Source organism: Triticum urartu, chromosome 7, assembly GCF_003073215.2.
Source record: "Triticum urartu cultivar G1812 chromosome 7, Tu2.1, whole genome shotgun sequence".
Lineage (NCBI taxonomy): Eukaryota > Viridiplantae > Streptophyta > Magnoliopsida > Poales > Poaceae > Triticum > Triticum urartu.
The window spans coordinates 638,192,626-638,264,714 of NC_053028.1; the positions used below are offsets into that span (position 1 = coordinate 638,192,626).

Sequence of the window (72,089 nt, forward strand, 5' to 3'; positions counted from 1 at the left end):
AGAACTGGAACCACAATTTGATCCTTCACGACAGTCTAACTATCAGTGGGATCCGGAGATGATTGCCAGCCAATGGCAATCGGAGCCTTCTTCTTCTTCATCACAGTACGACCCCAACAACTATTATTATGGATATCCGCCAGGCCAGCCGTGGCCATAGACCAACTTAGGCCAAAAGCCTAAGCTTGGGGGAGTATGTATTTCTCACCGACATTACATTTATGTTCACACACACTCATTGCTAGATGTCGGTGCTCATACTTTTTCACTGTAATATCCATGCTAGTTTATTTTCTTTTTCCTGTTTTCTTCTTGTGTGTTTAATAAACCTTAAGAAAAACCAAAAAAAGTAGTAGTAGTTTATATTTCTACTGTAGTAGTAATAATTAAAAAAAGAAAACCCAAAAATATTTCCCGTTCTTCTTTTGCTTGTTGGGAGCTTTCCCGTGTAAATAGTTTTATTTCTTTTCTTTTCTTTGGGGGTCAGTAGGAGAAGACCATAATTAAATTGTTGAAGTGGCTCTTATATGCATTATTGTTGATTTAACCAAAGAGCCCATATTGCTTTGTCTTCTCCTGTTTATTGAATGCTCGCAGATTCCAGCTTAGTCTAATGCACGTGCACTCTTATTATTATTCACACCGTGCGGTCGTGCAAGTGAAAGGCAATCATGATGATATATGATGGACTGACTGAGATGAGAAAAGCTGGTATGAAATCGACCTCTTTTGTTTTTGTAAATATGATGAGCCCGTCGTTCTTGATTCAGCTTATTATGAATAAACATGTTTGCAATGACAATTAGAGATCATAATTGCTTGTGCCATGCTTGATTAGCTATGAGTTATAATGATTTACCTTGTATGCCAACATGCTATTGAGATGATTATGATGTGGTATGATGGGGTGGTATCCTCTTTTGAATGATTTAAGTGACTTGACTTGGCACATGTTCACGCATGTAGTTGAAACAAAATCAACATAGCCTTCACGATATTTATGTTCATGGTGGATTATATCCTACTCATGCTTGCATCCAATGTTTATTAATTTTAATGCATGTACATGGCTGTTGTAGCTCTCTAGTTGGTCGCTTCCCAGTCTTTTGCTAGCCTTCACTTGTACTAAGCGGGAATACTGCTTGTGCATCCACTCCCTTAAACCCCAAAGTTATTCCAGATGAGTCCACCATACCTTCCTATATGCGGTATCTACCTGTCGTTCCAAGTAAATTTGTATGTGCCAAACTCTAAACCTTCAAATAAACATTCTGTTTTGTATGCTCGAATAGCTCATGTATCAACAAAGGCTGTCCTTATCTTCCATGTTAGGCGGGTTATTCTCAAGAGGAGTGGACTCCGCTCCTCACTCACGAGAAAATGGCTGGTCACCGGGATGCCCAGTCCCATACTTTATGCAAACTAAATCAAAATTAATTGCAAACAAAACTCCCCCTGGGACCTAATGTATATTGGAGGCACTCATTGTTTCGAGCAAGCCATGGATTGATGCTTGTTGGTGGGGGGGGGTATAAACTTTACCATTCTGTTTGGGAACCGCCTATAATGTGTTTAGCATGGAAGATATCACCATCTCTTAGTTGTTACGTTGACAATGAAAGTATACCGCTCAAAATACAATTTATCTCTATTTCAAAACCGAGCTCTGGCACCTCTACAAATCCCTGCTTCCCTCTGCGAAGGGCCTATCCATTTACTTTTATGTTGAGTCATCACCTTCTTATTAAAAAGCACTAACTGGAGAGCACAACCATCATTTGCATTCATCACTGTTAATTTATATTGGGTATGACTATGATTGGATCTCTTTTATCATGAATTACAATGTCTAGTCAGTCCTTGATCTTTAAAGGTGCTCTGCATTTATGTTTTGCGGTCTCAGAAAGGGCTAGCGAGATACCATCTTGTTATATCATATTATGATTGTTTTGAGAAAGTGTTGTCATTCGAGATTTATTATTATGACTTGCTAGTTGATTATGCTATTGATATGAGTAATTGTGAGACCTGAGAATTATTGCAAATATGGTTAGTTATGATTTATGCTGAAAACTTGAATGCTGGCTTGACATAGTTACAACAACAAGAGCAAACAGAGTTTGCAAAAGTTTTTCTTTCTTTCTTTCAGTTTGTCAACTGAATTGCTTGAGGACAAGCAAGGGTTTAAGCTTGGGGGAGTTGATACGTCTCCGTCGTATCTACTTTTACAAACACTTTTGCCCTTGTTTTGGACTCTATATTGTATGATTTGAATGGAACTAACCCGGACTGACGCTGTTTTCGGCAGAATTACCATGATGTTGTTTTATGTGCAGAAAACAAATATTCTTGGAATGACCTGAAACTCCACGGGAGTTCTTAGAAAAAAAATCCTCACCAAATATGAAGACCAGGGGGCCCACACCCTTTCCACGAGGGTGGGGGCGCGCCCCCTCCTAGGGCGCGCCCCCTACCTCGTGGGCCCCCTGTTGACCCTCCGACGCCAACTCCAACTCTATATATTTGCTTTCGAAGAGAAAAAAATCAGAGAGAATAAATCATCGCGTTTTACGATACAGAGCCACCGCCAAGCCCTAAAAACTCTCGGGAGGGCTGATCTGGAGTCCGTTCGGGGCTCCGAAGAGGGGGATTCATCGCCGTCGTCATCATCAACCATCCTCCATCACCAATTTCATGATGCTCACCGCCGTGCGTGAGCAATTGCATCGTAGGCTTGCTGGACGGTGATGGGTTGGATGAGATTTATCATGTAATCGAGTTAGTTTTGTTAGGGTTTGATCCCTAGTATCCATTATGTTCTGAGATTAATGTTGCTATGACTTTGCTATGCTTAATGCTTGTCACTAGGGCCCGAGTGCCATGATTTCAGATCTGAACCTATTATGTTTTCATGAATATATGTGAGTTCTTGATCCTATCTTGCAAGTCTATAGTCACCTACTATGTGTTATGATCCGGCAACCCCGAAGTGACAATAATCGGGACCACTCCCGGTGATGACCATAGTTTGAGGAGTTCATGTATTCACTATGTGCTAATGCTTTGTTCCGGTTCTCTATTAAAAGGAGGCCTTAATATCCCTTAGTTTCCAATAGGACCCCGCTGCCACGGGAGGGTAGGACAAAACATGTCATGCAAGTTCTTTTTCATAAGCACGTATGACTATATACAAAATACATGCCTACATTACATTGACGAACTGGAGCTAGTTCTGTGTCACCCTATGTTATGACTGTTACATGATGAACCGCATCCGGCATAATTATCCATCACTGATCTGGTGCCTACGAATTTTCCATATACTGGTTTACGCTTATTTACTTTCCCGCTGCTACTGTTACAATCACTACAAAATACCAAAAACATTACTTTTGCTGTCTTTACTTTTGTTGCTGCTACCACCACTATCATATTACTTTGCTACTAAACACTTTGCTGCAGATACTAAGTTTCCAGGTGTGGTTGAATTGACAACTCAGCTGCTAATACTTGAGAATATTCTTTGGCTCCCCTTGTGTCGAATCAATAAATTTGGGTTGAATACTCTACCCTCGAAAGCTGTTGCGATCCCCTATACTTGTGGGTTATCACCCATCACAATCCCTATCTCTCGCATTACATTATTTGCCATTTGCCTCTCGTTTTCCTCTCCCCCACTTCACCCTTGCCGTTTTATTCGCCCTCTCTCTCTATCCTCCCTCTCTATTTGCCTCTTTTGCCCGTTTGCTCGTGTGCTAGTTTGCTAGTTTGTCGTGATGGCTCAAGATACTACCAAATTGTGTGACTTCACCAATACCAATAATAATGATTTCCTTAGCACTCCGATTGCTCCTCTTGCTAATACTGAATCTTGTGAAATCAATACTGCTTTGTTGAATCTTGTTATGAAAGATCAATTCGCCGGCCTTCCTAGTGAAGATGCCGCTACTCATCTGAGTAGCTTCGTTGATTTATGTGATATGCAAAAGAAAAAAGATGTCGATAATGATGTCATTAAATTGAAGCTATTTCCTTTTTCGCTTAAAGATCGTGCTAAAGCTTGGTTTTCGTCTTTGCCTAAAAATAGTATTGATTCTTGGAACAAGTGCAAAGATGCTTTTATCTCTAAGTATTTCCCTCCCGCTAAGATCATCTCTCTTAGAAACGATATTATGAACTTTAAGAACTTGATCATGAACATGTTGCACAAGCTTGGGAGAGAATGAAATTAATGATACGTAATTGCCCTACTCATGGTTTGAATTTGTGGATGATTATACAAAAATTTTATGCCGGATTGAATTTTGCTTCTAGAAATCTTTTAGATTCGGCCGCGGTAGGCACTTTCATGGAAATCACTTTAGGAGATGCTACTAAACTCCTAGATAATATTATGGTTAATTATTCTCAATGGCATACTGAAAGATCTTCTAATAAAAAAGTGCATGCGATAGAAGAAATCAATGTTTTGAGTGGAAAGATGGATGAACTTATGAAATTATTTGCTACTAAGAGTGTTTCTTCTGATCCTAATGATATGCCTTTGTCTACTTTGATTGAGAATACCAATGAATCTATGGATATGAATTTTGTTGGTAGGAATAATTTTGGTAACAACGCTTATAGAGGGAATTTTAATCCTAGGCCATATCCTAGTAATCCTTCCAATAATCATGGGAATTCCTACAATAACTCTTATGGAAATTATAATAAGATGCCCTCTGAATTTGAGAATAGTGTTAAAGAGTTTATGAATTCACAAAAGAATTTTAATGCTTTGCTTGAAGAGAAATTGCTTAAAGTTGATGATTTGGCTAGGAACGTTGATAGAATTTCTCTTGAGGTTGATTCTTTAAAGCTTAGGTCTATTCCTCCTAAGCATGATATCAATGAGTCTCTCAAAGCCATGAGAATTTCCATTGATGAGTGCAAGGAAAGAACCGCTAGGATGCGTGCTTCCAAAGATGCCTTTATTAAAGCGTGTTCTTCCAATTCCTATGAAAATCAAGATGAAGATCTAAAAGTTATTGATGTGTCCCCTATTAACTCTTTGTTTTGCAATATGAATCTTGATGAAACTAAATATGATCTTCCTTTACCTAGAAGGCGTTCTAAAAATCCGGAGTATTTAGATCTTTATGATGAAATTGATGAAAGTGGGATTGAAAGAAATAAAAATCTAGATGTTGCTAAACCCACTATATTGGACTTCAAGGAGTTTAATTATGAAAGTTGCTCTTTAATTGATTGTATTTCCTTGTTGCAATCCGTGCTAAATTCTCCACATGCTTGTAGCCAACATAAAGCCTTCACCGAACATATTGTTGATGCCTTGATGCAATCTTATGAAGAAAAACTTGAGTTGAAAGTTTCTATCCCTAGAAAACTCTATGATGAGTGGGAACCAACTATTAAAATTAAAATTAAAGATCATGAGTTTTATGCTTTGTGTGATTTGGGTGCTAGTGTCTCTACTATTCCCAAGACTTTGTGTGATTTGCTAGACTTCCGTAATTTTGATGATTGCTCTCTAAACTTGCATCTTGCGGATTCTACTATTAAGAAACCTATGGGAAGGATTAATGATGTTCTTATTGCTGCAAATAGGAATTATGTGCCCGTAGATTTCATTGTTCTTGATATAGATTGCAATCCTTCTTGCCCTATTATTATTGGTAGACCTTTCCTTAGAACGGTTGTTGCGATTATTGATATGAAGGAAGGGAATATTAGATTTCAATTTCCATTAAAAAAGGGCATGTAACACTTTCCTAGAAAGAAAATAAAATTGCCATATGAAACTATCATGAGAGCCACTTATGGATTGCCTACCAAAGATGGCAATACCTAGATCTATCCTCGCTTTTATGCCTAGCTAGGGGCGTTAAACGATAGCGCTTGTTGGGAGGCAACCCAATTTTATTTTTATTCCTTGATTTTTGCCCATGTTTAGTAATAAATAAATTATCTAGCCTCTGTTTTGGTTGTGTTTTTTGTGTTTAATTAGTGTTTGTTCCAAGTAGAACCGTTGGGAAGACTTGGGGAAAGTCATGTTGAACTTGCTGTAAAAAACAGAAACTTTAGCACTCACGAGATCTGCTGTCATTTTTATTTTAAGAGTGATATTTAGTTAATTATTTTTTCATATGATTAATAGATAAATTCCTCACGTCCAGCAATTTATTTTATAATTTTTGGGGTTCCAGATTTTGCGCTAGCTACAGATTACTACAAACTGTTCTGTTTTTGACAGATTCTGTTTTTCGTGTGTTGTTTGCTTATTTTGATGAATCTATGGTTAGTAAAATAGTTTATAATCCATAGATAAGTTGGAATACAGTAGGTTTAACACCAATATAAATAAATAATGATTTCATTACAGTACCTTGAAGTGGTCTTTTGTTTTCTTTCGCTAACGGAGCTCACGAGTTTTCTACTTTAAGTTTTGTGTTGCGAAGTTTTCAAGTTTTAGGTGAATTCTTTTGATGGATTATGGAACAAGGAGTGGCAAGAGCCTAAGCTTGGGGATGCCCATGGCACCCCCAAGATAATCCAAGGACACCAAAAAGTCAAAGCTTGGGGATGCCCCAGAAGGCATCCCCTCTTTTGTCCACTTCCATCGGTAATTTATTTGGAGCTATATTTTTATTCACCAACATGATATGTGTTTTGCTTGGAGCGTCTTGTATTATTTTTGTCTTTTTGTTTTAGTATGCCACAATCATCCTTTTTGTACACACCTTTTGAGAGAGCCATACATGAACTAAATTTGATAGAATACTCTATGTGCTTCACTTATATCTTTTGAGCTATATAGTTTTGCTCTATGTGCTTCACTTATATTTTCTTGAGATAAGTAATTTTGCTCTATGTGCTTCACTTAGATCTTTTAGAGCACGGTGGTGGATTTGTTTTAAAGAAACTATTGATCTCTCATGTTTCACTTAAATTATTTTGAGAGTCTTAATAGCATGGTAATTTGCTTAATAATAACACGCTTGGTATTCAAGATTTGTGAAACTTTATTTTGAGTGTGTTGAATACTAAGAAAAGTTGTATGCTTGATAATTGTTTTGAGATATGGAGGTAGTAATATCAAAGTCATGCTAGTAGAGTAATTGTGAATTTGAGAAGTGCTTGAGTTAAAGTTTGCAAGTCCCGTAGCATGCACGTATGGTAAATGTTATGCAACAAATTTGAAACATGAGGTGTTATTTGATTGTCCTCCTTATGAGTGGCGGTCAGGGACGAGCGATGGTCTTTTCCTACCAATCTATCCCCCTAGGAGCATGCGCGTAATACTTTGGTTTTTGATGGCTTGTAGATTTTTGCAATAAGTATATGAGTTCTTTATGACTAATGTTGAGTCCATGGATTATACGCACTCTCACCCTTCCATCATTGCTAGCCTCTACGGTACCGTGCATTGCCCTTTCTCACATCGAGAGTTGGTGCAAACTTCGCCGGTGCATCCAAACCCCGTGATATGATACGCTCTTTCACACATAAACCTCCTTATATCTTCCTCAAAACAGCCACCATACCTACCTATTATGGCATTTCCATAGCCATTCCGAGATATATTGCCATGCAACTTTTCACCATCTAGTTTATCATGACACATCCATCATTGTCATATTGCTTAGCATGATCATGTAGTTGACATAGTATTTGTGGCAAAGCCACCGTTCATAATTTTTCATACTTGTCACTCTTGATTCATTGCATATCCCGGTACACCGCCGGAGGCACCCATATAGAGTCATACTTTGTTTTAGAATCGAGTTGTAATCATTGAGTTATAAATAAATAAAAGTGTGATGATCATCATTCAATAGAGCATTGTCCCAAAAAAGGCCAAAGAAAAAAGAAGGCCCAATAAATAAATAAATAAATAAATAAAAAGGTACAATGCTACTATTCCTTTTTCCACACTTGTGCTTCAAAGTAGCACCATGTTCTTCATATAGAGAGTCTCTTGAGTTATCACTTTCATATACTAGTGTGAATTTTCATTATAGAACTTGGATTGTATATTCCAACAATGGGCCTCCTCAAGTGCCCTAGGTCTTCGTGAGCAAGCAAGTTGGATGCACACCCACTTAGTTTCTTTTGTTGAGCTTTCATACATTTATAGCTCTAGTGCATCCGTTGCATGGCAATCCCTACTCCTTGCATTAACATCAATTGATGGGCATCTCCATAGCCCATTGATTAGCCTCGTTGATGTGAGACTTTCTCCTTTTTTGTCTTCTCCACATAACCCCCACCATTATATTCTATTCCACCCATAGTGCTATATCCATGGCTCACACTCATGTATTGCGTGAAAGTTTATGAGTTTGAAATTATTAAGGTATGAAACAATTGCTTGGCTTGTCATCGGGGTTGTGCATGATGAGAGCATTCTTGTGTGACGAAAATGGAGTATGACTAAACTATATGATTTTGTAGGGATGAACTTTCTTTGGCCATGTTACTTTAAGAAAACATAATTGCTTTGTTGGTTTGCTTGAAGTATTATTATTCTTTATGTCAATATGAACTTTTGTCTTGAATCTTCCTAATCTGAATATTCATACCACAATTAGGAAGATTTGCATTGAAATTATGCCAAGTAGCACTCCGCATCAAAAATTCTCTTTTTATCATTTACCTACTCGAGGACGAGCAGGAATTAAGCTTGGGGATGCCTGATACGTCTCCAACGTATCTATAATTTTTGATTGCTCCATGCTATATTATCTACTGTTTTGGACTATATTGGGCTTTATTTTCCATTTTTATATTATTTTTGGGACTAACCTATTAACCGGAGGCCCATCCCAGAATTGCTGTTTTTTTGCCTATTTCAGTGTTTCGGAGAAACAGAATATAAAACGGAGTCCAAACGGAATAAAACCTTCGGGAACGTGATTTTCTCACCGAACGTGATCCAGGAGACTTGGACCCTACTTCAAGGAGTCAAAGAGGTGGTCACGAGGGTGGGGGGCGCGCCCGGGGCGCGCCCCCTGCCTCGTGGGCCCCTCGGTGCTCCACCGACGTACTCCTTCCTCCTATATATACCTACGTACCCCCAAACGATCAGAACAGGAGCCAAAAACCTAATTCCACTGCCGCAACTTTCTGTATCCACGAGATCCCATCTTGGGGCCTGTTCCGGAGCTCCGCCGGAGAGGGCCGTCATCACGGAGGGCTTCTACATCATCATAGCCTCTGCGATAAAGTGTGAGTAGTTTACCTCAGACCTTCGGGTCCATAGTTAGTAGCTAGATGGCTTCTTCTCTCTTTTTGGATCTCAATACAAAGTTCCCTCCCTCTCTTGTGGAGATCTATTCGATGTAATCTTGTTTTTGCGGTGTGTTTGTTGAGACCGATGAATTGTGGGTTTATGATCAAGTCTATCTATGAATAATATTTGAATCTTCTCTGAATTCTTTTATGTATGATTGGTTATCTTTGCAAGTCTCTTTGAATTATCCGTTTGGTTTGGCCAACTAGATTGGTAGTTCTTGCCATGAGAGAAGTGCTTAGCTTTGAGTTCGATCTTGCGGTGTCCTTTCCCAGTGACAGAAGGGGCAGCAAGGCACGTATTGTATCGTTGCCATCGAGGATAACAAGATGGGGTTTATTTCATATTGCATGAATTTATCTCTCTACATCATGTCATCTTGCTTAAGGCGTTACTCTGTTTTTAACTTAATACTCTAGATGCATGCTGGATAGCGGTCGATGAGTGGAGTAATAGTAGTAGATGCACAATCGTTTCGGTCTACTTGTCACGGACGTGATGCCTATATACATGATCATGCCTAGATATTCTCATAACTATGCTCAATTATGTCAATTGCTCAACAGTAATTTGTTCACCCACCATAGAATACTTATGCTCTTGAGAGAAGCCACTAGTGAAACCTATGGCCCCCGGGTCTATTCTCATCATATCAATCTCCATCACTTTAATCTTGCTTTGCTTTTTTACTTTGCCTTTACTTTTTACTTTGCATCTTTATACCAAAAATACCAAAAATATTATATCTATCAGATCTCACTCTCGTAAGTGTCCGTGAAGGGATTGACAACCCCTAATCGCGTTGGTTGCGAGTAGCTATCGTTTTGTGCGGGTACGAGGGACTTGAGCGTGGCCTCCTACTGGATTGATACCTTGGTTCTCAAAAATTAAGGGAAATACTTACGCTACTTTGCTGCATCATCCCTTCCTCTTCGGAGAAAACCAACGCAAGCTCAAGAGGTAGCGGGGAGGCAAGGCCGGCGGCGGCGTCGAGGTCGAGGTCGTCGTCTATGGCGGGTGTGGGGCAGGAGCACGCGCGCGGGCGGGAGGGTTTTGGAGAAAATGGGGGAAATGGTGGTGGCTGCCACCGACCGACAGGCCCAGGGGAAGGAGTAGGCGCACGCGTCCGTCTCGTGTCCACGGCGACGTAAATCCGGCTAAAAAATGAACCGAAAATGGGTCGGCATGTGGATGCCAAACGGACGCGCGTCCGTTTGGGTGTTCGGCGCATTGGGCCGCCTTTTGTGTTCGCGGCGACCCAAACGAACGGTGATGGACGAAATGGGTCACCCCATTAAAGTTGCTCTAACAATCGTTTGAAAAGGGCGGTCTAGCAGAGTCGTCATCCTACGCCCGATCACCGTAGCTTTTATGGATGTTGTTTACGTCGCCTGGACAAACTCTCGTATGTGTATTATGAAAGTTGCGAATATGATGACTTTGTTAGAATTGCCCTAATAGATGGATATGGATCATCTAACAAAGTTCCTATCGAGCCGGAATTGCCTAGCCCCCGCCGCCAGCAAACTAGACAAACCTTGTCTATCGTTGGTTCTTTCTCAATTCAGGACGGCGGTGCAGGCGCTAGGATGATCCTGTGTCGGGAGGATGGCTCGGTGATAGTTGTTGCATACCGAGTCGTTTTTAACTATAATGAGGCACTCCAGGCGGAGATACATGCACTGATGCAGGGCATGGCCCTGGCTATTCAACACACTGGTAAACAAATGATGGTTCAATCAGATTTCTTAGAGGCACCCTCGATCCTCTCAAGCGATAATATGTCTTGACCTGCATATGTGCACTTGGTAGCTGAGATCAAGTCATTGATAAAGGATAGGGAGTTTGTTCCATAAAAGATAAATAGAGCACAAAATAAGGTAGCAGATTGTATGGCAAACTATAGGTGTATCCAGCATGTTCTTGGTATGGATGAGCAGATGTCGTTCATGTGGTGATGATATATGACCTCCGCCTTGCATCATGGCAACATCTTCTATTCCGTTTGGATCCGATTAGCTTGACACAAGGGCAGGATGTGTTTCGTTGGATCCTCACTACATCAGGATCCCTCACAATTGACTCTACGTGCCATGCATTCTCACATTTAGAGATTCCCGTGAATAATAATAAACTAATATGGAATTCAAAGATGCCACTAAAAATTAAGATTTTCATGTGGTATCTTCGAAAGGAGTTGTGTTAACAAAAGACAACCTTACTCGACGCAACTAGCAAGGAAGTAAGAAGTGTAGCTTTTGTACTCAAGACGAGACAATTAAACACCTCTTCTTTCAATGCAAATTTGCGCTTCTATATGGCCAATCATCCAAATAGCGTCCAATTTGTATCCGCCCACAAGTGTTGCCAATATATATGATCACTGGCTTGACGGAATACCAAATACTTTTTTATATGCTAATACGGGCGGGAGCATCAGCCTTATTATGGGCACTTTGGTTATGTAGAAATCATTGTATTTTTAATGGCAAAACATCTTCTCCTATGCAGGTCATTTACCGTTGTATGCATTGGCTTCGTATGTGGTCTACGCTACAGCAAACGGAGTATCAATCGTTGTTCAAGGCGGTGTGTATGCGGTTGAAGTAGGTGGTCACGGAGGTTTTTACCCAACATGGGTTGCAACATAATCTCCGGATCGGTCCACCTCCTTGGTCGATATTGGCATAGTTCCGGACTCATATGCTTTATTGTTGCCAACTTGTAGTTTTCATATATAAATACTTCGTTAGACTGTTCGTTTAAGCCTATGTGCATCTTAGCTATACTAGTAAGCTTGCACGTGCAATGCACGTTTTGATAGAAATTCATTAGAAAATAATATTTAAATATATGAAACTTACATTTTTAGTTTACATATAGCAATATCTTACATGAGCAATGGTTTACCATACATCTCACATACTCTATGAATTTAAATCTTGATGTAATATGTACTTAACAGATTTTCCTAAAGCATATTGAAATTAAATCCGCCATCGCAGTTCACCAATCAAGAATAATCTTAATGAACACCCGAAACATTCTTCCTTCTTAACCCAGAAAAATACCTATTACAATCCAGACACCTATATGGGGCCTATCAGATCATCGCAATGAAAAAAAATCGGATAGGTAAGTAAAAATTAATCATAATATATTTCTCAGAATATTACGACAGCTACAGTTCACCATCATATAGCTGCTGAGACCATCGCCGGTGTTGCCCGAAAAAACACCCTCATAGCTCAATGTTCTCCTTGATAACAATCTGCGGGCCTAATCCTCTTTTTCTGCATCTTTTAGCTCATATCGTTCCTTCTCTCCAGGCTACATGTTATTTCTAATCATAATCAGCAATTGTAAAACAAATAATGTAAGCTCACATACATGCTATAGCATACATATTTCAATTGCAGCTTCATACACAAGGAATATAGTAAGCGTGCACAAGCAATGCACGCCTCGACTGATGTTACAACCAGATATGCAAATTCTAAAGATATTATGATTACACTAAAAAATATGACAACCAACCTATAATTTAAATGATTTTCAAGCAACTCTACAATTTAGCATCATATGCATGGAGTGAAGACACCTGATTACCTTAGTATGTCTTAATACACTAACAAATTCTTGTACAACATAAGGGGTGCATGTTGTATGCGGCTTCATTCTCAGTGTAGTTGATTAGATGCACCAAAATTCTTATCTCACAACTATACTTTAGGAGAACCACAGGTCATTATCTTTAGAGTTTTCATGAGGTAGAATAAAAAAATGAAATATTAAATATTCACCCTGCAAATTGGTTGGTTCAATTCTTTCTCGTTCCATGAGTGCACAAACCAAAAAGCAAAATAACCAGATAGACATGCTACGTACATTGGAAACCAATTGAAATCATGCAGTGTTGATTGCATGCTTGTTTGTCTATGGAACATCCGCCTTGAAAGCAATTCAGTGACAATTGTTCTCTGCAAAATCAACAGTTTGCTCGCTCCTTATCTCAAGAGACAAAAATGAAATCAAATATATCTTGAGATAAGTAAATATAGAAATTTCATCTAAAAATATAATATAAAACCGATATCAGCCACATGAGAGTTCCATTTTGATTCCTACGACCTCATTTGAAATCTCAACAAATTAAAGTACATTATGCATATTCATCAATGACAAAATAATTCAAGTCCGTGTATGCTATAAAGGAACGAATCCGATCTATCTAAATAGCATGAATAGAGAATCACAAACTGCACACCCGCAAATATAGTATTTACAACAATAATTCCAAGGGAAAACAAGCTTTAATAAAAAAAAGGCTCCATCATATTTATCCTTCAAGTTCAAACAGAATCACTATATCAACACATGAACAAATAATCACTTCCTTTCAGATTTGCCATTCTGATTCATCACCACAGAACAAGCATATATTTCCAACATACGTGACCAAAACTACACTCATGAAATGAGGCAAAGTAGCATACGAATATTTTGCCAGGGTGTTTTTTGTGAAGGAGTATAAAGTCCTAATGTATAAGATTGTGCAAAACAAGCACCGGCGTGGTGGATATATGAATTCCTCTAAGGTTAGCTGATGGATGCAACTCCAAAAACCAAGCATGCTTTATTTTGAACAAAAGATACATGCCAACTTTATTATAGACAGACATCAAGACAAGTGAATGATATGCAGACATTCATTGGAAAATAACTGCCAGTATGACAAGGCTTTTTGTCACTGGAATTTAGTCTTTCAACTTTATAAAGATTGGCATATAATTGGCTGCTGCTAACAAATGGCCCAGTACAGCTGTATAAATAATAATGTCGTCATCAAGTGTAGGTCCTAGATTGTTTAAAATGGCAGTACTGTTCATGAAACAGGCAACCCGCGGTTCAGTAAATCACCTAATTTACATTAAATCGAAGATCGGATGTGATTGATCTCTCTATATCTTACGGCTGAGCTGATCATAATTACTGAAAACAACATGAAATAATTTTTTAGTCTGGATCGAACACCACCAAATGATCTTCAGCAACGATAGCTAGAATGGATTTTATCTCCAGTAATATTGGAACAATGACTGCAAACGGAGGAGATGGAGCGGGACTTGCATTACCAGAATAATGCCGGTGTTGAGCTGCTGCCCCAGTGAGACGATGCCAATGTCATTCAACACGTCGTGCTGGTGACGGTTGGGATGTTGACGGCAGCTGCCACATCTAGGCCGTTCGTGACGAGATGAGAGGACGTGTGCGGCATCACTGAACACGCAGATTGCTACCACAAAATAGTTCATCAATCTAAATTATCCTGTCTAGAGCTAGCTCTGAATGTCCAGTCAATTGCATCTAAGGCGAGCAGTCTTACACCAACCTGAATATCATGGAAGAGGCGTCCACTACTACATCTCAAACTGCCTTCCGTTGCAGTCTGTTCTCTTCTCCTGCGTGCATCCTTTCCACCATCTCATATCTGGCCTTCTTGTACCCACAGCCAGTCCCTGCCCACAACGCCTTACTTCTCCTCCTCTCCCTGCCAGCACAAGCACTGCAAGGATTTTAATAAAAAAATTGATTGGTTCAGCATAAAAACATTTTTTGTTAATTCATCATAGTCAGAATATCCTCACTACTTCAATCAACCACTGAAACGGTACCATAAACATCACAAATTTGCAAATAAAAATTGGAAGGAAGGATAAGTGGAATACCAGTTGTGTGGCAGTGGAATAATTGAAAGTTATGGACCAAGAATAATCCAAATCGACCTTCTATTGTTCGTCATGTTCATCTCTGAATCCATACACCATCTAGTTTTCCAGACCGGGATCCTGAATAGAAAGACCAAACACACTGAAGCAAATCAACTGAAGGCGCAAAAATAAGTATGAGTCGGCTACTCAGAGTCAGAATTCAGAAAGTAACTTGTCTAGGGAATTTCAACGAATCTATAGACATGCTGTTTGAATTAGCACCTAAATAATTCTCTCAATTAGAAAAAGACTCGCCACCAGGATTTGGGCGTCACACTGACCGGCGGCATCCAAAATTTGCAGAGAACAAGAAGTTCGCAAAATACTGTTTAATGGAAATCAACGTCCATGGAAGCCTGATTAACAAACAACTTCAAAGTATGAATTAGTTCTACTATTTGAAATCAACATACATGGTTTAGAAGGAGGGCTTGCCTCGCTGCCGGCCACAACAGATGTAGCCGCCGTCAATTGTCGAGCTAGATTGGGGCACCGGTTGTAGGTGCGGCTGACAGATAGGAAACAGGAGAAGAATGGAATGATGATGGAGGGAGGCACCTTGTTGCAGTACACCGCCTAATATAAAGCCTCTCATTGCCTTATTATTTGAATATGTGTTTGATTCGCGCAATTGTCTCTTTGCATGCTTGCGCTGCAATTTGTTTTTCTGGTTTTGTACAATCAGTGACTTTCTGCAGTATCAGTTTGTTTGCATGACACAGCTGCATGCTTGCTGCTACTTGGCCTCTCCTCTCCATGTCGTAAGATCAGTAAGCGGCAACATAAGAAAATCAGAAAATACCCTGATAAGTAGTTACAGATTGAACATGACAATTGTTAAGGATGATTACATGGGAAAGCATGTATATGAGTAAGAAGACATAGATATAGATGTAAGGGGGACATAAAATGCACCACGGGAGTAATTCAGAGCATAGAGTAATTTAGGATTGAATAAATGATGTGTACAACTATCTCTAGGCTTAGAAGGGAATTATTATAGATCATTGTTGTGCAAGCAAATGTTCAAGAGCTCATAATACAGAACAATATTAGAACTCAAAAGCTTGGAGAAATGAAATATTAGGACTCAAGCATTAAAATGAAAGAGGCCCAGCTGGCATAAAATTCACAAATCTATGGTTTGAAGGCTGCATATTATAGGGAGAGGAGTTTATACTTCACTAGATCATATAGTTACCTTGATTCACCTCACATGCAGCCTGCTTGGATACATGATACATAAAAGGTCTTCAGAATTAACATGAGAGATGGAAATGGTTAAGTTAGCAAATGGTAATAATAAGGGTAAAACAAGAATCAATGTCCAAAATCATTGTAGATGAACCGCAGCAGCAGTAATCGCTTAGCCAAGTCTGTACCTATCCTGTGAAGAGGACCAGCACTTTTTATCCTCTTTCTCTCCCTACAAGAAAAAATATCACCATGATGTAATCAGAATTTTCAATTTTGTGTCATTTAAAAAAAACTTATTTGGAGTTAAATTATAGCCATAAGCATCAGAAAAATGAAAATAACTAAATATTAGGAAGGCCATCACCCAGGGTGATCTTTGTGGATAACGAGGATAGTTTTGTGTCAGTCGCATCACGGGGAATTAACTCGAGTGAAGTCATGGAGGGGTGGAGCATAATCCATATCAGCCATCTACAAGATGTGGTCTACACATCTGTCTGCGCAAGAACAAACCGACCCATGGCAAGACGACTCAAGGGAAAGGAAACTTGCTGAGCATGCATGAAGCATCAACCCGATGAAGCAGATGTAGCTTGCTGAATTGTTTATGTAGCCATCGTATCAACGATACAAAATTGGCTACCCCAATCCCATAGGTTCAAACGTCCAGGAAGATTTCATAGGTTGTAACTACCCTGATCTGACAGGTTATAAATTCAGCAATATATCAGAGGTTGAAATAGTAGGCCATTCATCAGCAGGATTAAAAAAATCAAGTCTTATCAATCAGAGTTGGATTCAAATTTTATACTCGACATCTGTCTATTAGATAGAAGACCAAATAATTAAGCTACCAACAACCAAAGTCACAAGTTTGTTCACCCAGGGATATTGAATGACACAACCAAACAGAATCTGAAATCTTTGGAATTTCTTAACAAACCCCAGCAAATAAATCGTTAAAGAATGCATCCTACCGAGATATAAGAGGGAGAGGACTTTACCAGCAAATATGTCGCTGAGGTTCAGATTTGTTTTGTTGTGTGTCCTGAACCAGCGATGTAATGGGCTTGGCGAACATTAAGATGCAGGCACGAATCCTCCTCGAAGGCAGCGACGGTGGTAGAGGTGTCAACCGTACAGGCACGACGACTCCGCACATCTTCGAAGAGCGTGGTGGCAGCATCCTCCCTGGCACACGCGTGTCCGATCCTCCCTTAACACACACCTGGTGACGGCTGAACCAGAAGGAAGGGACGATCAGTGGCGATTTTTTCTCCTTCTTACGGAATGAATGGAGCAATCTGGAGTGGGTTCGTGGAGAAAGGGTTGGATGCCTGGATCTTGTATGGGCGGCGGGCGGCGAACGGCGCGACGGCGACCTGCGGCGGCTCCCGCGGGGCGCGACGGGCGGTGAATGGCGGCGGCGAACGGCGCGCCGGCGGGGCGGCGACCTGCGGCGGGCGGCTCCCGCGGCGGGGGCGGGCTCCCGCGGCTGGGGAGGCTCCCGGCGACCCGCGGCGGCTTCCCGTGGCTCCGGCGGCGCGAGGCGGCGGTGACGGGCGCGGCTTCCTGTGGCTCGGCGCGAGGCTGCTGCGAAGGGCGCGGCTGCGGGAGGCGAACGGCGCGGGAGGAGGAGGAGGTCGTGCGGGAGGAGAAGGAGGAGGTCGTGCGGACGGTTTTCTCTTTTTTTCACCGCGAGGCAGATTAGCCATCGATCGATCGTGGCTTAATTGGTAGTGTTACACAGAAGAATTAAGAGCTATTAGATTTTGACGATGGATGGATGTGATTGTTTGGATTTGCCTTTCTTCTTTTTATAATGGTAGTAGATATAGGGTCGGATGTCATTTATCATGTTTTGTATCTACTTGATGCTACATTCTAAGTTAATAAAAGCGTCATTTATCAGAAAAATATTGTGATGATATATTGCATCTCGATCATAACCTGTTATCATGAAATAAAATCCTCATTTGATGCGCCAAAAAAGAGAGAGTGACTTTTTAGTTTGGTCGCAGCCAAACTGTAATGGAGATGCACCGCCACGGTGTTTGGAGACGAGGCAGTGCGTCCGCCTGATCCTCAAACACTTTGGCCGTAGAGAAGTCAGCACAGGATCTGGCCGGCACTCCGATCGGGCACCTGTGATCAATTCGATCGTGCTGCTCCAATAGATTTTCAGCCTGCACATAAAAGCATCTCTAACAGATTCCGTAAAACACATTTGTAGTTTGCGAAAAAAAGGTTTTACAGGCCTGCGCGGACGGTCGCACAGGCAGACCCCGCAGAACGGATCCGTAAAAAAGATATTCACGGAATATGCTTTTTTATAAGTCGGCTTTGTAGGGTCTAATCTGGCGCCGCTCCCCCCGGCACGAAAAACCTAAATTTGCATCTCAATTTGATCCAACATAATGCATTTCTTTGCTTTTTCAACAACATTGGACACATAATCTCTCACCAAATCTTTACTAGAATAGTAAGATCAAATAAAACAAGAATCACAAATATGCATTTTAGAAGATTTTCAACTTTCATACTAGTTGGACCAATATTTTCTCCATGCGTTCATTGTTGATATGTGGATTCTTAATTTTGCATTCTTCTTTCTTCATTTTTGGTTCAAAAGAAGTAGACGTTACTTCACCTCTAATTGCACATGCAACCGCATCATTACCTTCGATTCTACTAAGGAGTGCATGAACGTCTATTAAGTTTCTTTCTATCAATAAATCAATGTATTCGCCTTCATAAAACCAAAATGAACATTCATCTTCCTACACACATGATGATGTTTGAAATGAGCTACCGCAATTGAATCAAAGAATGAGCTATCAAAATGAGTCGAATGAAAACAGCATGTACCCCGTCGTTTTCGCATTTGAAGAACACCCATCTGAGGTGCTTCGGCGTGCCCGAAGTTAGCCGCAACACTATCCGCGTGCAGTCGTCCCACTGTATGAGCGGCATCGGCGAGCCACAGAGCCGTTGCGCGAGCGCCGAGCCCGATGGACGGCCGGCCGAATCCATGCCTGCAAACCGTCGGCAGCAGCGGGGGGACGAACCTGCACATGCATGCGGCGATGCGGCCTTGTCGGGGATGCGCGAGATGCTCCTCGACCATTCCATCGCTTGCGCAACCACCGGCGGCCGGAAAAGCCAAATCTGTCCGCCCGCGATGAAGGGCCGCAAATCCGCAATTTTTTGGCCCGCCGACGCAGGAGGAGGGGAGGGCAATCTCGTGCATGTGGCGGCCTTTCGGCATGCTCTCGCCGGAATCTTGGGCGGTGGCCTGGCGGCGGGACGAGGGGGAGAGGGGAGGTGGTTGGTGGGGAAAAGCGCGGGCTGAAATGTCCTCCCCATCAACCGCTCCCGCTATATGCAGTGCACCGACGGGCCAGGGGGGGGGGGGGGGGCAAACCCGTGTATTCGTGGGTTGGGGTCAAGTTTTTGCTGCACCATTGAAAAAAATTTGCGGGCCGGCCACGTTTGTAGAGTCTGTTCGGGCTGGATTTTCCGCACCGACCCGCATTTTAACGGTTATTTTACGGGTTGAGACTTTTTGCGGGGTCTGCTAGAGATGCTCTAACAGTTTTTGGAAGGGGCTATGACACCAACATATACGCACATCGACATAGAAGTAGGACATCATACTCTGTGGACTGTCCTACTGTTTCTGCGTTGAAACTACGACTCCATCGCCGAGTCGGCTTTGCATCCACAGCCCGTCATATATTTAAATTTTCAAAAAAAAACTTTGCAAGGGAGTCACTGATATTATATCAGAAAAGCTTTTTGCCGGCCGATCGCGCGCACCCGCCCGCTGGCTCTGTGGCCGTCTGATATATGTTTGATCAAACCGTCGAGAGCACTCCCGTACCCGCTGGAGGTGCATTTGTTTCCTGCAAGTCACCTTTCAGGACAACCATTCCTGCAACTGGATAAAAAAAGGGAGGGGGAGGGGAGGGTCATCCCGCAGTGGCGTGGGCTCGTGTGCCTGAGAGTGGGAGCGGCTGGATTTGGGAGGGCGACGGCGCAAGGCGTTGGGCGACCGGGGCCTATCCAACGTGGTGGCATGGACGACTGGCTCAGGATCGGCGGAGGCCGGCGACGACTCAAGCAGGTACGGATAAGAGATTCCTTCCCTCACTTTCTGGCCGATGTGGCGATGGTGGTGCCTACTATTTCTCCTCTGCGTCTTCCGGCCGCTACGCCGGCGCCTACGCGGCATTTTTAGCGATGGCGCTCTCCCTTGCGGTGATGATTCGACGACGGCGTACGAGAGAGGAAATTTTGCTTCAGAGAAGTAGTACGAGAGGAGAAGTTGTGTTTTAGAGAGAAGGGTGAGCGGCAGAGTGTGTCGCAGGGTTTCTGAATTTTTTGCACATGGGTAGCAGAGGTCGCGCTGTTTTGATGTGCTGCACTCGATTGTTGTGCTGCAGGAATTTTGGAGTGGGATGTTCCCATAACATTTTTTTGCTAGAATAATTGGACTTATGTGCTGCAGGAATTACTGAAATTAGTCAGTATTTTCAGAATAATTGGAGCTGAATTTTTGCACTGGATCCCTGCAAATCATGCAGTCATTCATGTGTTGCAAAATTATCTTATTTCTGAATTTCTGTAGCTCATAGTTTTTGTAACTGATACTACCTTTGTAGGTCATAGCTTTTGTAGCCCATACTGCCTTTTTTAGTCTATATGCTACAGAATTTTTAAGAGCTACATGAATTTTGTACTGCATTTCTTGTAGCTTATAGCACAGGGAAAGCTTATGCTTCTGAAATTAGCTGGACTTTTGCTTGAAGTAGCTTCATGTTTTTTCTTCTGAATTTTTGGTTTTGTATTTTTTTCCTGTAGCTCATATGGACAGGGTAATGTTTCTGAAACTAGTCAGGCCTGCTTATGTTTTGTCTGAAATTAGTCAGGCTTGCTTGAATTAATTAATGTTTCTGAATCTTGCATATCTCTGCAATAGTTTCAATATTTTTCATTTTACTACATCACTAGATATGCATGCTCATCGCATCCTTTTTTTTTCATTTTTATTTGTTTTTGCAGCATATGCGCCTACCAAACTCGATGGTCGGCAAAGCGGCTACGCAAGATAGCCAATGCCATCAAAGGGAAGAAGAGGGGTGCAATAAGCAAGTCCACTTTCGGTGATTTGCTTCACATATCTCCTCTGGTTCCTCCTCCGGAAGCGCTTCTAGATTTCATAGTTATGAGGATTGACACTAAGAAGCGTCTGCTCAAGTATGTTTTTTTCTTCTGTTTTTTACCTCTTTCTTTGTGTGTGCGTAACATGCTTTTCTTATTTTTATCTTCGCAACATCTACTGATTTTATACGTTTTTGTGCCCCACAGGTTAAATGATCGCAAGAAGATCCCCTTCACAAGACATATGGTTAAGAAGATATTCAATGTCCCATCTGGTAGCAAATCGCTAGAATTCGGCAAGAGGGGGAAAGCAAATTTCCGCGACGTTCATTTGGATGGTGAAAGGGCTACAATAGCCACCACAGTAGCTGTTATATTAAAAGCGGATGATGACGATGAGGAGACCATTAGTAGGTCATGGGACAGGAAACATGGTGCCTCTAGACTATCTCCACACCTTACGAGACATGAGTGTCGTCCATGAGTTCGACTGGGACGAGCATATTTTGTCTGATGTGATGAGAGAAGTTAAAAAAATATCAGAATAAAAATAATGACGGTAAAGTGAAATTCCTGATTGGCGGTTGTCTACCAATGCTTCCGGTACAGCCCTTCATTCCCGTAACAACCCCATATTTTTTTCCGGGATAGCAAACCTTTACAGCGGCTTATGTGTCTTTTTTTGTAGGTTATTTACATGGACCACCTCGACATCCCAAGATGATGCATTGTTGATCATCCCATCGACTACTCGTTGCCATGAGCTTGTTTTCTTCAAGACATGGACTTCACTGTTGTTGTTGCAGTCGACATCCTAGACGATGGCTTCGGAAAGCGCCCTGTAAGTATTCTTTTTTCAAATCGGACACACTACCTTTTGTTCTCTTTTGCAACTTTGAATTCTTGTACCCTGTTTTTAATGTGTTTTGTTTTCTGAATGCAGTTCAGCTTCGGTACACCTTACGCAACATCAAAGTTTATGTCATATATGTAGATCAACTTGCCCAAAGATCAATCCAAGGCAATGTCCAGAGGAGCCGCCGAAAATAAATGACCAAGGTGGAGCTGTTGCGGCCGCAACACCCACTCTGGATGTGCCTGAGAGCTCCCACACACAAGCCAATCCACAAGGGGGAGCCAATGTGGGCTCTCGAGAACCATCTAAGGGTGGCATGGAGGGTACCGATGGCATAGCAGAGAATGTGCACGAGGCACCTCCGGATAAGATGGCGGATGGTGATGATGTGTACAGCTCTCTGGAGGAGTGGCTCCATGCATTGCCTACATTTGAGGAGTTAGAGGTGAGAGCCATATAACCGGCTCTTTTTTTTTTTCATATCGTATCATTTGTTTGACTGCCTTGTCAAAACTACTTACCTAACAACTAATGTTTCCTTTTCCCGTTCTCTCTTTTTGTTTCTATGCATTGCAGCTGCCCCCACATCTTCGTGTCATATACAACAAGCACAAAGAGCTGCATGCTGCATAACTCTAAATTGTTTCCGCAGCTGTCTAAGCAACCAGATGGCATTCATGGGACTACAACAACCGCTACAACCAGTGCCAGTGAAGTGTCTCCGCAGTAGCCCAAGCAACCCAATGGCGCAAAGAGTGGGGATGCAGCTGTGGAAGTTGGTCACAATATGATCTACGCTGGATGATCTTGGTTCATGTTCATATGGAGAAAAGCTTCAACACATATTGGTTCTTTCGCAATATGCGAACAGCCTGGGATCTGGCAAGGCCGACCAAGATCAAAACCCTCGAGGAAAGCTTGTTCCACATGCAGTTTAACTACTTGGGTGATTGAGCGAAGGTTACCCAAGGTGGCTCATGGCACTTTAGGGGGAACCCGATGATCATCGCTCTGTATGATGGATACACCAAACCATCGTCCATTGAGCTCTACACTTTTTGAAATTTGAGCAAGAATAATCGATCTCCCAATTGCGTATCATGGAAAGACCAAGGCAGGACCGGGGGCCGCGGCTCCCAGCGGCAGCGCTCCCTCTCCCCGTCGCCCTTCCCCTTTCCCCGCCCCCACGGTTCGCGCCCCGCGGCGATAGGGGCACCGCGCGGGTGCCCGCGACCTCCTCACCACCGACGACGCCGATGAGGGCTCCTTGCATTCGCGGTGACGACGGGCCTTTAACTCTAGAGGCGGTGGCGCCCCTCCGTCTGGTCAAAGATTCCGCCGCCGCGCCGCCGCCCTCCCTATCCCTCCCTCCGGTGATGGCGTCAATGGCCCTAGGAGGCGGTGATGGTCCTTGCGGCGGCAACGCAACCTTCCCCATGCGACCTCACCTCGCACGGATGGTGCCCCCAGCGGTGGTGTGGCTCGCCCTGGGCGCTCCTAGCCACACCTTCCACGACAGCTCCTTCCCTGACGACGGCGGCGAGCCCTTCTTCCTCCGAACAGCGGCGACGACGTCCACTCCCGGCCTGGCGGCAGCAAGTCCTTCCCCATCAGCTGTCCTTTGTCTAGAGATAGGGGTAAAAACACAAATATCAAAATAAAACAAGGGTAAAAACGTATGGGCAAAGTTGTCATTTCGTCCAAAAGTTAACACCGCTAGAGGGACTTCACAGAGCAGGGGTAAAGTCTGCTTTCGTTTTGAAATTGTAGGGGTAAAATCGCAAAGTTGAAAAAAAACGAGGGTAAAATCACCATTTCGCTTCAAAACAGGTGTAGAAACGCTTAAGACCCTTAATCTTAAGCATCCTCCTAACTTTTCAAATTAAAAATCACTTAAATACATTAATTATATTGGTGAGCTATTACCTCCGATGGATGGTCCATATTCATTTGCGAGTACCTTAAAATCTGAGAGAAAACATTACTTAGAAGACTGAAAAGGTCTCAGGTGACCAGACTGAGCCGCTGTAAACAGGAACTAAAGTCCTCCTCAGTCTGTCTCTGTCCTACATGGCTACATCCATCGGATGTCAGCTTGCACAGGAACTGAAATCCTATTCGGATTATCATCTTTTGAACAGGAACTGATGTCATCCTCGATCTCAACCTCGGAATCCATGTCCATGGAGTTCTCTTCTATGCCGGTGGCACTTTGAAGAGGAATTGAACCCCTCGGATTATCATCTGCTTTTGAACAGGTGTTAAGGTCACCCTTGAACTGTCCACCATCCTTGGGATTCTCTTCTACCTCCTCGGTCTCCAACTTCATCGGCTTCCCTCCCCATCTCTCTACAGTTTTCCAGCCGTAGATGTGGGCGTGGTACAACAATGCCCAGAGATGGGTGATGAGCTCGCCACCGTGCGAGAGATGCTGCATATGCACCTCCACGTCGCCATACGGCGCGGCGTAGAGCAACGCCTGGACCCAGAAAACTTCCAGCAGCTTCCAGGGATCCCCAATGTCCCCACAAAAAAGTTGCTTTGCAAGACGCACACCGTCCCAGAAGATGCTGCTAGGGTTGTCGAGATCGATATGGGGTTCGCTTTGCATTGCCTCAAGCTTGTCTTTGGCCCCTTGAAGAACTTTCCTTGCTTCCGACTCAACACCATCATACGTTTCTTTCCTTTTCTGAAGCGTGCCAGGTAGCAACTCTGGCGCTGACACCAGCAAGTGGGCGCAATACTTGGACAGAGCCAGGGCCACGCGCCGACTCTTTTCTTCTGCCCCTGTGTGCTCCTTCTGCTTCGCCTGCTCTGCTAGTTCGCAGTAGCATGTCGCAACATGCCACATCATAACAGAACGTGTGTACAAACAGCAATATGAGAGCTGTTCTGCACCTGCAGGATTGTCGAAATGCCAATGGGGAAGGTGCCATTCATCTACTCCATTAGCAACAAACAAGGACGACCAACTCTCCCCTATTGTATCATTATGAACCCGACCAAGGAACTCGGCAATGGAGCCCTTCACATCGGGGTGCAACCTAACAGCAGGCCCTGTGCTACTGTCGCTGCCCACCAGTTCCCAGACCACCTCTCCAACGTACTGCAATCCAACCATCCGAAGAAAGCGAGCACACTTCACATAAAGACGGCCACTCCGGCTGAATAACAGCTTGCCTTCTTTCCTGCTGCTCGCTTCAATTACTGAATGCTGGCCGAGCTTATCTTGCCACAGGTATTTGTCAAACCAATTAATCCTGGTGACTAGAAACCCTTTCAATCTCATCCACCATAGCGGCTGTCTGGTTCCTTTCTGCATGTTCCTGGCGTGCCCACAGGCAAATGCAACTCTCGCCCAATTTGATGTCCAGCACCGGATTAGTTGCAACAATTGCAGCAGAGCCAGGGACACCAATATGACAAGAGTAACGGTGAGATCTGCTGTCGTGATGGTGCCAGCACCAGGACCAAGAGAAGCACTATGGCGGCTAGTCATCGTCCCAGGGATGGCAGCCGCCACCCCAACAAAACATATTCCGATGAATGAAGCGAATGCCCAGAAACTAGCAGTCTTTGCTTGATAGTAGTGAAGGAATGCATTACCTGTGAAGAAGATATCGTATAGAAAAGCCAGCTCAACCTCAATCACCTTAAAGGCTCGATTGAAGTCTGAAGCAATCTGATATGAAATATCGTTCTTCCTTTCCGAAGTGTCACTCAATCCAATGAAATGCCGTTGCAACAAATGAGACAGAGCGAAGGCAGTGCACACATCATGACAGTCACCGACATTTATCCGTAGCTTAACCATGTCTTCGCAGGTCGAACTGATATTATTCCTCAAAACTCCATCACGCACTAATATTGAATAAAAGCTCTGCTTTGGGTCATCCATGTCTAGGGGGAAATCAACTACCAAGTCTGATACTATTGCATAGTCATAATCATCAAGATCTGATATAGCATTTGTTTCGGCATCAGATTTAAGGTGCCTTATCATTTTTCGCATTCTTCTTGGCAGCACAAGCGCCAACGACCTATGAAAGCCCTTGAAAAAGTTGACAGCAGACAGCACACCGATGGCTATGTTACCAACATCACTGGAGATGGTTGAGATACTCATCAGCAGGACATATCCACAATATAGGCAGAGCTGAAATATCATCTTTGAGAGTGGGCCCTTGTAGTCAAGGCCGTTGTAGGAAGTAACTGGGTCGACGCAGCCGAAGAGGGTGAGCAAGGACACGGCCCATACGGGATACATCTCGCTCTTCACCGAAGAGGATTGCATTAGACCAATACTGTATGTCCCAAGGGATATAGATAACACGTTTGCAGCCAAGAAGCCTTTTTGGATGATCCAGCGCTTAGACCAACGGCGGCAGGCTCCCAATGCAACAAGCAAGAAAGAGAAGGCAATAGCCGCCAGTGCCAAAGCCTCTACACGAAGTACCGTCCCCCTTGGGCTCTTCCACAGACCTCTCAGCTGATGCAGGAAGGATGCTGTTGATGTTGCATTCCGCGAGTAGTGCTGCTCCATAATTCCCATGCGGCGGTAATCCACCTTTAAACATGATGACCAGTTGTGAGCATGGATGCAAACTCAAACACAATTATACTTCACTAATAGTAGATGTAGGGATCGCCACTCTGCTGTTTGTTATGTTACTTTACATTGCAATGTTTGTCATATTATAATTATATTTCCCAGTGTGAAAGACATGTCCATTAATAGCAAATTTTGGATCTGCTAAATCAGGCTCTTGTTGAATAGGAATCAGGCGCCATAATCAGATTCCAAACTCATTTCTATTGCCAAATGCTGTCTAGAGCTGCAGATTGAAAATGAATCTCAAATCTTGATGTGAATGTTCAGTCAATCGAATCACTCCAAAATTTTAAAAAGGATGCATTGCTTATTTGAATGGATCGCTAAAACACAGACAAAAGTTCATGAGGTCCTGGAAGGTGGTCTACAAGCACTGTCTTAAAAGCAAAATTAACATGAAAGCTGAGCGTCATCCGTGATTTCTCTGGATACAAATCAGGTAATCCACTTAAATAGTCCATCGCAGATCAGCAGACCGAGAGATTCTGCGCCTACAACAGAAAATAAGTTTTAGTGATAGCAGCGTACCATGTTTCTGCTCCACAGTTGCTGGTCGAGCTGAGGCTGAGCCGAGCTTCCCTGTTGCAGCAGCTGCAAATTCAGAAGACTCGATTACAAAATGTGGGCGATTTGGCTTGGAAAGAAATACTCCTGGATACTGAGGAGGAGTTGGATGGACGCGCACTCAGGCGAGGATCACCTGCTTCGCCGGTCGCTGCACTGCAGCGGGATCGACGTGCAAGACTTGTCTTGGGGATCTCTCCAGCTGGAGCACCAGATGCGGGTGACGGCGGAGCTTCGGAAGCTACATCAACCAACGCCGAGCGCCGGTGATGGCGGCAAGGAGGAGAAGCAGTGAGGCCGCAGCAGGAGCAGGAGCACTCCCTCCCAGAGGCCAGCAGCTGTCTCCAATCAGAGGTGGGGAGCTAGCATTGGGAAGGACCGCGGGCAGCAGCTCCTTCCTCTAATGCGATGCGGCCGGGGATGGCCTGGACGGCCGCAGCATCGCCGTGGTTACCCGGGCGTCGCCTCGGGGGAGTTGAAGGTGAACAGCAAGGCAGGAAGGCGTCGTCCGGCGACTGAGGCCGACGAATGGTCACACACACACACACTCTCGAGTCTCAGATGCGACGGCGGAGAAGGAACTCAGCCGACACGGCGACACCACGGCGACTTTGCTCTTTTTTTTTTGAGGATCCCACGGCGACTTTGCTCGGGCAGGGACGAACGTGAACCGTCCGATTGGATCGACCGGCCGGGCCGACCTCGCGCCGCTCAATGCGCTGGCGCCGTTGCGGGCCTCGCGCAATTTTCCGGCCCAGTTTGTGTGTGCTGCGCTAAAGCCTGTTATGGCCGCATGCGGCCTGTTCGTAGGAGTTTCTGATTAGTGATTTCGTCAAGAAAGGGAACTCTCGTCTCTGCTCACCCACGGTCCTTGTCTCCTGACACAGAAGCACTGAATAAGTAAGCTTGTTACAGTAATACTATAATTTATTTACTAGTGCGTTATTTTGAGTAATAAAAAATACTCCCTCCGTCCCATAATATAAGACGTTTTTTGACACTACACTAGAGTCAAAAAGTGTCTTATATTATGAGACGGAGGGAGTAGAAAGCAATCAACTTAGATTCAGTCACATGTCACTCTGACAGCACGAGTGTACTGCTAAGCTTGACAACAGATACACTATTGTGTTGCTGGCAAATGGACCCCTATGCACATGAGACTGGTTGTGGACCCGGCTTGTATTGGATGACAGCCCCACGGGAGGGAAGTTGGCAAAAACGACAAAAATTGGCATGAGGACGAAAAGAAATTATAAATATACTAAACCTGGCCAGGTTTAGTTTACTAGGTTTTTCTGAATTTTTCTTATCATAGAAAATCAGACCAATGGGTGGGCAACACGTGCTTTAGTGGGGGATGCAAACAGGTAGCCTTCTGGGTGCGCCTACCGATTGCTGGTGCAAACTTAAAAAAATGGGGATCCAGCCATCCATTGGTTGCATGCTCTCGCTTCCTCTCAGCCGACCCCGAGTTGGCTACGCCTTCCGTTCTTTATCTTTGTCTGATTCTGCATGGCTGTTGGCTTCTTCCTTCGAGCTGCTTCTTCCTGTTCGTCACGTCGGTTGTGTTTGAGTCGGCTGCCGCCCGCTTTTTCTGGAATCTCTACTTTGTCGGCTGCCGCTCTCGCACAAGCTTCTGGTCGTCTCTGCACCGTGTGCAGTGGCCGTTTTCGATTTGTGCTCTCTCGCTTGGCTGCCTGCTATAAATACGGGTTGTCCGCTGTGGTCGTTCTCCATTCTAGCTGCGCCCGTTCTCGCTCTTCCTCTTCCAACTGCTGCTGCCATTTCTTCACTCGGCGATGGTTCCCCCTGCTCCTGATCGGTCTGGACGGCGTCGTCGGGGTCGCCCTCCTGGGATTCGGGCGGCCGTTATTGCCCGTGTGCGCCGTGCCGGTATGCGTCTTCCTCCTGCGGATCCGGGCTGAATGGCGGCAGCGGCGGCCGGCAGCGCGGGCGTGATCGCAAGACAACGCAGGTCCACCATGGAGCCACGCTATACTGCTCCTCTGTCCAACCTAGCGTCGCTGCTCCCATGCAATGGAGGTGTCGAGCAGTGTCGCCTGCGGCGTCCATGTGATCGTGGCCGCGAGCAGCTGAGTATCACTGCTCACGGAGAGGACGCTGAGAATCACGTGTGGGAGGAAGATCGTACAGCAGAGGCCGTGCCTGAGCCCTGAGGCGACCCAGGAGAAGAGCGACACGCAGCTCCAAACTGGGCAACAGGGCTCGACCCGTCCTCAGTTTGGGGCCGTCGCACTCCTACTCCACGCGCGCCTCCTTCCCGCGATGCGTCCAAGCGGATTAACATCGGCCGCCGAGACCCGAGAGCTCGGAAGCGGCCCCTCGAGGTTCGACGCGTCGGCGTGTCGACCTCTTGCACGCTAGGACGCCGGCGCCCCGTCGAAGATGACGCGAGGAGGCGATCCTGAACCGCAGGACGGCGCTCGCGCGGCGGCTGTCGCGTGCTTGCGCCCGCTCCCGCTGCGTGGCGTGCGTTGCGGCTCGCGTGCTGCCCCTGCATCGTCTATGATGCGTAGGTGCTAGGTTTGGATGTGCGCAGTGTGCAGTGCGTTGGGTGTGTGTGCGTGCGCGTCGCGTGGTAGGCGCGTGTGCTGTCGGTGCTGGCTGGTGTGCCTTCTTTCGCCAGCCGCTCCAGAGTCATTGCCGCACCCCTCCCTGGTAGCTGCGGCGTCGCCATCAAGTTTGCTTGCCGTTGTAACCCCAACTACCTGATGCTGAAACCTGAAGTTCTCTGCAAGACTGCAAGAAGTTCAGTTTAGAAGCGTACATGGAAATGTCTGCAAGAAGTTCAGTTCGGAAACGTACATGGAAATGTTAAAAATTCAGAATGTTCAGAACAAAGCAAAACAGAGAAGCAAGAGAAGGAGTACAAGATTTGTGCTAGCGCTCAGTCATATGGTCCACAATCTTGCTTACTAAATAATGTTCAGATCATTGTAACTCTTGCATCAAAAAGGCCTTTACTATATTAACCATGTATAATTTTCATATATCAACAGTTAAGTTCTTAAAACTCTATGAAACAAACCCCTATACAACACAGAATTACAACTGTTAAGACTTTCAAGGTGATCTTACTACGCTACACCGAGCTTTCAAGGTGATCTTACTACGCTACACCTAGCTGATTTAGCGCTACTTTTTGCATGCCATTCTTTGATGATTATTCATTTGTTGGCCAATGGTATTCTGTGAAAATTTGTTGCTGCCGAGTTTCTGTTCTGGGGATTTTTCGAAAAAATTACCTTCCACTAGACTAAACTATGATTGACATTTCTTTCAAAAAAAAAAAAACTATGATTGACATGTGTATTACTGCGGGATTTGGCTGGGGACACCTTTTGGGTAAAATCGCTACCTCTCGGAGTTTCTCGACCCTGCTTCATCCGATTCTTCTCGAACAACTGTGTTTTCGTAAATACTGGGTCCCGTGTGGTTTGTTCTCGGCACCGGCCGGGATGGTGGGTGGGCCGAGCGTGAGTGGTGTCCGGCAGCGGAATTGACGCGCTGCCGCGGCCGTGTCACACTTGTGTCCAGATTTGAAGCGCAGTCCCGGATGTGCGACGTCGTGGAGGCTCTTGAGCAGCTGCTGGCGCTCGACGACGACGTGCCCACTTTCAGATTACTTAATTTATTTAGTCATATTTAGCTCTCTTTGTTTGCTGCACATTCCCAATTGCTTTGCTCATTCACTTCTATAGTAGGATAGGTGAAGGCATGCCTTAAGAAGCAAAAGAGAGACTTAACGAAGTTGGCGCAGACGTGGCTTCCGCTTGAAAACCAGCTAGATGTTACTCATTGAATCGCAAATCCCATAAAATTTGCCTCTATCGTATGTGAATATTTTTTGTTTTGTATGATTTAAATTCAAATTGGCTTCCTCACTTACAAATGCAAATACAGTCTGGTGTTTTTTTAGGGATACAGCCTGGTGTTAGAAGCATGTGAGTTGTCTGTTTGAACCAAGTTGGACGTAGAAACAATGTGCGAGAAAAAAAATTAGAGCATCTCCAATAGCTATCTTATTTTTGTCCCTCGAAAAAAAGACCTCATATTTGTCGTGCGGTGTGGGGAGCATTTGCTTTTCGTTTTGTCACCCGTGCAAGCATGCGATGGTCATCTGTGATTTTCGTTGATGATTGGTTTCACCAACGTCAGGTCTATTTTCTCCTCTTCTTGTGATATTATTTGGATTCCTTGAAAATTTTGTGGAACTGCCATTTGTAATTCTGGATATGCATGTGCATGCAGCTAGCATTGTGCGGCATGATTTTTTTTTTTGTCAAATTGCATTCGGGCGGAAGGAAATTGGTTGCTTCCTTTTCCGTCGCTGCTGAGTTGCATGCGGTGGTCGACTGTAGATTTCGGGCTGATGTGACTACGTGCATTAGGTTAATTGTGATGTGACTTTGCGCGTGGGAACCGGAGATTTTTTTCTCTTTCCTGCAAAGAAAAACGATTTTTTTCAAGATTTTTTTTTGACCAATGTAGGCGGTTTGCTTTTTTGGTTGCATCTAAGCAGCTGCTGGGCCTGGTAGAGAAGTGAGCTTTGTGACTTTTAGTAGGGTTGTCTGTTGTTGCAGGTGCTGGCGCACACTCTGCGGTAGGTTTTTTTTCTCAGCCGTTTTTCTTCCTTCCCTCTGTTTACATTTATGAGCATTAGTGGTATTGACACATATGCATTGTTCTTGACTTGAATCTCTCAACAAATTATCCAAGTGATCTAAAACTTTATCATGTTAGTAAAATATGTATTATTCGATTTTTTTTAAAATCAAATGTTTCTATAAACTTTGAAGTTCCTGTCAATTAAAAGTTTGAAAACATAAATCTCTCAAACCAATGGTCCAACCAAACTGAAACTTTCCCACATCAGTCATATATGTATTCTACAATTTATGAATTTCTTTTCAAATATTTCTAAAAAAATTGGAATTTCTATACAAGTTTCACCACAACACATTCAAAAGGACGCATGGGCATGGCTACTGAAAATTTGGACACTGTGATTACAATGATGAAGGTGAGAGATACAATTACTATGATGTAAGCCAGAAATAAATGTACCGTGTTTAGTCTTGTTAGAAAAGTGTCAACGTGTACTTCCTGTCATCTCTAAAATGCATCATACATGGTGACAATAAACGTGCCTTTTTCAGTTTGCTTCTATGCATTACCTCCCTTTCTTTGAACACAACATTATCCACATATTCTGTTATTTTGAAATTCATTGCATACAACGAAAACATCACCTATAAACATCACGTATCAATGGACGCAGAATTGCACAACTACTACGCCCTTGAAGTCACAAAGGAAAGATTATTTATGGCAAAAGAGAAAGCACAAATCAAACAATGGCAGTTCAGCATGGCCCGTCAGCAGGTTAGCTACAATTGAAAACGAGTTCACAAGGCAAACAATAATTCTAGCAAAAGTATGCAACAACTTCTTTGATGTATTACCACTCCACATGTATCCTCAGCGCCCACACAGTGAGGATCCTATTATCACATACACATGCGCGCACCCTCCTGTCGGACATGTCCAAGCATTTGCAAAATCACTGTACCACTTTCTCACAGGCACCAATCCTGCAGGAGGATATACTACTATACCAGGATGATCTAATGCATCAGCAACTGCTTCTCGCTTATTTATGTAGTGTGTTTGTGTTTCTATAAACAGTTTTTCTAGCTCATTTATGTAGTGTGTTTGTGTTTCTATAAACAGTTCTCTGCCTACAGTGAACTGTATGTATTTTGAATAACTATAGTGTGCCACTTTTAATTTGTATCTTTGTATACCTACATTTACAAAATACCAATAGCTTCATATGTTCGGTTTCTTCAATACCTCTCTATATTATTCTGAGATTAAATATGCATGCACCAATCCAAAATTTGAATCAATAGATTGCACATTTGCGAGTGATCACCGAGCGCAGCGTGCCGCCGCGCGGGTTAGGCTAGTCACAAACTAAACTGTTTGAATTTTTTTTACTCAACTGGCCCTTTTGTGCAACGCCCGACAGTCAGGCGCTGCACTTCACTGTGCAGCGCCTATCTACCAGGCGCTGCACACTTGGTCAGCGTGGCACAGCTGGGCCCCGTACCGAGCAGTGCTGCGCCTTGGTTCTAGGCGCTGCACTGTGACTTTGAAACCGCCGCGCGCTGGACGTCCCCCCACCCCACCTCATTCATTCTAGTTTACAGAACAGAGCGCGGAGGCGGCTTCCTCCTCTCCCTCTCTCAATCCTCTATCCCGCCACCACCTTCCTTGAGTTGTCTGAGGCATCGCTTATGTGTCCTCTGGTGATGGTGATGTGTTGGAAAAAGGAAGGAGCTCTTTAGCGGCTGTTGTAATTTTGCTAGTAGGCCTTTGGCCCAAAGCCCAACTAAAATTCTGAAATTCTCTTGGTCCATTCATGCACACATGTGAGTAGGCTAAAGTTTAGTCCCACCCTGGAAGTTGAGAGAGAGTTGCACCTCTTTATAAGGTGAGCTCTTCTACCACTTGTATGAGCATGAGAAGAGAAGACCTACACGCGCGCTCCTCCTCCTCGCTCGCCTCGCCATGCCACACCACGCCACGCCACGCCTCTATGTGACCGGAGATCCCGTGAAGTAGAAGTGGGAGACAAGCTGTTGGTCAGCTGGGAGGAGAGTATCCCTATATTACCTATCCTACTCCATGAAGATGCAATACTCTCTTGATCTGCATGGCAGGTTGATACTTATCTTAATGTGTTCCAAGTGGCTTATTCGGGTAAGCAGAGATGTTGTCCTGCAGAACATCTTCTGAGGAACACACCTATATGAATTTGACTGTTAACGTCGCAGTCTGTGAGAATTGGGTGTTCTCTAATAAATTCATGAAAAGGCCCTGGAGTACGACGTATACGCTCCACCCGCGGGGAAGCTTTGCGGAAGCCCAGTATCGGTCAAGAATTTGTGTGAAACTAGTCTCGCAGAAAACTTGTAGTTCAAGGCATAGTCCACTATTCAAGTTGTGATCTAGTGTAGCATAAATCTCTAAGTGGAAGTTCAACTTCACAGTCTCCACTAAGCACCGGTATATAAACAATGTTTTGGAACTAAATGATGAGATGTGCCAATGAGACTTTGTGGGGGATTATTGGAATTTTGCTAGTAGGCCTTTGGCCCAAAGCCCAACTAAAATTCTGAAATTCTCTTGGCCATTCATGCACACATGTGAGTGGAGTGAGTGAGGCTAAAGTTTAGTCCCACCCCGGAAGTTGAGAGAGAGTTGCACCTCTTTATAAGGTGAGCTCTTCTACCACTTGTATGAGCATGAGAAGAGGAGACCTACACGCGCGCTCCTCCTCCTCGCTCACCTCGCCACGCCACGCCACGCCACGCCACGACATGCCGCGGGTTGCGGGATTGAGCCGAGCCAAGGACAGAGCTATGCACGTTGTCTATATTTTTGCTGCTCGGAAAAAATTGACGCGTTAATTACTGAACCGTTCCTGATTCTTTTGGATCGTGATGACTTAGACGTGGGGTTTACTCCCACGACCTACCCGACCCGCACTATATAGTCAGGCAGACGTCTAACCTAGCCGCCGCCGCTTCGTATGGTTTCTCACCACCATTCCAGATCATTGCGCCGCCAAGCAAGTCTTCTCCATCCCTCCTTTCGGCGTGCACCGGGAGAAGGGACAGCAAGCCTCCGGAACCCCGCCTCTCGTGATCCTGCACGGGAGAGGGGCGATCAGGTTTTTGGGGAGCGCACTCGCGCGACTGCTGGCAGCGACGACTTTGCGAACGACGACTTCTTCCCCGACCTCGGCAACCTCATCCTCGACGACATGGGCGACAATGTCAACGCCGGCGGTGCTGCACTCGCTGCACCGTATGTTATTCTATCCTTCTTATTCGAGATCATGGTAGAATTCATGTTTCTAGTATGTGCCCTAGATGTGATCTGTTCATCTACTATGCTAGTTCGCATGATTAGTTTAATCTCTGCTATTGCTGTCATGATCTACTTCCTATTTATTCGGATTAAATCTCGTAGTAACTTGCTCATATTTCCAAAAATCCAAAAACCTGATTATAGGCAATTAACTCCGAGTGGTTTTGCTGCGCATCTGAAGCTGCCTGCCTTTAAGGGGGCGCAATATAAGAGGTGGCGCACGAGAGTAGTCTATTGGTTTCAGACCATGGGCTGCTATGACGCCACCAAGGGCAAGCCTGAGGGCGATCTTAATCTAGCACAACTGGAAGCTTTCGAGAAGATCGATACCCTCTTTAAAGGCGCTCTTCTGAGTGTTCTTGATGACTCCATTGTGGATTCGTATATGTCGTTTGACAACAGCAAGGACATGTGGGCTGCGCTCGAGGCCAAGTTTGGTGCCTCGGACGCCGGCAGCGAGTTGTACGTCATGGAGCAATTCTATGACTACAAGATGACTGATGAGCGCCCTGTTGTACAACAGGCTCATGAGATACAGTCGCTCGCAAAAGAACTTGAGTACTTCAAGTGTGTGTTGCCGGACAAATTTGTTGTCGGAGGCATCATTGCCAAGCTTCCACCTTCGTGGAACAATTTTGCTACTTCCCTGAAACACAAGAGATAGGAGTTTTCCGTTGCGGATCTCATTGGTACTCTTGATGTTGAAGAGAAGGCGAGAGCAAAGGACACATGTGCTCGAGTTGCCGAGGGAGGTTCTAGTGCCCACATGGTACAGAAGAAGAACTCCCAGCCCAACAAGTTCAAAAACAATAAGAACAAAACTCAGGGCAAAGGCAAGTTTGATACAAAGAACAAGCCATCACATTCTACCAACTTCAAGAAGAATTCTCATAAGAAGGGGAAGGGACTTTGTCATGTCTGCGGTGATCCTAATCACTAGGCTCCAAAGTGTCCTAACCTCTTTGAGGAGCGCGAACATGAGAAGAGCGGCAAGTCCGCTAATGTTGTCATCGGTGATATTGATATGAAGGAATCAGGGTACGGTATTTTTCCTACCATCCTTTCAGTATTTCAATCCCCTGATTGGTTAATTGAAACCGGTGCCAATGTACATGTTTGTGCTGACACCTCCATGTTTTCTTCTTACCAGGCAACAGGGACTTCACCCGTGCTGATGGGGAACGGGTCACATGCCATCGTTCCAGGTGTTGGTACGGTCGATCTGAAGTTTACTTCGGGGAAGACTGTGCGTCTGAAGAACGTTCATCATGTGCTGTCCATAAATAAAAATATCGTTAGCGGTTCCCGTTTATGTTGAGATGGTTTTAAGTTGGTTTTCGAATCCAATAAAGTTGTAATTTCTAAGTATGGACAATTTGTTGGAAAAGGCTATAAGAGCGGAGGCTTGTTCCGCTTGTCTTTGTTAGATATTTGCACTAAAGTTATTAATAATGTTTGCCACAACAATGAGTCTGATATTTGGCATTCACGACTTTGTCACATTAACTTTGGTTGCATGACGCGGCTAGCCAATATGAATTTAATTCCAAAAATCTCTACTGTCAAAGGCTCTAAGTGCCAAGTATGTGTGCAAGCTAAGCACCTCGCAAGTCCCATAAGACTGCAGAGGCAAGAGACTTGGCGCCACTAGAGCTTATACATTCTGATCTTTGTGAGATGAATGGCGTGTTGACAAAAGGTGGAAAGAGATACTTCATGACGTTGATTGATGACTCCACTAGATATTGTTATGTGTATCTTTTGAAATCAAAAGATGAGGCTTTGACTTTCTTCAAAAACTATAAAGCTGAGGCAGAGAACCAACTTGATCGGAAAATTAAACGGCTTAGGTCCGATCGTGGTGGAGAGTATTTTTCCAATGAATTTGATCTGTTTTGTGCGAAACATGGTATAATCCATGAGAGGACGCCTCCCTACTCACCCCAGTCAAATGGGGTAGCCGAAAGAAAGAACCGAACTCTAACTGATATGGTTAACACCATGTTAGACACTTCGGGTCTATCCAAGGAATGGTGGGGGGAGGCGCTAATGACTGCGTGTCATGTCCTAAACCGAGTTCCCACAAAGCATAAGACCATGACTCCATTTGAGGAATGGGAAAGGAAAAGGTTGAAACTCTCTTACCTATGTACTTGGGGTTGTTTGGTGAAAGTCAATATACCAATTCCCAAGAAGCGCAAGCTTGGACCAAAAACCGTGGATTGTGTTCTTCTGGGCTATGCTTTTCATAGCATCGGCTATAGATTTTTGATAATAAAATCTGAGGTATCCGACATGCATGTTGGTACGATTATGGAGTCGAATGATGCAACTTTGTTTGAGGACATATTTCCTATCAAGGATATGTCGAGTTCATCAAATCAGGAGATACCTACTCCATCTAGTGAGGAATTCACTGTAATTCCTGAACCCACCATTGCGATGGAACACGTTGAGAATCCTGTTGAGGGTGACAATGGAACTCCCGTGAGGAGTAAGAGACAGAGGACTGCAAAGTCCTTTTGTGATGATTTCATTGTGTACCTCGTGGATGACACACCTAGGACGATTTCAGAAGCCTATGCATCTCCTGATGCTGACTACTGGAAGGAAGTTGTACGTAGCAAGATGGATTCCATCTTAGCTAACGGTACCTGGGAGATCACTGACCGTCCTTATGGGTGCAAACCTGTAGGATGTAAGTGGGTGTTCAAGAAGAAGCTTAGACCTGATGGTACGATTGAAAAGTACAAGGCACGGCTTGTGGCCAAGGGTTATACCCAGAAAGAAGGTGAAGACTTCTTTGATACTTACTCACCCGTGGCTACACTGACCACAATTCGGGTGCTACTATCACTGGCTGCCTCACATGGTCTTCTCGTTCATCAAATGGATGTTAAGACAACTTTCCTCAATGGAGAGTTGAAGGAGGAAATTTACATGGATCAGCCAGATGGTTTTGTAGTACCTGGTCAAGAAGGAAAGGTGTGCAAGTTATTAAAGTCTTTATATGGCCTTAAATAAGATCCTAAATAGTGGCATGAGAAGTTCGAAAGAACATTAATTACTGCCGGCTTTGTAGTAAACGATGGCGACAAGTGCGTGTACTATCGCTATGGTGGGGGCGAAGGAGTTATTCTTTGTCTGTATATCGACGACATACTGATCTTTGGAACCAATCTTGATTTAATCAAGGAGGTTAAGGATTTCTTATCTCGCTGTTTTGAGATGAAGGATCTAGGAGTAGCTGATGTTATCTTAAACATCAAGCTGTTGAGAGATGAGAATGGTGGGACCACACCGCTTCAGTCTCACTATGTGGAAAAGGTCTTGAGTCGTTTTGGGTATAGCGACTGCACGCCTTCTCCAACTCCATATGATGCTAGTGTGTTGCTTCGAAAGAATCGACGGATTACTAGAGATCAACTGAGGTATTCTCAGATTATTGGCTCGTTTATGTATTTGGCGAGTGCCACGAGGCCTGACATCCCTTTTGCTGTGAGCAAGATGAGTCAGTTTGTGTCAAAACCAGGAGATGATCATTGGCATGCGCTTGAGAGAGTTATGCGCTATTTGAAAGGCACCGCGAGCTATGGGATTCACAAACCGGGTATCCAAGGGTATTGGAGGGTTATAGTGACTCAAACTGGATATCTGATGCTGATGAGATTAAGGCCACAAGTGGTTATGTTTTTACACTTGGTGGTGGCGCTGTTTCCTGGAAGTCTTGCAAGCAGACCATCTTAACAAGGTCAACTATGGAAGCAGAACTCAGAGCATTAGACATAGCCACTGTTGAAGCAGAGTGGCTTCATGAACTCTTGATGGACTTACCTATGGTTGAAAAACCAATACCCCCTATCCTGATGAACTGTGATAATCAAACTGTGATCGTCAAGATAAACAGTTCTAAGGACAATATGAAGTCCTCAAGGCATGTGAAGAGGAGACTGAAATCTGTCAAAAAATTGACGAACTCCGGAGTTATTACGTTGGATTATATCCAAACGTTGAAAAATTTGGCCGATCCCTTCACAAAGGGTGTATCACGTAATGTGATAGATAATGCATCGATGGAGATGGGTCTGAGACCCACCGCATGAGTTGTCCATAGTGGTAACCCACTCTATGTGATCGGAGATCCCGTGAAGTAGAAGTGGGAGACAAGCTGTTGGTCAGCTGGGAGGAGAGTATCCCTATATTACCTATCCCACTCCATGAAGATGCAATACTCTCCTGATCTGCATGGCAGGTTGATACTTATCTTAATGTGTTCCAAGTGGCTTATTTGGGTAAGCAGAGATGTTGTCCTGCAGAACATCTTCTTAGGAACACACCTATATGAATTTGACTATTAATGTCGCAGTCTATGAGAATTGGGTGTTCTCTAATAAATTCATGAAAAGGCCCTGGAGTATGACGTATACGCTCCACCTGCGGGGAAGCTTTGCGGCAGCCCAGTATCGGTCAAGAATTTGTGTGAAACTAGTCTCGCAGAAAACTTGTAGTTTAAGGCATAGTCCACTATTCAAGTTGTGATCTAGTGTAGCATAAATCTCTAAGTGGAAGTTCAACTTCACAGTCTCCAGTAAGCACCGGTATATAAACAATGTTTTGGAACTAAATGATGAGATGTGCCAATGAGACTTTGTGGGGGATTGTTGGAATTTTTCTAGTAGGCCATTGGCCCAAAGGCCAACTAAAATTCTGAAATTCTCTTGGCCCATTCATGCACACATGTGAGTGGAGTGAGTGAAGCTAAAGTTTAGTCCCACCCCAAAAGTTGAGAGAGAGTTGCACCTCTTTATAAGGTGAGCTCTTCTACCACTTGTATGAGCATGAGAAGAGGAGACCTACACGCGCGCTCCTCCTCCTCGCTCGCCTTGCCACGCCACGCCACGCCTCGTCATGACGCGCCGCGGGTTGCGGGATTGAGCCGAGGACAGAGCTATGCACGTTGTCTATATTTTTGCTCCTTGGGAAAAATTAATGAGTCATTAATTAATAATTAATGGACATGTTAATTACTGAACCGTTCCCAATTCTTTTGGATCGTGATGACTCGGACGTGGGGTTTACTCCCACGACCTACCCGACCCGCACTATATAGTCAGGCAGACGTCTACCCTAGCCGCCGCCGCTTCGTATGGTTTCTCACCACCGTTCCAGATCATTGCGCCGCCAAGCAAGTCTTCTCCATCGCTCCTTTCGGCGTGCACCGGGAGAAGGGACAGCAGGCCTCCGGAACCCCGCCTCTCGTGATCCTGTATGGGAGAGGGGCGATCAGGTTTTTGGGGAGCGCACTCGCGCGACTGCTGGCAGCGACGACTTCGCGAACGACGACTTCTTCCCCGACCTTGGTAACCTCATCCTCAATGACATGGGCGACAACGTCAATGCCGGCGGTGCTGCACCCGCTGCACCGTATGTTATTCTATCATTCTTGTTCGAGATCGTGGTAGAATTCATGTTTCTAGTATGTGCCCTAGATGTGATCTGTTCATCTACTATGCTAGTTCGCATGATTAGTTTAATCTCTGCTATTGCTGTCATGATCTACTTCCTATTTATTCGGATTAAATCTCGTAGTAACTTGCTCATATTTCCAACAATCCAAAAACCTGATTATAGGCAATTTACTCCGAGTGGTTTTGCTGCGCATCTGAAGCCGCCTGCCTTTAAGGGGGCGCAATATAAGAGGTGGCGCATGAGAGCAGTCTACTGGTTTCAGACCATGGGCTGCTATGACGCCACCAAGGGCAAGCCTGAGGGTGATCTTAATCCTGCACAGCTGGAAGCTTTTGAGAAAATCGATACCCTCTTTAAAGGCGCTCTTCTGAGTGTTCTTGATGACTCCATTGTGGATTCGTATATTTCATTTGACAACGGCAAGGACATGTGGGCTGCGCTCGAGGCCAAGTTTGGTGCCTCGGACGCCGGCAGCGAGTTGTACGTCATGGAGCGATTCTATGACTACAAGATGACTGATGAGCGCCCTGTTGTACAACAGGCTCATGAGATACAGTCGCTCGCAAAAGAACTTGAGTACTTCAAGTGTGTGTTGCCGGAAAAATTTGTTGCCGGAGGCATCATTGCCAAGCTTCCACCTTCGTGGAACAATTTTGCTACTTCCCTGAAACACAAGAGACAGGAGTTTTCCGTTGTGGATCTCATTGGTACTCTTGATGTTGAAGAGAAGGCGAGAGCAAAGGACACACGTGCTCGAGTTGCCGAGGGAGGTTCTAGTGCCCACAAGGTACATAAGAAGAACTCCCAGCCCAACAAGTTCAAAAACAATAAGAACAAAACTCAGGGCAAAGGCAAGTTTGATACAAAGAACAAGCCATCACATTCTACCAACTTCAAGAAGAATTCTCATAAGAAGGGGAAGGGACTTTGCCATGTCTGCAGTGATCCTAATCACTGGGCTCCAAAGTGTCCTAACCGCTCTAAGGAGCGCGAACATGATAAGAGCGGCAAGTCCGCTGATGTTGTCATCGGTGATATTGATATGAAGGAATCAGGGTACGGTATTTTTCCTACCATCCTTTTAGTATTTCAATCCCCTGATTGGTTAATTGACACCGGTGCCAATGTACATGTTTGTGCTGACGCCTCCATGTTTTCTTCTTACCAGGCAACAGGAACTTCACCCGTGCTAATGGGGAACGGGTCACATGCCATCGTTCCAGGTGTTGGTACGGTCGATCTGAAGTTTACTTCGGGGAAGACTGTGCGTCTGAAGAACGTTTATCATGTGCCGTCCATAAATAAAAATCTCGTTAGCGGTTCCCGTTTATGTCGAGATGGTTTTAAGTTGGTTTTCGAATCCAATAAAGTTGTAATTTCTAATTATGGACAATTTGTTGGAAAAGGCTATGAGAGAGGAGGCTTGTTCCGCCTGTCTTTGTCAGATATTTGCACTAAAGTTATTAATAATGTTTGCCACAACAATGAGTCTGATATTTGGCATTCACGACTTTGTCACATTAACTTTGGTTGCATGACGCGGCTAGCCAATATGAATTTAATTCCGAAAATCTCTACTGTCAAAGGCTCTAAGTGCCAAGTATGTGTGCAAGCTAAGCAACCTCGCAAGTCCCATAAGACTGCAGAGGCAAGAGACTTGGCACCACTAGAGCTTATACATTCTGATCTTTGTGAGATGAATGGCGTGTTGACAAAAGGTGGAAAGAGATACTTCATGACGTTGATTGATGACTCCACTAGATATTGTTATGTGTATCTTCTGAAATCAAAAGATGAGGCTTTGACTTTCTTCAAAAACTATAAAGCTGAGGCAGAGAACCAACTTGATCGGAAAATTAAACGGCTTAGGTCCGGTCGTGGTGGAGAGTATTTTTCCAATGAATTTGATCTGTTTTGTGCAAAACATGGTATAATCCATGAGAGGACGCCTCCCTACTCACCCCAGTCAAATGGGGTAGCCGAAAGAAAGAACCGAACTCTAAATGATATGGTTAACACCATGTTAGACACTTCGGGTCTATCCAAGTAATGGTGGGGGGAGGCGCTAATGACTGCGTGTCATGTCCTAAACCGAGTTCCCACAAAGCATAAGACCATGACTCCATTTGAGGAATGGGAAAGGAAAATCTTGAAACTCTCTTACCTACGTACTTGGGGTTGTTTGGCGAAAGTCAATATACCAATTCCCAAGAAGCGCAAGCTTGGACCAAAAACCGTGGATTGTGTTCTTCTGGGCTATGCTTTTCATAGCATCAGCTATAGATTTTTGATAATAAAATCTGAGGTATCCGACATGCATGTTGGTACGATTATGGATTCGAATGATGCAACTTTGTTTGAGGACATATTTCCTATGAAGGATATGTCGAGTTCATCAAATCAGGAGATACCTACTCCATCTAGTGAGGAATTCACTGTAATTCCTGAACCCACCATTGCGATGGAACACGTTGAGAATCCTGTTGAGGGTGACAATGGAACTCCCGTGAGGAGTAAGAGACAGAGGACTGCAAAGTCCTTTTGTGATGATTTCATTGTGTACCTCGTGGATGACACACCTAGGACGATTTCAGAAGCCTATGCATCTCCTGATGCTGACTACTGGAAGGAAGTTGTACGTAGCGAGATGGATTCCATCTTAGCTAACGGTACCTGGGAGATCACTAACCGTCCTTATGGGTGCAAACCTGTAGGATGTAAGTGGGTGTTCAAGAAGAAGCTTAGACCTGATGGTACGATTGAAAAGTACAAGGCACGGCTTCTGGCCATGGGTTATACCCAGAAAGAAGGTGAAGACTTCTTTGATACTTACTCACCCGTGGCTACACTGACCACAATTCGGGTGCTACTATCACTGGATGCCTCACATGGTCTTCTCGTTCATCAAATGGATGTTAAGACAACTTTCCTCAATGGAGAGTTGAAGGAGGAAATTTACATGGATCAGCCAGATGGTTTTGTAGTACCTGGTCAGGAAGGAAAGGTGTGCAAGTTATTAAAGTCTTTATATGGCCTTAAACAAGCTCCTAAATAGTGGCACAAGAAGTTCGAAAGAACATTAATTGCTGCCGGCTTTGTAGTAAACGAGGGTGACAAGTGTGTGTACTATCACTATGGTGGGGGCGAAGGAGTTATTCTTTGTCTGTATGTCAACGACATACTGATCTTTGGAACCAAACTTGATTTAATCAAGGAGGTTAAGGATTTCTTATCTTGCTGTTTTGAGATGAAGGATCTAGGAGTAGCTGATGTTATCTTAAACATCAAGCTGTTGAGAGATGAGAATGGTGGGATCACACTGCTTCAGTCTCACTATGTGGAAAAGGTCTTGAGTTGTTTTGGGTATAGCGATTGCACGCCTTCTCCAACTCCATATGATGCTAGTGTGTTGCTTCGGAAGAACCGACGGATTGCTAGAGATCAACTGAGGTATTCTCAGATTATTGGCTCGCTTATGTATTTGGCGAGTGCCACGAGGCCTGACATCTCTTTTGCTGTGAGCAAGCTGAGTCGGTTTGTGTCAAAACCGGGAGATGATCATTGGCATGCGCTTGAGAGAGTTATGTGCTATTTGAAAGGCACCGCGAGCTATGTGATTCACTACACCGGGTATCCAAGGGTACTGGAGGGTTATAGTGACTCAAACTGGATATCTGATGCTGATGAGATTAAGGCCACAAGTGGTTATGTTTTTACACTTGGTGGTGGCACTGTTTCCTGGAAGTCTTGCAAGCAGACCATCTTAACAAGGTCAACTATGGAAGCAGAACTCACAGCATTAGACACAGCCACTGTTGAAGCAGAGTGGCTTCGTGAACTCTTGATGGACTTACCTATGGTTGAAAAACCAATAACCCCTATCCCGATGAACTGTGATAATCAAACTGTGATCGTCAAGATAAACAGTTCTAAGGACAATATGAAGTCCTCAAGGCATGTGAAGAGGAGACTGAAATCTGTCAGAAAATTGAGGAACTCCGGAGTTATTACGTTGGATTATATCCAAACGTCGAAAAATTTGGCAGATCCCTTCACAAAGGGTCTATCACGTAATGTGATAGATAATGCATCGATGGAGATGGGTCTGAGACCCACCACATGAGTTGTCCATAGTGGTAACCCACTCTATGTGATCGGAGATCCCGTGAAGTAGAAGTGGGGGACAAGCTGTTGGTCAGCTGGAGGAGAGTATCCCTATATTACCTATCCCACTCCATGAAGATGCAATACTCTCCTGATCTGCATGGCAGGTTGATACTTATCTTAATGTGTTCCAAGTGGCTTATTCGGGTAAGCAGAGATGTTGTCCTGCAAAACATCTTCTGAGGAACACACCTATATGAATTTGACTATTAACGTCGTAGTCTGTGAGAATTGGGTGTTCTCTAATAAATTCATGAAAAGGCCCTGGAGTATGACATATACGCTCCACCCGCAGGGAAGCTTTGCGGCAGCCCAGTATCGGTCAAGAATTTGTGTGAAACTAGTCTCGCAGAAAACTTGTAGTTCAAGGCATAGTCCACTATTCAAGTTGTGATCTAGTGTAGCATAAATCTCTAAGTGGAAGTTCAACTTCATAGTCTCCAGTAAGCACCGGTATATAAACAATGTTTTGGAACTAAATGATGAGATGTGCCAATGAGACTTTGTGGGGGATTGTTGGAATTTTGCTAGTAGGCCTTTGGCCCAAATCCCAACTAAAATTCTGAAATTCTCTTGGCCCATTCATGCACACATGTGAGTGGAGTGAGTGAGGCTAAAGTTTAGTCCCACCCCGGAAGTTGAGAGAGAGTTGCACCTCTTTATAAGGTGAGCTCTTCTACCACTTGTATGAGCATGAGAAGAGGAGACCTACATGCACTCGCCTCGCTTCGCCACGCCACGCCACGCCTCGTCACGACGCGCCGCGGGTTGCGGGATTGAGCCGAGCCGAGGACAGAGCTATGCACGTTGTCTATATTTTTGCTGCTCAGGAAAAATTAATGAGTCATTAATTAATAATTAATGGACACGTTAATTACTGAACCATTCCCGATTCTTTTGGATCGTGATGACTCGGACGTGGGGTTTACTCCCACGACCTACCCGACCCGCACTATATAGTCAGGTAGACGTCTACCCTAGCCGCCGCCGCTTCGTATGGTTTCTCACCACCGTTTCAGGTCATTGCACCGCCAACCAAGTCTTCTCCATCCCTCCTTTCGGCGTGCACCGGGAGAAGGGACAGCAGGCCTCCGGAACCCCGCCTATTGTGATCCTGTACGGGAGAGGGGCGATCAGGTTTTTGGGGAGCGCACTCGCGCGACTGCTGGCAGCGACGACTTCTTCCCCGACCTCGGCAACCTCATCCTCGACGACATGGGCGACAACGTCAACGCCGGCGGTGCTGCACCCGCTGCACCATATGTTATTCTATCCTTTTTGTTCGAGATCGTGGTAGAATTCATGTTTCTAGTATGTCCCCTATATGTGATCTGTTCATCTATAAGCTAGCTCGCATGATTAGTTTAATCTCTGCTATTGCTGTCATGATCTACTTCCTATTTATTCGGATTAAATCTCGTAGTAACTTGCTCATATTTCCAACAACGACGGCTGTGGTGAGGGTTTCCCCGTGTCATAGGAGGCGGCACGGGGACATGAGTGTTCAGTTCGCATGAGGTGTCATGATTATAATTTTCTCGACAGTGAAGTTCAGTCTACATGTGCACCCCATTCATTTTCCCCGTGTCGCGGGAGACGACACGGGGACACGGGTGTTCGGTTCATAGGAGGTGTCGCAATTATACTTTTCTAGACAGTGAAGCTCAGCGACTACAGGTGCACCTGAAAGTGCAACTATCCCTGGGTGGTTTTGGTAATTCCTAACAACATATAGCTCATTGAGCTAACATTATTCCAAGATTAATATTTCAGGAAAAGCTCAATGAATGGCATGGCATGGATGAGGAAAGTGGATCCCTCAAAATTCTAAGGATAAAAAGTTTGGCTCAAGCTTGAAGCTCAAGACTCTACATTTTATATTTTAGTGATCCAAGATCACATTGAGTCTATAGGAAAAGCCAATACTATCAAGGAGGGATGAGGTGTTGCTTAATGGCTTGCTTGCTCAAAATGCTTAGTGATATGCTCCAAAACCCTCAACTACCTTCCCACACCCACATATGACCTAAACCAAAGTCAAACTCGGCCCCACCAATTCTTTCTATCCGGCGCCACCGAGTTTCAAATGTCATAGCCACTGCCACAAACCCTAGGCAAATCGGTCTCATCGATAGGGATCTCGATCTCATCGAGATGGGATTGTAATCTCTCTGTTTCCCTTCGTAACATTTCGGTCTTACCGAGATGAGCGATCGGTCCCATCGAGATTGCAATGTAAACGCTCTGTTTCCCTTTTGTAACATTTCGGTCTCACCGAGATGAGCGAATCGGTCCCACCGAGTTTACCTGACCAACTCTTTGGTTAGCTTATTACCAAAATCGGTCCCACCGAGTTTGTGTAATCGGTCACACCGAGATTACATTATGCCCTAACCCTAACCATATCGGTCCTACCGAGTTGCATCTCAGTCCCACCGAAAATCCTAACGGTCACTAGGTTTGCTGAATCGGTCCGACCGAGTTTAATCATTCGGTCCCACCGAGTTTGGCAAATTGTGTGTAACGGTTAGATTTTGTGTGGAGGCTATATATACCCCTCCACCCACTCTTCATTCGTGGAGAGAGCCATCAGAACATACCTACACTTCCAATACACATTTTCTGAGAGAGAACCACCTACACTTGTGTTGAGGTCAAGATATTCCATTCCAACCATATGAATCTTGATCTCTAGCCTTCCCCAAGTTGCTTTCCACTCAAATCTTCTTTCCACCAAATCCAAATCCTGTGAGAGAGAGTTGAGTGTTGGGGAGACTATCATTTGAAGCACAAGAGCAAGGAGTTCATCATCAACACACCATTTGTTACTTCTTGGAGAGTGGTGTCTCCTAGATTGGCTAGGTGTCACTTGGGAGCCTCCGACAAGATTGTGGAGTTGAACCAAGGAGTTTGTAAGGGCAAGGAGATCACCTACTTCATGAAGATCTACCGCTAGTGAGACAAGTCCTTCGTGGGCGACGGCCGTGATGGAATAGACAAGGTTGCTTCTTTGTGGACCCTTCGTGGGTGGAGCCCTCCGTGGACTCGCGCAACCGTTACCCTCCGTGGGTTGAAGTCTCCATCAACGTGGATGTACGATAGCACCACCTATCGGAACCATGACAAAAACATCCGTGTCTCCAATTGCGTTTGAATCCTCCAAACCCTTCCCTTTACATTCTTGCAAGTTGCATGCTTTACTTTCCGCTGCTCATATACTCTTTTGCATGCTTTCTTGAATTGTGTGGAGATTGCTTGACTTGTCCTAAGATAGCTAAAATCTGCCAAGAACTAAAATTGGGAAAAGGCTAGATTTTTATTTGGTCAAGTAGTCTAATCACCCCCCCTCTAGACATACTTTCAATCCTACAAGTGGTATCAGAGCTTTGGTCTCCATTTGCTTTGATTTCCATAGCTTTTGGTGGTCATAGCCTTGGTTTCACAACCTAGGAGAGTATGGCATCTAGCGAGGGAAATTATCACCATAGAGGTCCTTACTTTGATGGCACTAATTTTGCTAGTTGGAAGCATAAGATGAAAATGCATATTCTTGGACATAACCCCGCCGTTTGGGCTATTGTGTGTATTGGCTTGCAAGGTGAATTCTTTGACGGGAAAGAACCGAACCGTGAAGCCACCGCGGAAGAGTTGAAAATGCTGCAATACAACGCTCAAGCTTGTGATATCCTCTTCAACGGATTGTGCCCCGAAGAATTCAACAAAATCAGCCGTCTTGAGAATGCAAATGAAATTTGGGATACTTTGATTGATATGCACGAAGGTACCGACTTCGTCAAACAATCCAAATTGGATGAGCTTCGAAGTCAACTTGACAAGTTCAAAAATGAAGGATGGTGAAGGTGTCGCTGAAATGTACTCTAGGCTTGCTCTTATCACAAATGAGATTGCCGGCTTAGGGAGTGAAGAGATGACCGATAGATTCATCATGAAGAAGATCCTAAGAGCCTTGGATGGAAAATATGATACCGTGTGCACATTGATCCAAATGATGCCAAATTACAAAGATCTCAAGCCAACGGAAGTCATCGGAAGAATTGTTGCTCATGAGATGTCACTCAAGGATAAAGAGGAACTTCACAACAAATCAAGTGGTGCTTACAAAGCCTCATGTGAAGCCCCCACATCATCGAGTGAGAAACAAACCTTCAATGAAGAATTGAGATTAATGGTGAAGAATTTCAACAAATTCTATAAGAGTAGAAGCAAAGAGAGAAGCTCCAAGTCAAGGTCCTACAATGACAAAAGATCTTCTAGTCGAGAGCGAAACTGCTACAATTGTGGAAGGCTCGGACACCATTCAAATGAGTGTACGCCCCCCTACAAGAGAAGAGAAGATTCTCCCAAGAGAAGAAGTAGAAGAGAAGAATCACCATCTAGAGAAAGAAGGAGTAGAGATGATCGTTATGAATGAAGACCCTCATGGAGAAGCAAGGATTCAGAAAGAAAGGACAGGTCATCAAGGAGCTACATAGAACAAAGACATCAAGCTCATGTTGGTGAATGGGTATCCGGCTCCGACTCCGACAACCACTCCGAGAGAAGCTATCACTCCGACTCCGAATATACTCAAGATGAAGGTGTTGCCGGTCTAGCACTTGTGACAACCAACTCCTACGACATATTTGACTCACCAAATGAAGGAGTTGGAACATGCTTCATGGCTAAAGGCCCAAAGGTATCACACCCCGAGTATGTTGATTTCAATAGTGATGAAGATGACTTGTTAGGTGATGATGATTTACTTGTTCACAACTCTAGTGATGAATACTATGATGAAACGTCAATTAATCATGCTAATCAAGATAAAACGAATGACAATGATAAGGAGAAGATTGAGTCTCTAACTAAAGAACTAAACACTCTTAAGTTAGCTCATGAAACTATCTTAGGAGATCATCGAGAACTTTTAATGACTCATGAGAAATTACGCTTTGAAAAGCTCAACCTTGAGCAAGAGCATGAGTTCTTAAAAGCAATCAATGATAATCTTCGCAAGAAAAGTTCTTCTTACATTGCCAAGCGTTTACTCTTATCCACTTACATGCCTCAAGTCAAGTCTAGTAACAAGAACAAGAAAGATTCTTCCTCTAGTAGTAACAATAATCATGCTAAATCCAATATTGTTGCTTCTAGTAGTTCTCTTGATTCCACTAATGATTCTCTTAGCCAAGTTACACTTGAGCAAGAAAATAGCTTATTGAAGGGAATTATAGAGAAAGGTGTTTACAAGAGCCTTGCCGGAAGTAAGCAATTCGAGGAAATTGTACGCAAGCAAGGAAGGCACCGGAAGAATCAAGGTGTTGGTTTTGAACGAAAGTTCAATGCCAATGGAGTTGAGTGGGAAGAAGATCAATACCCCAAGACGAAGTTTGTTCCTCAACAAGAGAAGTATGATCCTACTTCTCTCAAAGGGACACAAGCTCAAGATGATCTTCCACCACAAGACCATAAGCAAAAAGGCAAGGACAAGCTTCAAGAGGAAATTGATGCATTTGAAGAAGCTCCTAAGGCCTTGGTCGAGTGGGTTCCCAAGACTACTTCAAGTTCCACTTCATCAAGTACAACTACAACACCGAGGATTCCCATCAAGATGGTGTGGATCCCGAAGAAGAAGAACTAGAGAGTTCTTTGAGGGTGACTCCGCCAACATACTTCACTCTTATCATCTTGGCAAGAACAAGTGCGATCAACTTCCACATCTTGCACTAGTTCAAGGAGTCACAAACCCTCTTGTTGGTAAGACAAGGGACAAGGTAACCTAAAAGCTTTCATAGACATCATCTTGTGTGTGCATCACTTTATGTCTATGGATATCCTTGTTTGTTCCTTGTGGGACTAACCCATGTAGGTATTGAAAGTGCAACTCACTCCAATGGATAGCTCCAAATGATCTACATCAACATTGAGCATCCACATCTTCAACATCTACATGAAGTCATCATCGACAAAACCCAAGGTTAGTTCATCCCTCTTAGGGGGGATCTCACATCTAGGGGGAGCTTTACTCTAAGAATTGAGCTAAAGAAACTCTAATGGTGTGAACACAACAAATGCTTTATGTAAAAGTGGTAACCCCACTTGTGCTTAAACGATGAGTATGACCTATGATCAAATGTTCTCATTTGACTCCTAAGTCAATATACTCATATATAGATGACCTAGTCATCGCCAATTGTTTGATAGATGCTAGAATGGGTTGTGCGTGCTTTGCCACATATTTCAATTGCCATTTTATTGTGTGAGCATGTTGATTGCATATTTCACTCATTCGAGGACATCCAATTGTTGTTTTGATTGATTGTTTTTCTTTTCTTTTGCCAAGTGGATGGACAAGAATGCCTAAGAACCCTCTCTAGCTATCTATGCTTTTCTCGTCTCAAACTCTATTCATGCTACATCACAAAATTTGATCAAGTCAGATTCGAACCACTCTATGTGAGGAGCACTCGGAGTCCCCGATTCGTCATAGACTTAAACTTCCAAAACTTCTTTGTGCGTTTCGGTCTGACCGATTCATCCATTTCGGTCATACCGAGATCACTAAGTCGATCTAGGTTTTCAATCTCAGTGCAACCGATTTGAACCTTTCGGTCACACCGAGTTTCAGTAACTGCTTACAGTTATGAATCTCGGTGCCACCGAGTTGTTCCACTCGGTCACACCGACAGGGTCGGGCTATATATACTCACGGGCAAAATTTTGGAAATTTCTTCGAAACCCCTTTGCCCGCGCATAGCTCGCTCTGCCTCCTGGGTCTCCGGATCGTCCTCCTCGTCGCCAGTTGCCTCCTGCCGCTGGTCTCTGCCGCCGTCAACGGAATTCTTCCCCGCCGTTGCCGCCGTAGCGAGTTCATCGCCGAACTAGGGTATGGACTCGACCACAGTGCTATCCCCGTCCGATTCCTAGCACATTGTGTTCATTATGATTCTTACCACGATTGAAATGATCTTATCCAGTCAAAACACTTCGTAGATTAGAGTTGAATTGAAAATTTAGGGTTAGGTTTCCGCCGAAACCATCTCGGACCCACCGAGTTGTGGAACTCGGTACCACCGATTCGGCTTAGGCCATTGCACATGTAATTTTCGGTCTGACCGAGAATTGCAAATCGGTGTGACCGAGTTCAGGACTTTGTGAAACCCTAGCAGTCTCGGTGCCACCGAACTATGACTCGGTCTGACCGAGTTCACTAGTTTAGGTTCCAATAGCTGCTTCGGTATCACCGAGTTTACAAATCGGTTGATCCGAAATGCTTTCTGTGGAAAACTTAAACTAAGTTTTTGACTCATTCTCTTGCAAAAACCTCTGCATTTTGTGATGCTCATCCACTCTATCTCATCTATATCTATTCACAGGGTCTGCTGTCAGTGTTTGCAATATGTCTGATCAGAGTGATAGACAGAACAGGTCAGAGGAGCAGGTTCACCTGAGTGAGGGCACTAGTCCCTCTAGCAGTTCAGATGATGGTAGCAGGAGCACTCCCAGCAACTTGCCCAAAGCTGCCACCAGAACAAGGAAGAAGAAAACTTCAGAATCTGAGGATGAAGACTATGTGGCAGTTGAGGATGAGGCCACTTCCAAGAAGAAAGTGGTTAAGAAGGAATATAGCACTGCTGCTGCCACCAAGCCAGGCATGAAGCAAAAGGTTCCTGCAAAGAGAATTCCAATGTCTAAGGCCAGAGCATCTACTCAAGTCCCTTTGGGATCTGAACCCAAAGAGGCTGCTGCAGAAGGGAAGAAGAGGAAGGAGAGGATCAAAAAGACCACTGCTAGAGTGCTTGGGAGATCCTCAATCATGAGAGATTCTGAAGAGGAAGAGGAAGAAGAGGTTGCTGCACCAGCACCCAAGGCACAAAAGCTGATGGGTGATGCTATAAAGTCAGGGGCTGCAACATCAAAGCCCAAAGAAGCACCCAAAGCAGCCTCCAAGCCCAAGAGTGCACCTAAGAGGAATACCAGGAGTATACCAGCTGCTGAGAAGAACAAGGCCCCAGTGCTTGAAGTTGCTGCTGATGAAGATGATGAAGGACAAGTCCTGAGAAAGCTCAAACCCAAGATTCCATACCACAATGATGCTCATCCTGTGGCTGAGAACATGAAGATCAGGAGAGACTCAGGACTAAGGAAATGGAGAGAGACAGACCCATATGCTACAAGAAGAAGGACTGCTGTTGATTACAGGTTCCACACAAAGGAACAACAGGACTTCTATGAGACAGAGTTGTTGGACAAGAAGCCTATAGTGTGTGAAATGAGGTGGGTCGACTGGAAGTATATCAAGGAAAATGAGGAACACTATCCTGGTGTGTTTGACAGCTTCAGTGCTTGTGGAGTTGTAGACTTTGCTGGGCAGAAGCTCACAAAGTGGAATGAGGAGCTCATAATGCAATTCTACTCCACAGCACACTTCTATCCAGATGGCAGGATAGTATGGATGTCTGAAGGTACAAGGTACCACTCAACTATTGAGGAATGGGCAAATCTGATCAATGCTCCTAAGGAAGAAGAAGATGACTTGGATGTCTATGCCAAGAAGAAGATGGATCACAACTCCATGGCAAACATGTACAAGGAGATTCCTGAAGATGATCTTGAGACTCACCAGTTTGGGTCAGTAAAACACTTGCTGTCAGGGCTGCCTACAATCAATTGGATCCTTAGGCACACTCTCTTGCCCAAGTCTGGTGATCATAGAATGATCATAGGCCATGCAATTAACTTGCTACATATATTTTATGTGCCACAGAAGTTCAAGGTCATGAGCCTTATAGTTGAGACTATCAAGAGGACTACAGCTGACCAGAAAAGAAGTTGTGGATATGCCCCATAGATCCAGGAGTTGATAAACTCAAAGATGGGCACATGCACATACTTGTTGGATAAGGAACACTTGCCTATCTATCCTGACTTTGAGGACAATCAAGTTGTGATGAATGAGAATGAACCATCATCAGTACAAGCTCAAGAGAAGAAGGAGAAAGCAAAGAAAGAGAAGGCTGCCAAGATGCCAACTCAAGAGGAGGCATCTGAGTACTTTTTGAAAAGCAAGCAAGATCAGCTTGGCTACCTGATTGCATCCACTCTGAGGATTGAGAAGGGACTGACCACCCTAACTCAAAACCAGGAGAGCTTGGAAAGAATCGTGGAGCAAAAATTCTATGACTTGGATGTGAAGGTAACTGAGATTCAGTCTGTTGTGGAGCAACTTCAAGATGATATGCAGGAGAGGAAGGGCAAGACAACCACTGATGCATTTGCCAGAGTGCCTAGAGCTCAGAGGTCTGCTGCAGTGCCTGTTCCAGACACTAGAGTCACTTCATCTGCACCAGCTACAGCTCCAGCGCAACCAGCTCCAGCACCAACTCCTTCAGCTCCATCCACATCAACTGAAGCCTTCGTCCTTGGCATTCTCCGGACACCACCACCTGAAGACCAAGCCAGAGAGACGTTTTAGTGCTATGCATTTTCTATGAACGTTTTGGTAACTTGTTGCCAAAGGGGGAGAAAAATGTATAGATCATAGGCTTCGAGAGAGAGAGAGTTTGCTTTTGTTCTCTCTTGTCTTCTTGGTTGAACTTTGGTTGCTTTTGATTGCTTGAGATACTATGCTATTATCTGTGAGACATTGATGATCATGTGGTTGATCATAAGCTACAGTTATGCTTGTTGGATGATATTATCTTACTTATCCTTATATGATCATTCACTTTGCTTGGTGATGAGTGCATCTATTTAATTCTTATCATTTTGAGCGCTCCACCAAGATGTATGTGACATGGAAGAGTAACCCATGATCCTAACTCATTGTGCATTTGCAGTCCAAAGCAAATCTTAAGATATGCACAAATTTAGGGGGAGCTCTTGCTTTTCACATACTTCTCAAAGCAACAATATCTTTCACTCTTATTATCATTTGTCGAAGCTTTGATCTATATGTTGTCATCAATTACCAAAAAGGGGGAGATTGAAAGTGCAACTATCCCTGGGTGTTTTGGTAATTCCTAACAACATATAGCTCATTGAGCTAACATTATTCTAAGATTAATATTTCAGGAAAAGCTCAATGAATGGCATGGCATGGATGAGGAAAGTGGATCCCTCAAAATTCTAAGGACAAAAAGTTTGGCTCAAGATTGAAGCTCAAGACTCCACATTTTATATTTTAGTGATCCAAGATCACATTGAGTCTATAGGAAAAGCCAATACTATCAAGGAGGGATGAGGTGTTGCTTAATGGCTTGCTTGCTCAAAATGCTTAGTGATATGCTCCAAAACCCTCAACTACCTTCCCACACCCACATATGACCTAAACCAAAAGTCAAACTCGGCCCCACCGATTCTTTCTATCCGGCGCCACCGAGTTTCAAATGTCATAGCCTCTGCCACAAACCCTAGGCAAATCGGTCTCACCGATAGGGATCTCGGTCTCACCGAGATGGGATTGTAATATCTCTGTTTCCCTTTGTAACGTTTCGGTCTTACCGAGATGAGCGATCGGTCCCACCGAGATTGCAATGTAAACTCTCTGTTTCCCTTTTGTAACATTTCGGTCTCACCGAGATGAGCGAATCGGTCCCATCGAATTTACCTGACCAACTCTTTGGTTAGCTTATTACCAAAATCGGTCCCACCGAGTTTGTGTAATCGGTCACACCGAGATTACATTATGCCCTAACCCTAACCATATCGGTCTACCGAGTTGCATCTCAGTCCCACCGAAAATCCTAATGGTCACTAGGTTTGCTGAATCGGTCGACCGAGTTTAACATTCGGTCCCACCGAGTTTGGCAAATTGTGTGTAATGGTTAGATTTTTGTGTGGAGGCTATATATACCCCTCCACCCACTCTTCATTCGGAGAGAGCCATCAGAACATACCTACAACTTCCAATACACATTTCTGAGAGACCACCTACACTTGTGTTGAGGTCAAGATATTCCATTCCAACCATATGAATCTTGATCTCTAGCCTTCCCCAAGTTGCTTTCCACTCAAATCTTCTTTCCACCAAATCCAAATCCTGTGAGAGAGAGTTGAGTGTTGGGGAGACTATCATTTGAAGCACAAGAGCAAGGAGTTCATCATCAACACACCATTTGTTACTTCTTGGAGAGTGGTGTCTCCTAGATTGGCTAGGTGTCACTTAGGAGCCTCCGACAAGATTGTGGAGTTGAACCAAGGAGTTTGTAAGGGCAAGGAGATCGCCTACTTCGTGAAGATCTACCGCTAGTGAGGCAAGTCCTTCGTGGGCGACGGCCGTGATGGAATAGACAAGGTTGCTTCTTCGTGGACCCTTCATGGGTGGAGCCCTCCGTGGACTCGCGCAACCGTTACCCTCCGTGGGTTGAAGTCTCCATCAATGTGGATGTACGATAGCACCACCTATCGGAACCACGACAAAAACATCCGTGTCTCCAATTGCGTTTGAATCCTCCAAACCCTTCCCTTTACATTCTTGCAAGTTGCATGCTTTACTTTCCGCCGCTCATATATTCTTTTGCATGCTTGCTTGAATTGTGTGGAGATTGCTTGACTTGTGCTAAGATAGCTAAAATCTGCCAAGAACTAAAATTGGGAAAAGGCTAGATTTTTATTTGGTCAAGTAGTCTAATCACCCCCTCTAGGACTTTCGATCCTACAACACCCCATTCACTTCCGTGGTGTCATAGGAGACGACACGGGGACACGGGTGTTTGTTTCGCAGAAAGTGTCACAATTATACTTTTCTACACAGTGAAGTTCTGTGACTACAGGTGCACCCATTCACTTTCTTCTTGTCTATTCGGATGGAATTTTGAAACAACTGAGGTATCTTGAGAATGGTCTTGGTGATCTCGCCCAAAATACTTTTTTTGAAATAAAAGGAAGTCCCGCGCGCCACATAAAACTATTTTCTCATGTCTTCCTTCTTGTGACATTTCAGATGAGAAAAAAGACATACTAATAATCTATCTGTTCTACTTCTCGTGCATTCTAAGACAAGATAATGCAGAGTTGCAGATAAGTATTTTCTTCAGTTAAAAACCAAGGTTATCAATATAGTAGGAGAATCACATAGAACCTCATTAGCAGCACCTACACACACAAAAACAAATACTTGCACCCAATGTGATCAAGATGTTGTCAGTCCCCTTGTTGGTCATTTGCAAGGATCAAATCTCGTAGTGGTAGATATATGAAATAAAATACTAAACAAAAATAAAAGAAATAAAAATACAACGATGTATTTTTGGATTTTTATATATGATAAAAGTAGACCGGGGGCCATAGTTATCACTAGAGAGTTCTCTCTCGAACACATAGCATACGGTGGGTAAACAAATTACTGTTGGGCAAAAGATAGAAAAGTGCATAGTTATGAAGATATTCGAGGCAATGATCATGTATATGGCATCACGTTCGAGACAAATATACCGAATCCTGCCTGCATCTACTACTATTACTCAATCCATCGACCGCTATCTACCATGCATGTAGGCTATTAAGTTAATAAAAATAAAGTAACGCCTTAAGCAAGATGACATGATGTAAACAAAGTAAATCCAAGAAATATGAATAAACCTCATCGTTTTATCCTTAATGGAAACAATGCAAATAAGTGTCATTTCCCTTTCGGTCACTAGGATGGAGCACTGCAAGATCGAACCCATTACAAAGTACCTCTCTCATTACAAAATAAATCAATCAAGTTGGCCAAAGTAAAAACATATAGAGAGAAATACAAAAGTATAATAATCATGCATAAATAAGTTCGGAGAAGACTCAAATATTTCTCATGAATATTCAGATCATGAACCCACAATTCATCGGATCCCAACAAACACACCACAAAAGAGAATTACATCAGATAGAACTCCAAGAAGATCAAGGAGAACATGATGAAGATCAACAAGAGAGAAGAATCCATATAGCTACTAGCTATGAACCCGTAGGTCTGTGGTAGACTACCCACGCATCATCGGAAGGGCAGTAAGGTTGATGTAGAAGCCCTCCGTGATCGACTTCTCACCCGACAGAGTACCAAAAAAGGACTGCAGATGGGATCACGAAAGAAGAGAGACCTGCGGCGGCGAAGAAAGTGTTTCGGGTGGCTCTCTAGTATATTGGGAATATTTAAGAATTTATAGAGGTGAAATTTGGTTAAGAGGTGCCACGAGGGGCTCACAAGCCTGGGGGAGCCCCCCTGGGGCGCGCTTAGCGAGCTTGTCGCTCCCTCATTGTAACACCCCGGTGTAATGATGCTACAGTAATCCCAGAGATCAAGTTAATCATTTTGCTATAACAATGCTTAGCCACTTTAATCAATATCACATTTCAAATTCCAGTTTAATTCAATCTCAAATTGTGTGTGAATTTCAAAAAAAATACTCAAACATGAAAACTAAAATGTTCATCATGTGTAAAATATTCTCCTGGTAATATTGGTGGTGAACCAACATTTTTGCAAAATGCCTATGTGGCCTAAAATAGCTAAAACAGAAAAGCTTAAAAAGAAAAAGAAAAGGAGAAAAGGGAGAGGAAGGAGAAAGGCCTCCTCCTCCATTAATTCCCCTGGGCCTCGGCCCACCCCTCCACCCGAGCCAGCCCACCTAACCCCCCACGGCCCAACTCCCTGCACCGGTTGCCTCCCCCTCCTTCCGGTTCCTCGGATTCGGCCGCTACAGGGCGCTCCCACCCACGGTCGGCGCTGCATCACCTTGTCAACGACGCGGGAGAGGACAAGGCCGCCCCGATGCCTCGGCCTCCACCCATCTCTCCCACTTGCTCCCTCTCTCTGCCTCTCCCTCTCCCCACCAGCTCCCCTCTCCTCTCGCTCGCTCGCTCCTCTCCCCCTCTGCCCGAGCGCGCCCGCCGCCGTGCCTCGCCCATCCTCGCGGTCACCGAGCCCCGTTTGCCTTGCCGTCGTGCCCATCATCTCCGCTGTCGTCGTCTACCCCATCCACGTCCATGAGCGCTAGCCGGGAGCCACTGCAGCGAGCCCGGCAACCTCTTCTTCCCCTACGGCTGTCTTCGCCTTCGTCGCCTCGATCTTCCCCGAGCCCACCTGAGCACACCTACAGGGCCAACGTGAGCACGCGCCTCTTTCGCCTCTCTTCCCCGCGCGTTTCCGGCGCCGTAGCTCCTCCTCCCCGTCGTGCCCGAATGCGGCTCCGCGTGAGCTCATCGCCGGCGTAGCCACGACGACCATAGGGACCCGTCTGTGCCACCATCACGCTCACCGCACAGCGTAGGCCTCGTCTAGCCGCTTGGGTTGCCCGCAAACGCACCCCAGCCCCGTTCCCGACGACGACCGAAGTCTGGCGTACGCCTCGCCGCTCGCCCTCGACGTTCCCGACCACCGCAGCCTCTGCCACCACCCCAGATCGCCTCGCCGTCGTCTTCTCGTTCGAACGAGCCCGACCGCGCTAAAAACGGTGTCCCATAGCACCATCCTCGTCATCGCCCGAGCGCGACCGCCGCCCTCGTTGCTCGTCGGCGCCGCTCCGGCCAACTCCGGCGACGCCACTGCCTGCAGTCGACGCGTCGTCGTGCGTGTGTTCGAACGGTGCCAACCGCACGCGAAACGGCCGCCCCTAGCACGTTTCCGACGAGGCCTGGGTGCCCCCGCCGTGTTCTGACATCGCCGGCGGTGAAACGCCGACCGCCGCCTACATGGTTGGCCTGGGGCCACCCCAGTGCCACTGCTAGTGACCCAGTCAACTACTGACCAGGCAGCCAGTGCCACTGACATGCTGGCCCCACCGCCTATTTTAATTAATTAAAATGTTTTAATTATCTAAAACCTAATTAGTTACTAATTAGAGATTGACATGTGGGGCCCAGTAGCTATTTAACCTTAGTTTAGTTTAATATAAACTCTGTTAATTACAGTGGCTGATATGTGGGCACCACCTGTCTGGTTTGACTGGTCAGCCGACCTGTTGACCTGCTGATGTCAGCATTGCATCATGCTGATGTCATATTTCCCTTTCTGTTAATTTAAATAATTCCAGGATATTGTTTAAATCTTTAGAAATTCGTAGAAATTAAACCGTAGCTCGGATGAAAATGTTTTCTATATGAAAGTTGCTCAGAAAAATCCAACGAATCCAAATGCGCGGTCCATTCACCTGTCACATGCCCCTAGCATGCTGAACATGGAACCATCCCCTCTCTTTCATCTGTCCGGAATCCGCCTAACGCCGGGAATTCATCCTCGGATGTTTATCCCCTCCGTCTGCAACGTGTAGTACTACGTTAGGGCAACCCTAGCTCTGCCCGTCATCATGTTATGCCTTGTGATGCATTGTTTGCTCTATATTTACTGTTTCTTCCCCCTCTTCTCTCCGGTAGACCCCGAGACCGATGATGCCGCTGTGATCGGCTACGTCACCGACGACCGCTCCTTCTTGTCTGAGCAACCAGGAAAGCAAACTCCCCTTGAGCATTCCGATATCGCCTATTTCTTTCCCTCTCATGCTTGCATTAGAACTGCTACTGCTTTCTGTATGATCCTACTCTGATGCATAGCCTGTTGTTGTTGCCTGCTTATCCTAAACTGTTTAGTATAGGTTGATTAGTGATCCATCAGTGACCCCCACCTTGTCCCAGTTGCCCCGCTTTATGTCCGATGACTCGATCAAAGTGATCGACGTCCAGGCCCCGACACCGCAGATCACCCCCCTAGTTGTACGACTCTGCAGAGTTACCATCGAGTGCCGAGGGTGGAACCTCATACATCACTCCTGATGAGACCTCTGTAGTGTAGCTAATCGGTCGTGGTCATCGAGGGTGAATTCCTCCTTAACCACTTACGATACGTCTCTGTTGTGCAACCCCTCAAGTGTGAACCTCGAGGGTGGATCCTCTTACGTTCACCTTGATGATTACATCGAGTGGAATTTACCGGGGGTGATTCCTCGGGTTTTCCCCTTGATGTTTGCACACATGGATACTTGGACTTTACAGTTGTTACTTGGATAGGCGGGTCGACCCTGAGGGGTACCCGTGAGTGATGTGGAGTCGGGTTGACCTGGAAGGTGCCCGTGAGATACTTACGAGGCGTGGCCGGGCATTATTAGCCCTTTCCGCAAGTACTCGAGACGGGGCAACGGGGTCACATCGATCGTGAGTCTATGCTCGTTACCGCGCGCTCCTAATCCACTACGATTTGGATATTTGATCCGAGGGGCCTCTGGCCTAATAGCACTAACCATCACGTGGGCATAGTATGGGCGTTCTGCGTCGTATACATCAGCCGAAGCTTAATAGACGTCGGCGACTGAGCGGCGCGCGCCGGGTTGGACTGCGTAAGCTCCTGCCTTGTTGAAGGAGGTAGCTAGGTCTGCTCACCGGTCGCGTACGCAACGTGCAGGAGTTCCCAGGGAGATGGCCCATGACCCCTGGGGGCATAGGTTTAGTCCAGCGTGCTGACCTCTCTATTAAGCCTAGGTTGGGTTGTGGCGTATTGTTTGGCCGAGGCCGGGCATGACCCAGGAAAGTGTGTCCGGCCGGAGTTAATCGAGCATGGTGGGTAAGTTGGTGCACCCCTGTAGGGAAGAAAACATCTATCGATAGCCTGTCCTACGGTAACGGAAACTTGGAGTTGTATCCTGATCGATACAACTAGAACTGGATACTTGAGATGAGACATGGAGATGAGACTTGGATATGAGACGATAACTGGATAGTATGGCTCTGGGATTGCTTTCTCGCAGGGAGTCGAGAAAGGATCTCTGGCCGAGGTTGATAACACTACTACTTTACATTATGTTGATCTGTACTCTTCTATATGCTGCAAGTTGCTTGAAGACGCTAGTCTTCGATAGGCTAGGCTTTCCCCTTCTCTTCTGGCATTCTGCAGTTTAGTCCATAGATACAACCCATTTCCTTTGATACAGATGCATACTTAGTTTAGATCTGATGTAAGTCTTGCGAGTACTTTGGATGAGTACTCACGGTTGCTTTGCTACTTCTTTTTCCCCCATACCCGATTGTTGCGACCAAATGACGGATCCCAGGAGCCAGACGACGCCACTGATGACTACTACTACGTGAAGACCGCAGACGACTAGGAGTAGTTAGGAGGCTCCCAGGCAGGAGGCCTTGCCTTTTCGATCGTTGTTGCTTTTGTGCTAGCCTTCTTAAGGCAAACTTGTCTAAATTATGTCTGTGCTCAGATATTGTTGCTTCCGCTGACTCTTGTGTATTCGAGCTTATGTATTCGATCCCTCGAGGCCCCTGGCTTGTAATATAAAGCTTGTATTATTTTAATTTGTGTCTAGAGTTGTGTTGTGATATCTTCCCATGAGTCCTTGATCTTGATCGTACACATTTGCGTGTATGATTAGTGTACGGTCAAATCGGGGGCGTCACAAGTTGGTATCAGAGCCGACTGCCTGTAGGTAGCCCCCTTTCCAACTCCTTGGCCGAAGTTGAGTCTAGTCACTGAAAAGCTTTTACTAACATTGGCTGTGTGTCTTATGGGCCCACATCGCCATATGGGTGGTATTAGGATCTTTTAGTCCTCGATCTTTACTCTGGGACTCTGATCTCTCTTCTATTTGGGTTAAAATGGTTTTACTAACTCTAACATTAGGATCCCATGACCACATTCACCCCAAAGCTGGATAAGCCATAGTTTTTCTTTAAAATAGTATTCTGGATAGTACACACACTGTCGTGATAACAACGAAGTGGTATCCATCGTACCTCTTTCATTATGCATGTTTCATCATGAATGATCCTTGTTTTTACAAATGCTCAATGCTGGACTACCCCCTGTTACATGTTAGCACGATGGTTAGACCCGCTGGTCGTGGCCGTGGTGCCAACGATCCACCACCGCCCGAATTCTTTGCTAGAATGATGCAACAATTTGAGCTGAACCGCCAGTTCATGGAAGGAATGATGGCTCAGTTTCCTCGTCCGAACATGAATCAACAGCCAACCCCAGTAACTCTGCAAGACTTCATGCGTCTCAACCCAACTATTTACCGCAGCTCAACTCAACCCCTTGATGCTGATGACTGGCTCTGCGACATCACATATGAAATGGAGTCTGCTAGTGTGGCCCCTGCTAGCTATGTCACCTTTGCATCTTTCTTTCCGAAGGGTCCCACTGCTCAATGGTGGGAGAGCCACATGCGTACCCTGCCTGTTGGAACGGTCATCACCTGGTCGGATTTCCAAGCTGCTTTCCGTGCCCGCTTCATTCCTCAAGGAATCATGGACAGGAAGTGTTGGAAATATGCCCTAGAGGCAATAATAAATTAGTTATTATTATATTATATTTCATTGTTCATGATAATCGTTTATTATCCATGCTAGAATTGTATTGATAGGAGATGATCACGGGATGATGTGTTACAGAACGAGTAAAGAGACTTGCCGGTAACGAGATTGAACAAGGTATCGGGGTACCGACGATCGAATCTCGGGCAAGTATCGTACCGATGGACAAAGGGAATTGTATATGGGATTGATTGAATCCTTGACATCGTGGTTCATCCGATGAGATCATCGTGGAGCATGTGGGAGCCAACATGGGTATCCAGATCCCGCTGTTGGTTATTGACCGGAGAGTTGTCTCGGCCATGTCTGCATGACTCCCAAGCCCGTAGGGTCTACACACTTAAGGTTCGATGATGCTAGGGTTATAGGGAATAGATGTACGTGGTTACCGAATGTTGTTCGGAGTCCCGGATGAGACCCCGGACGTCACGAGGAGTTCCGGAATGGTCCGGAGGTAAAGATTTATATATGGGAAGTCATCATACGGTCACCAGAATAATTCGGGGGTTGCCGGTATTGTACCGGGACCACCGGAGGGGTTCCGGGGGTCCACCGGGAGGGTCCACCTGCCTCGGAGGGCCCTATGGGCTGTATGTGGAGAGGGACCAGCCCCTTAGTGGGCTGGGCACCTCCCCTCGAGGGCCCATGCGCCTAGGGTTTGGGGGAACCCTAAAGGGGGAGCGCCCCCCTTGCCTTGGGGGGCAAGGCAACCCCCCTTGGCCGCCGCCCCCTCCTCAGATTGGATCTGAGGGGCCCGGCCCCCCTCTCCCTTGCCCCTATATATATGTGGGGGTTGGGAGGGCAGCCGCACCCAAGTTCTGGCGCAGCCCTCCCCCTCTCCCAAGTCCTCCTCTTCTCCTACGGTGCTTGGCGAAGCCCTGCAGGATTACCACACTCCTCCTTCACCACCATGCCGTCGTGCTGCTGCTGGATGGAGTCTTCCCCAACCTCTCCTTCTCCCCTTGCTGGATCAAGGCGTAGGAGACGTCACCGGGCTGTACGTGTGTTGAACGCGGAGGTGCCGTCCGTTCGGCACTAGGATCATCGGTGATTTGGATCACGACGAGTACGACTCCATCAACCCCGTTCACTTGAATGCTTCCGCTTAGCGATCTACAAGGGTATGTAGATGCACTCCCCTTCCCCTTGTTGCTAGATTACTCCATAGATTGATCTTGGTGATGCGTAGAAAATTTTAAATTTCCGCTACGTTCCCCAACAGTGGTATCAGAGCTAGGTCTATGCGTAGTTTCTATGCACGAGTAGAACACAAAACAGTTGTGGGCATTGATCTTGTCAATTTACTTGCCGTTACTAGTCTTATCTTGATTCGGCGGCATCGTGGGATGAAGCGGCTCGGACCGACCTTACACGTACTCTTACGCGAGACTGGTTCCACCGACTGACATGCACTAGTTGCATAAGATGGCTAGCGGGTGTCTGTCTCTCCCACTTTAGTCGGATCGGATTCGATGAAAAGGGTCCTTATGAAGGGTAAATAGAAATTGGCATATCACGTTGTGGTTTTGGCGTAGGTAAGAAATGTTCTTGCTAGAAACCTATAGCAGCCATGTAAAAACTTGCAACAACAATTAGAGGACGTCTAACTTGTTTTTGCAGCATATGCCTTGTGATGTGATATGGCCAAAAGGATGTGATGAATGATATATGTGATGTATGAGATTGATCATGTTCTTGTAATAGGAATCACGACTTGCATGTTGATGAGTATGACAACCGGCAGGAGCCATAGGAGTTGTCTTAATTTATTTATGACCTGCGTGTCAACATAAACGTCATGTAATTACTTTACTTTATTGCTAAAGCGTTAGCCATAGTAGTAGAAGTAATAGATGACGAGACAACTACAAGAAGACACGATGATCGAGATCATGATGATGGAGATCATGGTGTCATGCCGGTGACAACGATGATCATGGAGCCCCGAAGATGGAGATCAAAAGGAGCAAAATGATACTGGCCATATCATGTCACTATTTGATTGCATGTGATTTTTATCATGTTTTACATCTTATTTGCTTAGAACGACGGTAGCTTAAATAAGATGATCCCTCACTAAAATTTCAAGAAAGTGTTCCCCCTAACTATGCACCGTTGCGAAGGTTCGTCGTTTCGAAGCACCACATGATGATCGGGTGTGATAGATTCTAACGTTCGAATACAACGGGTGTAAGCCAGATTTACACACGCAATACACTTAGGTTGACTTGACGAGCCTAGCATGTACAGACATGGCCTCGGAACACGGAAGACCGAAAGGTCGAACATGAGTCGTATAGAAGATACGATCAACATGAGATGTTCACCGTTGATGACTAGTCCGTCCCACGTGATGATCGGACACGGCCTAGTCGATTCGGATCATGTTTCACTTAGATGACTAGAGGGATGTCTATCTGAGTGGGAGTTCATTAAATAATTTGATTAGATTAACTCAATTATCATGAACATAGTCTAAATTGTCTTTGCAAATATGTTGTAGATAAATAGCTCACGTTGTAGCTCCCTGTTTCAATACGTTCCTAGAGAAAGATTAAGTTGAAAGATATTGTAAGCAATGATGCGGACTAGGTCCGTAATCCGAGGAGTGTCCTCACTGCTACACAGAAGGCTTATGTCTTTGATGCACCACTCGATGTGCAAACCCCTACAACGTCGTCTGTGGATGTTGTGAACACCTGACAGACACATCTTGATGACTACTTGATAGTTTAGTGCACCATACTTTACGGCTTAGAATCAGGATTCCAATGACGTTTTGAACGCCATAAGACATATGAGATGTTCTAAGAGCTGAAATTGGGATTTCAGGCTCATGCCCGTGTTGAGAGGTGTGAGACCTCTGACAAGTTCTTTAGCCAACAAGATGGAGGAGAATAGCTTAGCTAGTGAGCATGTGCTCAGAATGTCTGGGTGCTACAATCACTTAAATCAAGTGGGAGTTAAACTTCCAGATAAGATAGTGATTGATAGAGTTCTCTAGCCACTATCACTAAGCTACTAGATCTTCGTGATGAACTATGGCATGCAAGGGATGGAGTTGATCCCGAAGCTGTTCGCGGTGCTTAAGACCGTAAAAGGTAGAAATCAAGAAGGAGCATCAAGTGTTGATGGTTTAACAAGACCACTGGTTTCAAGAAGGGCAAGGGCTAGAAGGGAAACTTCATGGATGGCAAACCAGTTGCCGCTCCAGTAAAGGAACCCAAGGTTGAACCCAAACCCGAGACTAAGTGCTTCTATTGTAAGGGGGACGGTCACTGGTAGCGGAATTACCCCAAATGCATGGTAGATAAGAAGGCTGACAACTTCAACAAAGTATATACGTGTTATTAATGTGTACCTCGCTAGTACTCCTGGTAGCACCTGGGTATTGGATACCGGTTCAGTTGCTATTACTGGTGACTTGAAGCAAAAGCTACAGACTAAACGGAGACTGGCTAAGGGCGAGGTGACGATGTGTTTTGGAAGTGTTTCCAAAGTTGATGAGATCACCATCGCACGCTCCATCTGCCTTCGGGATTAGTATCGAACCTAGATAAATGTTATCAGGTGTCTACATTGAGCATGAATATGATTAGATCATGTTCATTACAATACGGTCATTCATTTAAGTTAGAGAATAATGGTTATTCTATTTACATGAATGATACCTTTCATGGTCATGCACCCTATGTGAATGGTTCATTGAATCTCGGTCGTGGTAATACACATGTTCACGCCAAAAGATGTAGAGTTAATAATGATAGTACCACTTTCTCGTGGCACTGCCGCTTAAGTCATATTGGCGTAAGATGCATGAAGAAACTCCATGTCGATGGATGTTTGGAGTCACTTGATTTTGAATCGCTTGACACATGCGAGCCATGCCTCATGGGCAGGATGACTAAGACCCCGTTTTCAGGTACAATGAAACGGGCAAGTGACTTGTTGGAGATCATGCATGCTGATGCGTGTGATCCAATGAGAATTGAAGCATGCAGTGGATATCGCTATTTTCTCATCTTCACTGACGATTTGAGTAGATATAGGTATATCTACTTAATGAAGCACAAGTCTGAAACGTTTGAAAAGTTCAAGCGATTTCAGAGTGAAGTTAAGAATCATCATAACAATAAGATCATGTTCCTACGATCTGATCAAAAGGGGATTTTCTGAGTTATGAGTTTGGCAATCACTTAAGACATTGTGGAATTGTTTCACAGTTGAAGCCACCTGGAACACCACAAGGTAATGGTGTATCCGAACGTCGTAATCGAACACTATAAGATATGGTGCGATCTATGATGTCTCTTACCAATCTACCGTTTTCATTTTGAGGTTATGCGTTAGAGACAGCTGCATTCACTTTAAGTCCGTTGAGACGACGTCGTATGAACATTGGTTTGGCAAGAAACCAAAGTTGTCGTTTCTTAATGTTTGGGGCTGCGATGCTTAAGGCTTCAGCCGGAGAAGCTCGAACCCAAAGCGGACAAACACATCTTCATAAGATACCCAAAGGTGACAGTAGGGTATACCTTCTATCTCAGATCCGAGGGCAAATTGTTTGTCACTAAGAATGGGTCCTTTCTCGAGAAGGAGTTTCTCTCGAAAGAATTGAGTGGGAGGAAGATAGAACTTGATGAGGTTGTCGAACCTTTACTTCAACCAGAGAGTGATGCAACACAGAAAGATGTTTTCTGTGGCGCCTACGTCTGTTGAATAGGAAGTTAATGATAGTGATCATGAAGCTTCGGATCAAGTTGCTATCGAACCTCATAGGTCGACAAGGATATGTACTACTCCTGAGTGGTACGGTAATCCTGTCTTAGATATCATGTTGTTAGACAACAATGAACCTTCGAGCTATGGAGAAGCGATGGTGGGCCTGTATTCCGACAAATGGTTAGAAGCCATGAAATCCGAGATAGGATCCATGTATCAGAACAAAGTATGGACTTTGGTGGACTTGGCCGATGATCGGCAAGACATTGAGAATAAATGGATCTTTAAGAAGAAGACGGACATGGACGGTAATGTTACCGTCTATGAAGCTCGAGTTGTGGGAAAGAGTCTTTTCACAAGTTCAAGGAGTTGACTACGATGAGAATTTCTCACCCGTAGCGATGCTTAAGTCCGTCGGAATCATGATAGCATTAGCTGTATTTTTCGATTATGAAATCTTACAGATGGATGTCAAAACAAGTTTTCTTACCAGTTTTCGTAAGAAAAGTTGTATGTGATACAATAAAAGGTTTTGTCGATCCTAAGGATGCTAAAAGGTATGCTGGCTCCAGCAATCCTTCTATGGACTAGAGCAAGCATCTCGGAATCAGAATATATGTTTTGATGGAGTGATCAAAGCTTTTAGGTTTATACAATGTTTGCTAGAAACTTGTATTTACAAGAAAGTGAGTGGGAGCACTACAACATTTCTGATAAGTATATGTGGATAACATATTGTTGATCTGAAATAATGTAGAATTTCTGGAAAGCATAAACGGTTGTTTGAAGAGTGTTTTTCAAAGGAAGACCTGGATAAAGCTGCTTACATATTGGGCATCAAGATCTATAAAGATGTATCAAGACGCCTGATGGTACTTTCAAAGAACGCACACCTTGACATGTTTTTGAAGGAGTTCAAAATAGATCAGTCAAAGAAGGGGTTCTTACCTGAGTTGTAAGGTGTGAAGTTGAGTAAGACTCAAGGCTTGACCACGGCATAAGAAAGAGAAAGGACGAAGGTCGTCCCCTATGCTTTTGTCATAGGCTCTATATGGTATGCCATGCTGAAGTACCGCACCTGATGTGTGCCTTGCCACATGTCTGGCAGGAGGGTACAAAGGTGATCTAGGAGTAGATCACCAGATAGCGGTCAAAATTATCCTTAGAGGAATAAGGAAGTGTTTCTCGGTTATGGAGGTGATAAGGAGTTCGACGTAAAGAGTTACGTCGATGCAAGCTTAACACCTATCCGGATAGCTCTAAGTAGAGATATCGGATACATAATGGAGCAACAATTTGGAATAGCTCCAAGTGGAATGTGGCAGCAGCATCTACGATATAAAGTTTTGCGAAATACATAGGGATCTGAATATGGCAAGACCCGTTGACTACAACCTCTCTCACAAATATAACATGATCAAACCCAGAACTCTTTGAGTGTTTATCACATAGTGATGTGAACTAGATCATTGAGTCTAGTAGACTCTTGGATGTTGGTCACATGGCGATGTGACCTGTGAGTGTTAATCACATGGCGATGTGAACTAGATTATTGACTCTAGTGCAAGTGGGAGACTATTGGAAATATGCCCTAGAGGCAATAATAAATTAGTTATTATTATATTATATTTCATTGTTCATGATAATTGTTTATTATCCATGCTAGAATTGTATTGATAGGAAACTCAGATACATATGTGGATACATAGACAACACCATGTCCCTAGTAAGCCTCTAGTTGACTAGCTCATTGATCAATAGATGGTTACGGTTTCCTGACCATGGACATTGGATGTCGTTGATAACGGGATCACATCATTAGGAGAATGATGTGATGGACAAGACCCAATCCTAAGCCTAGCACAAAGATCGTGTAGTTCGTATGCTAAAGCTTTTCTAATGTCAAGTATCATTTCCTTAGACCATGAGATCGTGCAACTCCCGGATACCGTAGGAATGCTTTAGGTGTACCGAACGTCACAACGTAAGTGGGTGGCTATAAAGGTTCACTACAGGTATCTCCGAAAGTGTCTGTTGGGTTGGCACGAATCGAGACTGGGATTTGTCACTCCGTGTAAACGGAGAGGTATCTCTGGGCCCACTCGGTAGGACATCATCATAATGTGCACAATGTGATCAAGGAGTTGATCACGGGATGATGTGTTACGGAACGAGTAAAGAGACTTGCCGGTAACGAGATTGAACAAGGTATCGGGGTACCGACGATCGAATCTCGGGCAAGTATCGTACCGATGGACAAAGGGAATTGTATACGGGATTGATTGAATCCTTGACATCGTGGTTCATCCGATGAGATCATCGTGGAGCATGTGGGAGCCAACATGGGTATCCAGATCCCGCTGTTGGTTATTGACCGGAGAGTTGTCTCGGCCATGTCTGCATGACTCCCGAGCCCGTAGGGTCTACACACTTAAGGTTCGATGACGCTAGGGTTATAGGGAATAGATGTACGTGGTTACCGAATGTTGTTCAGAGTCCCGGATGAGATCCCGGACGTCACGAGGAGTTCCGGAGGTAAAGATTTATATATGGGAAGTCATCATACGGTCACCAGAATAATTCGGGGGTTACCGGTATTGTACCGGGACCACCGGAGGGGTTCCGGGGGTCCATCGGGAGGGTCCACCTGCCCCGGAGGGCCCTATGGGCTGTATGTGGAGAGGGACCAGCCCCTTAGTGGGCTGGGCACCTCCCCCCCCGAGGGCCCATGCGCCTAGGGTTTGGGGGAACCCTAAAGGGGGAGCGCCCCCCTTGCCTTGGGGGGCAAGGCAACCCCCCTTGGCCGCCGCCCCCTCCTCAGATTGGATCTGAGGGGGCCGGCCCCCCTCTCCCTTGCCCCTATATATATGTGGGGGTTGGGAGGGCAGCCGCACCCAAGTTCTGGCGCAGCCCTCCCCCTCTCCCAAGTCCTCCTCTTCTCCTACGGTGCTTGGCGAAGCCCTGCAGGATTACCACGCTCCTCCTTCACCACCATGCCGTCGTGCTGCTGCTGGATGGAGTCTTCCCCAACCTCTCCTTCTCCCCTTGCTGGATCAAGGCGTAGGAGACGTCACCGGGCTGTATGTGTGTTGAATGCGGAGGTGCCGTCCGTTCGGCACTAGGATCATCGGTGATTTGATCACGACGAGTATGGCTCCATCAATCCCGTTCACTTGAACGCTTCCTCTTAGCGATCTACAAGGGTATGTAGATGCACCCCTTCCCCTCGTTGCTATATTACTCCATAGATTGATCTTGGTGATGCGTAGAAAATTTTAAATTTCTACTACGTTCCCCAACAGGAAGAAGCGAGATTTCCGCAACCTCACCCAAGGCAACAATACTATAGATGCTTATCAGCGGGAATTTCTGGACTTGTCTCGTTATGCTGAAGAAGACATCGCAACTGATGCTCGTAGGCAAGAAAAGTTCCGTGATGCACTTCACCCTGATATTAAGCTGGCACTGCTCGCTCATGACTTTGCCGACTTCGCCACCTTGGTGAACAAGGCTATTCAGGTTGAGACTGGTCTTCAGGAACACCAGGGATCACTTAGGCGCAGCCGTGACGCTGGCTCGTCTTCGGGCCCGTCAACGCAGAAGCATCGGATATGGATTCCCCACAGGATGTATCGTCCAGCTGCACCTGCACCAAGATAGTCCTATGCCGCACCTCGTCTGCCTCCTCCACCGCAGAGGCAGCCCCTTCGGGTTGTACCACCCCAAGCTTCTACTCCCAATCCCAATGATGGTCTGTGCTTCAAGTGTGGCCTTCCGGGCCATCGTTCCAGGAACTTCCCTCAGAATCAGAATCAGCTAGCTCTGCCTTCTAATGCTCGTGGTATCAATCAACCCCGCAACCACAATGTCAGACCATATGGTCGTGGTCAGGCTAATCATGTTGATCTGATTGAAGCTCAAGACCACCCTGCCACTTTGATGGGTACTCTTCTCGTTAATTCAGTACCGGCATTTGTTTTATTTGATTCAGGGGCATCACATTCATTCATGTCAGAAAAT

General features: G+C 44.9%; 1 protein-coding gene and 2 long non-coding RNA genes across 9 annotated transcripts; 1 reads left to right on the forward strand and 2 right to left on the reverse strand.

The window, feature by feature from the left end:
* Positions 1-12,297: 12,297 nt before the first annotated feature.
* LOC125520578 lies at positions 12,298-17,498 on the reverse strand. 6 transcript variants are annotated; one of them, XR_007288736.1, is made up of 9 exons: positions 17,265-17,498; positions 16,446-16,489; positions 16,265-16,314; positions 15,286-15,815; positions 15,022-15,141; positions 14,685-14,858; positions 14,428-14,588; positions 13,181-13,272; positions 12,298-12,622 (listed from the first exon to the last, which is right to left on the reverse strand). It is a non-coding gene; the product is annotated as an uncharacterized LOC125520578 (long non-coding RNA). The 6 variants fall into 6 exon arrangements; XR_007288735.1 differs by having other exon boundaries at positions 15,286-15,866; XR_007288737.1 differs by having other exon boundaries at positions 15,286-15,388; positions 15,477-16,314.
* A 2,725-nt stretch (positions 17,499-20,223) lies between these two features.
* LOC125520453 lies at positions 20,224-23,378 on the forward strand. Of its 2 annotated transcripts, none has more exons than XR_007288682.1 (6): positions 20,224-20,386; positions 21,325-21,519; positions 21,631-22,026; positions 22,112-22,264; positions 22,367-22,724; positions 22,856-23,378. It is a non-coding gene; the product is annotated as an uncharacterized LOC125520453 (long non-coding RNA). The 2 variants fall into 2 exon arrangements; XR_007288683.1 differs by lacking the exon at positions 20,224-20,386 and adding an exon at positions 20,407-20,606.
* Positions 23,379-23,937: 559 nt separating this feature from the next.
* LOC125520452 lies at positions 23,938-27,693 on the reverse strand. Its single transcript, XM_048685380.1, has 3 exons — positions 27,592-27,693; positions 27,420-27,482; positions 23,938-26,846 (listed from the first exon to the last, which is right to left on the reverse strand). Exons 2-3 carry the CDS (start codon positions 27,420-27,422, stop codon positions 24,354-24,356), a joined length of 2,496 nt encoding a protein of 831 aa, XP_048541337.1. The 5' UTR covers positions 27,423-27,482; positions 27,592-27,693; the 3' UTR covers positions 23,938-24,353.
* Positions 27,694-72,089: the final 44,396 nt, after the last annotated feature.